The 72,089-nt window shown below is 47.0% G+C and overlaps 1 protein-coding gene, 1 long non-coding RNA gene and 2 other non-coding genes across 4 annotated transcripts; 1 reads left to right on the forward strand and 3 right to left on the reverse strand.

The window, feature by feature from the left end:
• Window positions 1–9,872: 9,872 nt before the first annotated feature.
• DKC1 (dyskerin pseudouridine synthase 1) lies at window positions 9,873–21,608 on the reverse strand. The gene is made up of 17 exons (XM_069748563.1): window positions 21,481–21,608; window positions 21,358–21,407; window positions 20,050–20,136; window positions 18,873–18,964; window positions 18,211–18,395; window positions 18,050–18,114; window positions 17,598–17,724; window positions 16,723–16,853; window positions 16,379–16,522; window positions 16,164–16,284; window positions 14,202–14,320; window positions 13,839–13,942; window positions 13,707–13,755; window positions 13,398–13,460; window positions 12,564–12,665; window positions 10,854–10,949; window positions 9,873–10,162 (listed from the first exon to the last, which is right to left on the reverse strand). The coding sequence occupies exons 1-17, from the start codon at window positions 21,494–21,496 to the stop codon at window positions 10,109–10,111; spliced, it is 1,605 nt and encodes a 534-aa protein (XP_069604664.1). The 5' UTR covers window positions 21,497–21,608; the 3' UTR covers window positions 9,873–10,108.
• On the reverse strand, window positions 14,051–14,123 carry LOC138668315 (small nucleolar RNA SNORD83). Its single transcript, XR_011319141.1, has one exon. It is a non-coding gene; the product is annotated as a small nucleolar RNA SNORD83 (small nucleolar RNA).
• LOC138668316 (small nucleolar RNA SNORD83) lies at window positions 16,935–17,009 on the reverse strand. Its single transcript, XR_011319142.1, has one exon. It is a non-coding gene; the product is annotated as a small nucleolar RNA SNORD83 (small nucleolar RNA).
• Window positions 21,609–33,159: 11,551 nt separating the features above from the next.
• On the forward strand, window positions 33,160–42,739 carry LOC138662692 (uncharacterized). The gene is made up of 3 exons (XR_011318057.1): window positions 33,160–33,565; window positions 34,598–34,738; window positions 41,058–42,739. It is a non-coding gene; the product is annotated as an uncharacterized lncRNA (long non-coding RNA).
• Window positions 42,740–72,089: the final 29,350 nt, after the last annotated feature.

A 72,089-nucleotide genomic window follows, 5' to 3' on the forward strand; every position in this document is an offset into this window, starting at 1 on the left:
TCTACCGTAGATTGTTGTCGTTATCTGTTTCCTACTTTTCATAAGGGTCTCAATTAAATTTGAGGAGAACCCTGTTTTTCAGTAACGCCCTCTCAAACTCCATGCCGTTAAATGGAGACTCTTTACTTGCGGATGGCTGATCGGACCCTGGTAGAGTAAATCTGGAATGTCCGGAAGTACCCAGGAGTCCTCCACTGACATGATCCTGAGCCAAGTGAACCAGGCCCTTCTGGGCCAGAATGGGGCAATTAATATAACTCTTGCTCGATCTTCTCTTATCTTCCTGATTACCAGGGGTATCAGGCCTAGTGGGGGGAACGCATAAGCCTGCCGAAACCGGTTTTTACGTACCGGTAATAGGATTTTACAGAGTCCACGACAGCACCCACAACGAGAGAGGGGATCCGCCCACCTTCCGGACAGGAACCTACAGGTTAAAAAGGGGCGGTCCCCCTCGCCCTCCAGTTTGTGTTCCAGAGTACAAGGGATACCGCCAATGAATCAGTACATGACAATATTATCTTAAACACTACTAAATACCACCACCTCTATAGAGTGATCTCTAAGGCACACCTTCCAACAGAGTGCAGGAATAAGTAACTAAATACGGGGGGGAATGTATGGGTGCTGTCGTGGACTCTGTAAAATCCTATTACCGGTACGTAAAAACCGGTTTTCCTATCGCCACGACAGCACCCACAACGAGAGACTTTCAAAGACTATTTAACTGGGAGGAACCACAGCACTAAGTACTGAACGGCCAAACTGTAAGCTGGAATTAGCAGATAGATCAAGGCGATAGTGCTTATAAAAGGTGGAAGGTGATGACCAAGTTGCCGCCTTACATATCATTTCAATGGGGACATCTGCCTTCTCCGCCCAGGATGATGCCATGGCCCGAGTGGAGTGCGCCCTGATGCCTCCTGGTGGTGTTACTCCCCTGGCAGAATAGGCAAGACATATCGCTTCTCTAATCCATCTAGCGATAGAGTTCTTTGTGACACCAGAACCTTTTTTCTGATTCTGGAAAGAAACAAACAGAGCCCTACTCTGTCTCCAGCTTTGTGTCCTATCCAGGTATTCTAATATCGCCCTCTTTACATCTAGGGTATGATATTTTTTCTCCTCTTCTGAACCTGGATTTTCATAGAAAGATGGTAAATAAATCTCCTGACTTCTATGAAATTTAGTTGCTACTTTTGGTAAATATGCAGGATCAGGTTTTAGGACAATCTTATCCTGGAGAATTATTAGATAGGGAGGATCTACTGATAACGCATGTATATCACTGACCCTCCTGGCAGACGTTAATGCTAAAAGTAGAGCTGTCTTTAAAGTTAAATTTTTTATCGAAATAGAGTCTAATGGCTCAAAAGGAGGTTCGGTCAATGCCTCAAGCACCAAATTTAGATCCCAAGGGGGTATTCTTACAATATGGATTGGGTTAGAATGCTGACATGCCTTAATAAACCTAGCAACCCATCTATTACCAGCTACATCACTGTTATATAGAACTCCCAAGGCTGAAACATGAACTCTCAGAGTGTTGACTGCTAAACCCAATTCCCAGCCCTTCTGAAGGAATTCTAAAATAGCTGAAATCGGAGCCTTACCTCCTAATGGTTGCTGATGAAACATAAGGAATTTTTTCCAAATTTTTGTATAGATCTTTGTAGTAACCTCCTTCCTGCTTTTCAATAAGGTAGTAATTAAAGCATTGGAGAACCCTCTCTCCTTCAGAAGCTCCCTCTCAAGTTCCAAGCCGTTAAGTGAAGAGTCTCCAAATTTGGATGACGAAATGGACCTTGAGAAAGGAGTTCCGGAACCACTGGCAACACCCAGGGATCGGTCACTGACATTGTCCTGAGGAGAGAGAACCAAGGCCTCCTGGGCCAGAAGGGGGCAATTAGGATCACTCTGGCTCCTTCCTCCCGGATCTTCCTGAGAACTGTCGGAATCAGACACATAGGAGGAAAGGCATATGCCAGCTGGAAGTCCCAACGGACACGAAGGGAATCCACTATGAATGGTTGGTCTGCTATGTGCAAGGATGCGAACCTCCTGACCTTCCTGTTCTTCCTCGTAGCAAATAGATCTATTATCGGCAAACCCCACAGATTGACTATTCGATCGAATATCTGTTGGTCTAGGGACCACTCTCCCTGACGAAGGGAATGGCGACTGAGATAGTCCGCCTCTATATTGAGTTCCCCTTTTATATGAACTGCCGACAGGGATTGTAAGTGATTCTCGGCCAGAGACAATATCTGTGCTGTAGTGGTCATTAGGGATCGTGATCTTGTCCCCCCCTGATGATTGATGTAGGCTACCACAGTCATATTGTCTGTTTGTATCTGTACATGTGCATTCCTCAGGGATGGTAGTAAGCAAAGAAGAGCCTGTTTGACTGCCACAAGCTCTCTTAGATTTGAGGAATTCTGGGATTCTTGAATCGACCATCGCCCTTGGGTTAGAATGTCTCCCATATGGGCTCCCCAACCGAACGGACTGGCATCTGTTGTAATTACGTTGTTCGGAGTGATGGTCCAGAGAACCCCTTTTGACAAATGTGCCAGATTGAGCCACCATCTCAGATCGTGAAGAGTGGCGGGTGATAGACCGAATTTTCTGCTCAGAGCACCGTGAAGATCTTTCTCTGCTTGAAGAACCTCGTATTGAAGCATTCGAGTATGAGCCTGAGCCCATCTCACTGCCGATATACACGCAGTCAAAGATCCTAGTAGAGACATTGCGTCTCTTAAACTTAAGTTTGGAGTTTTCCTTACGGCCGTGATTCTTTGAATGATCTTCTGCTTCTTCTCTTCTGGTAGGAAGGATGACTGATCTTCTGAGTCTAGAAGAACTCCTAGAAAGATTTGACGTCTTGTGGGTTCCAGTTTTGACTTTTCCCAGTTGACTATCCACCCGAGTTCCTGTAGGGATGATATTATGGCATTTACCCTAAACGTACACTGAGCAATTGAATTTCCAACTATCAAAAAATCGTCTAGATAGGGCACTACAAGGGTTTCCTTTTCCCTAATATGGGCCATTACTTCCGAGATAACTTTAGTAAAAATTCTAGGTGCCATGGATAGACCAAAGGGCATTGCCAAATATTGGAAATGTTTAATCTGATGGTTTACCCATACTGCCATCCTGAGGAATTGCTGGTGATTTCTGTGAACTGGAAGATGGTAGTACGCATCTTTTAGATCCAAGACCGACATGTAGCACCTAGGAAACAAAAGCTTAGTTGTTGATTTAATGGATTCCATTTTAAAAGCGTGGTACTGAAGATATTTATTCAATTTACGTAAATTTATGATAGTCCTAAAGGACCCATCAGGTTTAGATATTAAGAATAGCGGAGAATAAAAACCCGTCTTCTCCTGATGTTTTGGTACCTCTTCAATAACTCGCTTTGTAAGCAATTGTTGAATCTCTAATTCTAAGGCCTGTTGTTGGGCCGGAGTGTCCAGTGATGTTATCACAAAATGATTTGGTGGAGTTCTCAAAAATTCTAATTTTTATCCTGACTCAATCACCCCCATTATCCAGGCACTAGAAGTAATCTTTTTCCATTTATCTGAGAAGAACTTTAGTCTTCCCCCTACTGGTAGATCAGTTTTATCTGTAATTACGTCTACGTCTTGAGAAAGATGAAGGGTTCTTATAGTATCCACCTTTCTTCTTTTGATCCGATGTTTCCCAGTCGCGATTATTTCCCTGCTGGTCTGACTGGAATCTTCTGAAGGGCATGCGTCTCCGGAAGGCATTCCTAAAAGTGGGATTAAACGTTTTAGGAAATCCCTTCTGTCTTCTGCCTTTGCAAGGATGTCATCCAGCACCGGGCCGAATAGGTACTCACCCCTACATGGAATGGAGCACAATTTGGCTTTTGCCTGAGCATCCCCCTTCCAGGTTTTTAGCCAAAGTGCCCGTCGGGCTGCATTTGAGAGACCCGCCGATCTTGCAGCCAATTTCAGGGAATCAATCGAGGCATCCGCTAGATAAGCCGCTCCTTCCCTGACCTGAGACAGGGAGTTTAACAATTTATCCCTGGGTACTTTTGCTTTAAGCTGTTCCTCCAGCTGAGTCACCCAGACCATAACTGATCTTGCCGTACAGGTGCCTGCGATTGCGGGCTTAAAGGCTCAGGAGGGCGTTAAACTAGAAGAAGAGGGGACGGGAAGAAAAACATTAGACTCGAACAAAGACGACCCAGGAAAACATACTCAGAAGGGAGGTAAGAACATTTCTAAAACAATCCACAGTGAGGAGATTGGAACAAAACAAAATCCTCTAAACTGCATGCTCGCAAACGCCAGAAGCCTGACAAACAAGATGGAAGAACTAGAAGCAGAAATATCTACAGGTAACTTTGACATAGTGGGAATAACCGAGACATGGTTAGATGAAAGCTATGACTGGGCAGTTAACTTACAGGGTTACAGTCTGTTTAGAAAGGATCGTAAAAATCGGAGAGGAGGAGGGGTTTGTCTCTATGTAAAGTCTTGTCTAAAGTCCACTTTAAGGGAGGATATTAGCGAAGGGAATGAGGATGTCGAGTCCATATGGGTTGAAATTCATGGAGGGAAAAATGGTAACAAAATTCTCATTGGGGTCTGTTACAAACCCCCAAATATAACAGAAAGCATGGAAAGTCTACTTCTAAAGCAGATAGATGAAGCTGCAACCCATAATGAGGTCCTGGTTATGGGGGACTTTAACTACCCGGATATTAACTGGGAAACAGAAACCTGTGAAACCCATAAAGGCAACAGGTTTCTGCTAATAACCAAGAAAAATTATCTTTCACAATTGGTGCAGAATCCAACCAGAGGAGCAGCACTTTTAGACCTAATAGTATCTAATAGACCTGACAGAATAACAAATCTGCAGGTGGTTGGGCATTTAGGAAATAGCGACCACAATATTGTGCAGTTTCACCTGTCTTTCACTAGGGGGACTTGTCAGGGAGTCACAAAAACATTGAACTTTAGGAAGGCAAAGTTTGAACAGCTTAGAGATGCCCTTAATCTGGTAGACTGGGACAATATCCTCAGAAATGAGAATACAGATAATAAATGGGAAATGTTTAAGAACATCCTAAATAGGCAGTGTAAGCGGTTTATACCTTGTGGGAATAAAAGGACTAGAAATAGGAAAAACCCAATGTGGCTAAACAAAGAAGTAAGACAGGCAATTAACAGTAAAAAGAAAGCATTTGCACTACTAAAGCAGGATGGCACCATTGAAGCTCTAAAAAACTATAGGGAGAAAAATACTTTATCTAAAAAACTAATTAAAGCTGCCAAAAAGGAAACAGAGAAGCACATTGCTAAGGAGAGTAAAACTAATCCCAAACTGTTCTTCAACTATATCAATAGTATAAGAATAAAAACTGAAAATGTAGGCCCCTTAAAAAATAGTGAGGAAAGAATGGTTGTAGATGACGAGGAAAAAGCTAACATATTAAACACCTTCTTCTCCACGGTATTCACGGTGGAAAATGAAATGCTAGGTGAAATCCCAAGAAACAATGAAAACCCTATACTAAGGGTCACCAATCTAACCCAAGAAGAGGTGCGAAACCGGCTAAATAAGATTAAAATAGATAAATCTCCGGGTCCGGATGGCATACACCCACGAGTACTAAGAGAACTAAGTAATGTAATAGATAAACCATTATTTCTTATTTTTAGTGACTCTATAGCGACAGGGTCTGTTCCGCAGGACTGGCGCATAGCAAATGTGGTGCCAATATTCAAAAAGGGCTCTAAAAGTGAACCTGGAAATTATAGGCCAGTAAGTCTAACCTCTATTGTTGGTAAAATATTTGAAGGGTTTCTGAGGGATGTTATTCTGGATTATCTCAATGAGAATAACTGTTTAACTCCATATCAGCATGGGTTTATGAGAAATCGCTCCTGTCAAACCAATCTAATCAGTTTTTATGAAGAGGTAAGCTATAGGCTGGACCACGGTGAGTCATTGGACGTGGTATATCTCGATTTTTCCAAAGCGTTTGATACCGTGCCGCACAAGAGGTTGGTACACAAAATGAGAATGCTTGGTCTGGGGGAAAATGTGTGTAAATGGGTTAGTAACTGGCTTAGTGATAGAAAGCAGAGGGTGGTTATAAATGGTATAGTCTCTAACTGGGTCGCTGTGACCAGTGGGGTACCGCAGGGGTCAGTATTGGGACCTGTTCTCTTCAACATATTCATTAATGATCTGGTAGAAGGTTTACACAGTAAAATATCGATATTTGCAGATGATACAAAACTATGTAAAGCAGTTAATACAAGAGAAGATAGTATTCTGCTACAGATGGATCTGGATAAGTTGGAAACTTGGGCTGAAAGGTGGCAGATGAGGTTTAACAATGATAAATGTAAGGTTATACACATGGGAAGAGGGAATCAATATCACCATTACACACTGAACGGGAAACCACTGGGTAAATCTGACAGGGAGAAGGACTTGGGGATCCTAGTTAATGATAAACTTACCTGGAGCAGCCAGTGCCAGGCAGCAGCTGCCAAGGCAAACAGGATCATGGGGTGCATTAAAAGAGGTCTGGATACACATGATGAGAGCATTATACTGCCTCTGTACAAATCCCTAGTTAGACCGCACATGGAGTACTGTGTCCAGTTTTGGGCACCGGTGCTCAGGAAGGATATAATGGAACTAGAGAGAGTACAAAGGAGGGCAACAAAATTAATAAAGGGGATGGGAGAACTACAATACCCAGATAGATTAGCGAAATTAGGATTATTTAGTCTAGAAAAAAGACGACTGAGGGGCGATCTAATAACCATGTATAAGTATATAAGGGGACAATACAAATATCTCGCTGAGGATCTGTTTATACCAAGGAAGGTGACGGGCACAAGGGGGCATTCTTTGCGTCTGGAGGAGAGAAGGTTTTTCCACCAACATAGAAGAGGATTCTTTACTGTTAGGGCAGTGAGAATCTGGAATTGCTTGCCTGAGGAGGTGGTGATGGCGAACTCAGTCGAGGGGTTCAAGAGAGGCCTGGATGTCTTCCTGGAGCAGAACAATATTGTATCATACAATTATTAGGTTCTGTAGAAGGACGTAGATCTGGGTATTTATTATGATGGAATATAGGCTGAACTGGATGGACAAATGTCTTTTTTCGGCCTTACTATGTTACTATATGCTCCAGATGATGCTTCCCACACCTTCTTAAGGAGCATGTCAGCCTTCCTGTCTGAAGGATCTTTAAGGAGTCCTACATCCTCTAACGGTAGCGAGCCTGTTTTCGAGGTAGAGGCTACTGCCGCATCTATTTTTGGGATCTTCATCCACTGGGATAAGGTGTCATCCTCAAAGGGGTACCTTCTTTTTGCGGCCGAAGGTAAGAACCCTTTATCCAGCTTGTCCCACTCCCGTTTGACCAGATCTTTAATGGTATCTACCACCGGGAAAGCTTTGCGACTTCTCTGGCTCAGCCCTGCGAACATGATCTCCTGGGTTGTTTTCGGCTCTTTACTCTCAGCCACACCCATAGTCGCACGGACTGCCTTAATTAAAGTCTCCATATTATCTGTGGCAAAGCAAGGCCTTCCTTCCTCATCTGAGGAGGATGGTGATGAACTCTCCGAGCACTCGCCCTCTTGCAACGAAGGGCTGGAATCGGATACCATTTCCATACTACTCTTCTCATGCCGCTTAGATTTAAGAGATTTTATTTCTTCCCTAATTACTTCCCTCAAATCCGATACACGAAGGGGGGCCTCTTCCTCTAACGTACGGCATATACACGTCTGACAATCTCTTTACATAGGTGTCAGGTAGTGGCTCCGTGCATAACGCACACTGCTTATGTTTGGACTTTGAGGCCTTCTTCCCCTATAACAAAACATAGAATAGAAGACAGTTGTATCAGCCAGTGGCTCAGATATAACACTCACCACTGCTGATGAAATTAGAGTACCGGTTTCTGAGGGGGTGAGGTGCGATGTGACGTGCCAGGATCCTGCTGCCCGCGTGCCACATCTCCACTCTGAGATCTGCTGCTGCTCTCCTTTTCGGTGTTCGGCATCTCCTGTGGAAGACATGTTGCCGCACACCACTCACCAAGCGCTGCCTTCTTTTCAAAGGTCCCGCGCTCCTCCTCCCGGCCTCCTCCGGAAGTCGTTAGATCACTTCCGGGTCATAAGCGCCGACCTGCTCCCGCAGCGTCGCGCGCGTGTGGACGACCCAGGGCGGCGTGCCTTCCCCTGGGAACGCCACTTCGGCGTTCAGCCGCTCCTTGCCAGACGAGGGGGGAAGCTGGACACAGGACTTCCCCCGACGCTGCTTCCGGGCCCCCGACTCTGCCGTTCTCACCTGGACACCGCAGAGGCTTGGCGGACCCGGGTAGGTGACCTGTAGGCTCCCACCGTCCGGACAGGAACCCAAACTGGAGGGCGAGGGGGACCGCCCCTTTTTAACCTGTAGGTTCCTGTCCGGAAGGTGGGCGGATCCCCTCTCTCGTTGTGGGTGCTGTCGTGGCGATAGGAAAAAACCCAATTGATCAGAAAGGCGTCTACCGCCAGAGGATTCTCCCTGGGATTTAGGGAACAGAATTTTATTGTCTTTCGGTTGTCCCTGGTGGCAAATAAATCTACCTCTGGATGTCCCCATTTGTGGACAATCTGGTTGAACACGAGACTGTTTAGAGACCACTCCCCTTGCCTTAAGGTGTTGCGGCTTAGAAAGTCCACTTTGACGTTTTCTTTTCCCCTTATATGCAGAGCGGTTAACATGACGAATTGCGACCAAAAGCAGGGTTCTAACATCGTCACCTGCTTAAATCCCCCTTGGATCCGGTCAGCAGATAGGCCAGCGCTATCCCTATTGGCCCAGGACACAGCAGGGAGGGTAGGGGGCCTTGCGGGAAAACCGACGTTCAGGATGCGATGGGCACCGCCATTTTGGATCTACCGCGCATGCGCAGACATCCGGCGACCCGGAAGCGGCTACTAACTCCGCCCCACCCCCCCGTTACTGCACCCAGAAACGCTCCAGCACGCCGCCGAGAGCGGTGCAGGACGCCGGGGATGAATCGTAGCGCTCCGGGTGCTCACCCACACAGTCCTGACCCTGGCACCCGCAAACACACTGTACCACTGCACCACCAATGGGAGATACTTACCTGCGCCGACGCTGATTGAGGCAGGAAATCCTCCGGACTCCGCTCCCTGCTGCGGACTCCGCTCCCTGCTGCGAACGCCACCGACATGCAATCTAGCAAGGACCACTGTGGCGTCTCCAGGGATCTCCGCACCGGCCGAGGTAGGAGACCCCCACGCTACCGGATTCGGCCGGCCTGGGCTCCTTCTGTAGGCACCCGTCCCCGCAGGAACAGGAAACCAACTGAGGCAGGGGAGAGGTGCCGCTTTTTTGTATCTGTAGGTTTCCTGTTCCTGATGGGCGGATCCCCTCTCTCGTCGTGCTGTCATGGGAGTCCGAGTAAATTCTAGTCTTTATTAATCAGTCTTGGTGCAGTGTGCGGTGGTGCAAGATGCACCAAATTCATCAAGAGGTTAGAGTACTTAGTCATAATTTCATCCACTACAGTAGTGTAAATTATGGGTTCAACAGTTGAGAGGGTGAGGTGGACAACGAAGAAAAAAAGATGCAGCTGCCAGATAGTGGAGACAATTAGCAAATTTCAAACAGTTTCAAAACAATTCTGGCAAAAACAAACTAATAAATCGGGAAGAATATCCACATCTGCATGTTCTTCACTTACACTATCCCAACATGGCCAATCAGCACGTCTTTCCTTCTCAGTGTCTACAGAGAACACTCATGTCAGGAACAGCACAAAACAAACTGATCGCACAAGGCACATTGTAAAAATGAATGTTTATTAGGGGAAGAAAAAAAAATTGAAAGTTGAGCCAAATCATTATTTTCAACATCCATAATTCACCACTTATCAAGTCATGTACAAAAGGGATCTCAAAAATGTACACAAAATAAAAATCTATACAATCCTTAAAACAGGACAAAGTAGTATCTCAGTAGCAGAGAACAGAGCGCCCGAGCGCATTCCACCACTGACAAGAAAGCATGGACATCTTTATTCAGAAGCTTCTTTGTGTTTCTTTTTCTTCTTTTTCATGCTTTTAGTCAACTGAAAAAGATAAAAATTGGATTAAAATCTTATGAACCCAGCTTAAGTCCAGTATATTAAGTAACCTTAATTCTACAACTGAATTGGTTAAGTTATTGTTCAAAATAATAATTAAAAAAAAGCTAAATCTGACTTGCCATCATGGCCAAGATATTTAGAGTCAATTTTTGTTGTAAATGTGAAGCCCATCGAAAGCAGATCTAAAATGGACATTGAAACGTCTAAAGAATGAGTATTCATACATTCATGCCAGACTGCCAAAACACAATGCCGATATTATGGTCTTTGAATTATCAAATACCCCCTATACACTTTAGACATGCCAGCAGAAAAATATTCCAACTCCCAAACAAAGAAGCGCTCAGTTGGCAGAGAGCTTCTGTCTTAGGCTAAGCAATAGTTTGTAGGTGCAAGAACAAGGCCATCAGTTTTTGGCAAAAAAATAGCAAGATGTGAAACCTATTTTTCCCAAAAAGTTTAAACCATGGTAGCCTCATCGTATTAGTACATATGGGCAGCACATTGGCTCAGTGGTATCATTACTATATCATCCAGGCTCCTACGTATGAGAGTAAACAATGCCCTACCAATGAGTGAAAGCAAGCAATGCACGACAAATGTAAACCATGTCTGACCAATTCAACCTCCCCCGGCTTTTACATTTGCAATTGTTTTTTTTCTATGAACTTACTTCCGTCACATTCTCCTCTTCCTCTTGATGTTTCTTTTTCTTCTTTTTCTTTTGTTTTAAGGCACTTTCACCGTCACTACCACTCTCCGGTTTACTCTGTGGAGAACATAGGCATCCTTACACTTTATCTTGGTCCTTAATTACTGCTTCGTCTACTTGTATTACCGTATATAGTCGAGTATAAGCCGACCCTCTAATTTTGCCACAAAAAACTGGGAGAACTTAATGCCTCGAGTATAAGCCTAGGGTGGAAAATGCAGCAGCTACCGGTAAATGTCAAAAGTAAAAATAGATACCAATAAAAGTAAAATTAATTGAGACATCAGTAGGTTAAGTGTTTTTGAATATCCACATTGAATCAGGAGCCCCACATATAATGCTCCATACAGTTCATTATGGGCCCCATAAGATGCTCCATATTAAAATACGCCCCATATAATCCTGCATAAAGGTTAATAATGGCCCCATAAGATGCTCCATAGACTCATTTGCCCCATATAGTGCTGCGCAAACGTTATACTCGAGTATTATTATTATTATTTATTATTATAGCGCCATTTATTCCATGGCGCTTTACATGTGAGGAGGGGTATACATAATAAAACAAGTACAATAATCTTGAAAAATACAAGTCACAACTGGTACAGGAGGAGAGAGGACCCTGCCCGCGAGGGCTCACAATCTACAAGGGATGGGTGAGGATACAGTAGGTGAGGGTAGAGCTGGCCGTGCAGCGGTTTGGTCAATCGGTGGTTACACGGTTACACGGAGTATACACAGTATATTGGTTATTAATTAGATGTATTGTTTACAGTCAGTACAGCAAATAAAACTCAAGTTAGGCATGTATCTTATGACCTGTATAAACCTAAGGGAAGGTGCACGTGAGCTTATTGCTGCCGTAAAAACAGTTTCAAATTCTCATAAAAAGCAGCCACGTGTGAACATAGCTTCTGTCTTGGGCTGTCACAAGGAATGTCAGTTGGTCACCAATGCAGTCCTTGTGAAACCACAAAACGTTTTGAAAAGAAAATAAGGAAATTTGATCAAATTATTTAGTAGAAAAAGTTATGTCTGAAAAATGACTATTCTGAAGAAAAATATTCATACGAGTTGAAGAAAACAGCGTGGAGAGTCGCATGGACTTGTCGTTGTTTATTTAAGACTGACAGAATGGAATAGGTAAGGCGTGGTTTACTTTCCCACATTGGTCGGGCATGGGTTGGTCAGGTTTTGTTTGCTTTAGCATATCACCAATTTAATTACACCGTACTAATTAATACAAACATCCAGGCTCATGAGAGGATACAGAGATATTGTGGCTCAGACTTGTGAAAACAATCACAAAAATAAAAGAATGGGTTTCACATCCGGCCGTACCTAAACATTGGAAAAACTGATGGAAACTTTGTCGCCTTTCTGCACTTTGAATTTAAAAAAAAAAAAAAAAAAAAAAAAAGAACACAGCACAAGAAAAGTCAGCAAAACCTGTGCTTTGTCTGCAGCTTTTTTTTTTTTTTTGGCTGCAGGGAAAATAAAAAAAAAAGCAATGTGTGAACACATAGCATAACAGAAAAAGAAAAGGCTCAATCTAAAGCGGGACACTAGACCAAATCATTAACTCCCAGCAAATTATCTGTAAGGTCCCCCAACCCCAAACAGACTGTTTAACTGTGCAACGCAGGGGCCGTCCCACTGAATAGTACTCACCTGTGGAGAATCTTCGGTCACATTCTCCTCTTCATGTTTCTTTTTCTTCTTTTTCTTTGGTTTTAAAGCACTTTCACTGTCACTGCCACTCTCCGGTTTAATCTGTGGAGAACACAGGCATTCTTTACACATAGACGTGGTCCGCCATTTCATCTACTTGGATTATATCGGTTACCAACTATTTGTACATTGTTAGTAAAGAAAATAAAACTATACGGACCATAAGAGTCATGCCTAACCCTAAGGGAAGGTGCACGTGATCCTATTGCTGCCAAATCAGGTTTTCCTTGTCAGAATTCAACTGGATTCAGACACGCAGCAGGCAAAGTAACCAGCAGTTTGATTTCCAAAACGACAAATATTCAGTCAATGACTCAAGGGAATCTGTCAGCAGGGTTTCCTAGGTAATCTGACAGCACCATAATGTAGAGGCGGAGACCCCGACTCCAGTGATGTGTCACTAGGCTGTTTGCAGAGATCATCACAGCGGTGAACATTGCTACTTTGGGTCTTTTAATGGGCTGCAGTGGTAATGGAAATACAATGGCAGGCCAAGTATTGCCCTGAAAAGCACTGCAAGAAATTAACAGTGGGCTTAACTTTTTGTCATATGCTTCAGTTTTTGAACCAGGAAATCGTTAATAGCTGCAATATGTTCACTGATTGGGCCATACCGCTAGGTAGTTGCTTGACACTAATGTAAAACGTAAGTCCTCACTTTTTTTGTAGCTGGTGTAAAAAAATAAATAAAATAAAAATAAGAGGGATCTGAACTCAAGACAGAAACAGGAGATGAGGACCAAACTAAAAGATTTGGTCAAGGCTAGACATTACCTTCATTTTTTTTGTGGAAACGGGCGTTGCCGTGTCACTTTCTGACTCGCTCACATGCTTCCTCTAACACGAGGGGGAAAAAAAAATAAAAAACAAAAATATAAAAAATAAAGATTAAACCCAAAGTTTACCCCAATAAAACAAAACAACAGCAATGGAAGTGTCAGCCATATGCCTGAACAGGAGAGGCACATAATGCTTCTCTGATTAGCAATAGCCATTTTATCTTGCAGGATGACTCCCCTATAATACCACAGGTCGGCAAGAAGGGGATAACTTCCTGCATGTAAGAAGAATGCACAGACAAACCTTTGCTGGAGTCTCCACTTCTGCAGCGGCCACCTTCTTCTGTGCTGAACTGCAAGACACCCCCCCCCCCGATTAATAACACACTACATACATGGTGGGTGGGAGGCACGGCAATAAAGTGACTGCAGTTACCTGTAATCCACATATCCATGGCTCCAGCCTGCCGGCGTGTTCTCATTCGGCTTCCCGTGCTTGTCTAGCATCCCTTTCTGAATCAACATTTTTTTCTGACTTGCCTGGAAAGTTTAAAGAAAAGTTAACTTTAGTCCACAAAAATAGCCGCTGCCGTATTAGCCAATCAATTGGGGTGGCAGGTCTGGTCAATATGAAAGTACGACAATAGAAGCCATCAGTCATAGGGTGATAGATATAGTGTCATCATCACGAAGTTCACAAATCATGCATACATCATATGGCTCACTGACTTACGGTAGCCACCATCCAGGGCAGTCTTACCTTAGGCCCGAGGCCCCCCACCATCCAGGGAAGTCTTACCTTAGGCCCGAGGCCCCACTTGCGGGGGTAGGTGTCCCTCTCCATGATAACACGTTTAATCTTTGCCACAACGCCGTGGTCACATGTAGAGATGACAGCTGTAGTCATAAGGGCAGTGCCTGAAAAGGGAAGACACGACTTAATATACTGAGCCTGTAACCCCTCTATACACAGCAATCACAAGAAGCGATGTTACAGTGCCCCCTCCCTCCACAATGACGTCGGCACACGCTCACCAGATGCAACGATCTGATCTTGGTCTACTGCTGCTAGTGTACATGTCGTTTTCACCAAAATAGGAAGTGGTTAAAATTTTGAGGCTGACCAGTTTCAGTTTTCACAAAGTTTGTTGCTTCAGTTTTTAGTGACAATTTGCATGACAAAGTTGTTATTGAGACAGATTAACTTAAATTTTCCTGGTAAAGATGGAGTGCAATCACCAAAACAATTTAAAAAAAAAATTTCCATTACATTTCTGTGCCACAAAAATGACCTGCTTACACAGCGTCACTGATCTCGGTGGCTCAGTAGAGTTAATGAGGACAAGGCAGCTGATATCACTGCGTCTGCTGATTGAATTATAGGAGCAGACTGGTTGCTTTAAAAGGGCTAAAGCTTGAAATCATAGCCTTACCTCAAAAAAAGGTAACACATGAAGTCATCAGTGCTTTGGATCAAAAGGGCTTTACAAGCAAGGACATTGCCACTTGTAAGATTATCAGATACCAAGAACTTTAAGAGTGGGTCAGTTGTTGTGAAGGTGGCTTCAGGGTGACCAAGCCAGTGCCAGGACCGCATCCTAAAAAGAGCATTCAGCTACTGGATCAGTTCAGCACCAGCGCAAAGCTTGCTCAATAGCAGCAGGTGTCTGTGGAATGCCAGAAGAAAAATGGCACTCACCACCCCTTAAATTCTTATTTGGAAAGGTTAAAAAAACATGACAGCAGGCTCAGAAAGAAACTGGACGGCCATTTCTAGCTCCAATGTGCTTCAACAGGAGTCATTGCATCTGCACAGCGAGGTGAAGGCTGACGCGACTTGCCTCCTGAAGACAGTCGACAGTGACATTCTGCAGGAAGTCCAGGTACACTACAGAGGACTAGGGTCAAGTTATTTTCTCTGATGAAGCCCCTTCAGGACATCTGGAGGATTGTCCAGAGATGAAAAGGTGACAGCTACTCTGCACATCCCCCAAGCATCCAGACTGATGGAGACCATGTGACAAGATAGCAGTGATAATTAAGTGGCTGAACAAACAAATTAGTTCTGGGTTCATGGCCCAGCAACTCCTGATCTCGATCCAATTGAAAACGAGGTCAGTTCTGAAACAGCAAGTGGATAAACCTAAATTGTGATTATCCCCAAGCAAAAATATGTTGTCAGAGAACACTTGGCTCAGAAGCCGATATCCACCTGCCAGGAAGACAAAGGGCAGAAGTCTGGAAAAATAAGGGAGCACTCTGTAAATATTGAGGCTTTACAGAAAGTCAATAAAAAGTGTAAACTTATGAATTGCCGATTATCGCACTTCAGTAACCATAGAAACAGCCGATGAAAAGATCTTAACACTGAAAGATCAAACTTGTTGAAAGCCAAAAGTTTGTATCAGTGTCAAAACTTTTGGCCAGTGTAAGGGTATGTGCACACGTATTTTGGAGCTCTGCAGATTATTCCGCAGCGGATTTGTGAAATCCACAGGTAAAAGGCACTGCGTTTTTCCTGCGGATTTATTGCGGAATTAGTGCAGATTCCACTGCGGTTTTTTTATTGTGGAGCAGGTGTAAGCCGCAGCGGAATCCGCACAAAGTGTTGACATGCTGCGGAATATAAACCGCTGCGTTTCCGCGCATTTTTTCCCGCAGCATGGGCACTGCTGATTGCGTTTCCCATAGGTTTACATTGTACTGCGGACCCGCAGCAAAATCCGCAGCGTGTGCACTTCGCCTAAAACCCACATCTTACCAATGCAGATGGCTTCTCCTTTGGTTGTGACCACCACTATATCCTGGTTTATTTCAATGCCATCCTCGTACCTCAGAAGACCAGGGAGCATGATCTTTGCCCCATAACATATAGCGTTAACCTTTAATAAAAAAGGGGAAGAATAAAAAAATCATGTCTGAGCAATACAGATTGTAGAATAGCATTGCCAGGTAGAAAGTGAGAAGCCGACTTACTGCACTGTCCTTCATAACCAATCTTTTATGGGATACCAGCAGTTTTTCCAACGGGAAGACAACCCTACGCAGATAGCTTTCATCTTTATTGTTATCATATTGCCATTGAGCATCCATTACATCATGCATCGTGACCAGATGGTCCTAGAGGCAAAAGACAACAAATAAAAAACAATCCGATATACGCAAGATCTTACGTAATCAATTGTCAGCTCAAAAGGACAAGACACAATGTGCCCAGAGTCCTGTGAGCTTAATAATGTCCCAAAGCTAACTAACAGACCGCAGGGAGAAGCCTGTGGCTGAACTCAACGCATTTGGGGGCACAGTACTGAGTTACTTACCTTCTCTCCCATGACACCCGACCGAACCCTGCGAAGTTCCTGCATCTGACCACCAACCCCGAGAAGCAAACCAATGTGGACGCATAACGTTCGGATATATGTACCGGCTTCACAGCTCACCCAAAATATGCCTGTGGGATAACCGGGGACAAAGTTAAAACATTTCATTAAAAAAAAAAAAATTAATATATATGCGCATGCATTTCAGTAAGAGCCATCAGTTATTGGGTGATAGATACATGTCAGCATCACACAAGGTTCCTGAGAGTTCACATACATCATATGGCTCAATACTGTGCGCTGTCCTAGAAAGGAAGCTGCCCACTACTTTATCCATTGACCAATCATTGAGATAGGTTATCAATGTCTGACGGTCAGTGTCACAAAGTAAAGAAGAGCAGCATCCATACCAGGTGATAGATGTCCAAAAAACGATTTATTCTGCCATCAAAAGTTACTTTTGATGGCAGAATAAATCGTTTTTTGGACATCTATCACCTGGTATGGATGCTGCTCTTCTTTTCTCTGTGACTTTTGGTCCGATTGGATCCTTGGACTTTGGAGCGTGCATCCCCCAAGCTGAGTGCTGATGGTTGACTTTCTTGCATATGACAGTCAGTGCCAGACACCCAGCACCCCACCGATAAGTCAGAAACAGAGCAATTGAACAGTTCTGTCTGGCCACTGCTAAAATGTGAGGGTTCAATCAAAACCATGACCCTTCATTCCCATCAGAATGGAGGGGCAGTGCACCTGCTCGACCACTGGGGTTGTGATTGTTACACTTTGCTTTTTCGGGCAGCAAGATAGAGAATGACTAGAGCGACAGACAGGGGCGCAAGCTTCCCCAGTTGACGTGGGCACAGTTCACTCACCCAGCCGGCGTTCAGGGTCATATTCTACTAGTTTACTTTCATAGATTGTTCGGACACGCAGCTGCCTCTTTACAGCAGCTATTAATGGTGGTCTCTGAAACAGTGCACCCGTGAGGGTTTCAAGAGCCTGAGAAAAGAAAAAAAAAAAACAAACACCTTAATATATTCTGGAAATAGCAAAGCAACATAAATAAGAAAACAGGCCACGTTTATCAGACAGCAAAGCATCTTCTTGACCTTAATCTGTTATCTCCTGCTCTCAGCACCAGGCGCAGGTCACGCTGCAAAACGCAGGTCACCAGCCCCAACAGTGCCTCCAGCACACCAGACTCCAGTGAAGGAAAGCAAGTGCTTAGAGACAGACCAAGGATCAGAGAATGGATAAACTGTGTCATCACGTAAACTGGAGGGGCCATTACAGCCAGACAAACATGTGCTGGGGAGAACCTTACCCGGGACAGAACCTGCTCGTTCTCTATCGCATTATGGAGACGCACGATACCAACATATTCTTTCCCTACAAGAAACAAAGCACAGAACAAGTGTCAGCGTGTTACACACTAAAGCACACACAGTGTAATAAAGCACAGTGTAAGCAAGACGAGTGACCCACCTGCACTCTGCTGCGACTTCACGAGACGAGTGGCGCGGTCGATACAGACAATGAGGCAACCGGTGACTTTAGGATCCAATGTGCCGCTGTGACCAGTTTTCTCTACCCTTAAAATACGACGGATCCATGCGACCACTTCATGCGAGGACGGGTTGGCGGGTTTATCCAGATTAATAAAACCTGTTCTGATCAGAAATTAAACGGTTATTCCACAGTTAAGAGAAGCACTGTCGTAAGAGAAAAATAATATCCCCAGCACTTTATGTGGAGTCTTCCACAACGCAAGATGTGCACCATAGCCCGACCAACTACAGAGATAGGGGGTCTTACATAAGTCTGCGTGGTCTCGCAGTCAGGGGTGCTGTAATGAGACTAATAGACTCAACACTGCGAGTATGCAGCGGTCCATCGCCAGCTGGGGCTACCAGGTTCTTTAGAGCAATGAAATTGGGGATCTATTAGAAAGCTCAAGGAACCTCTTTTGCATTAACTTTTGTTTTTTGGTCATCAACAGGGGTGGGGGAATATAAAACAGAAGCACCACTGTTGTCCATGGGCTTTGCCCAGACCTGCGGCTCTCGCCTCCACGCACAATGATTCTGCTGCACAGGACACAGTCCATGGGCCAGAGTGGTGCTGAGTGTACATACCTGATCACTTACTTAATATATTCCGTGATGTCCCTCTTCAAGGGGTTGGAGCCGGACGGGATGGGAGTGTAGTGTGTTGTCCGCACATTCAGCTTATCGAAGTTCTGCCAAATGAATACAAGAAAACAAAAATAAAACCACAACAATTCTGGGCCTCTGACCTTTCCCGGCGCCTGTGCACTGCAGTACTTTCCTCTGCCCTCAACAGATAAGTATGCCTTCGCAAGAGGGCGACACAGGCGAGCGATGAAGCAACATCGCAAAAAAATGGGAGGCCCCGGACCTGCGACACCCATCGGACCCCCCCCCAGGTGAGTAATAAAACTTACTTTTCTTATTTTACAGGTCGGATGGGGGGGGCTTATCTACACCAATATAGAATGCTGTAGACAAAACCTGAAAGGCGGTGGCCACATCTTATATCTGCTAAAGCTGCCGACAGGCTCCCTCTAATGCAAAGTCATAGCAGCATCTTAAACTTTCACGCCGATCGAGATGAACCGTGGCTGTGAGGTCATGTCACCTGAGCTGGATGAAAGATCAAGCTGCTGCTAGAAGAAGAAGAAGCAAGACGCTTAGCAATACAGACTCCTCTACAGGAGTGATCAGGAGCCTGAACTCAGCTACTAGAATATATACCAATCACATAAGGTCAGATGTTACACTGGGTATATAATCAGGTATAAGGACTAGTGACGAGCCAATATACTCGTTACTCGAGATTTCTCGAGCATGCTCGGGGGTCCTCGACTTTTTTTTAGTGCTCGGCGATTTAGCTGCAGCTGAATATTTACATTAGTTAGACAGCTTGATTACATGTGGGGATTCCCTAGCAACCCCCACATCTACTTATGCTGGCTAACAAATGTAAATCATTCAGCTGTGGCGCTAAAAACAATCTCCGAGCACTAAAAAAAAAAAATACTCGAGCATGCTCGAGTAATATACAGTGCGGACATGGGATGCCATCTATAGGGAGTGCAATGATGGATCCTGTAAACATTTAGTCATCCACCATGTATCCTGTATAGACCGATGTCTGCAGTCCGTGCACTACATCCCAGTCATTACACTGTGTGCACAAACATTACATGCAAGAAAACCTGACGAATCAACGAAGCGCGCACTTGGTGATCCGCATGCCCAGCTGCTACATATAAGAGCTCCCCCGACAGCTGTAATCACCGACCTTTAGGAGCAGCGGCCACTGAGAGGTATCCAGTTGTGCAACTTTGGATTCCGGCTGTATCATAAAGTTTCCTTCATGCTGTATATCCTGTAACAGAGAGGAGACACTGCTCTATACAATGTATCTGGATCGGGGTCAGCCAATTACTCACATTATGGATACATCACTGCAGCTTCACAACAAAAAAGCGTTTTGAATCTTATAGAAGTTGTTCACTACTTTGACAATCCTGGTTATCCCTACTTACTCCCCTCTTGCCCGGTTTCATCGCTTCTCTTCTCTCACAGCGTTGACTGATCAGACTTTTCTGAACGTCGTGTTTTTTCTACCTTTATTTTTGAGGCTGTGCACACGTTGCGGATCAGGCTTAGGAATTTCTGCATCTCTTGGCAGAAAACACGTGCGGATTTGACGCGTTTTTACCCCTGTGGATTTCTATAATGGAATGGAAACAAAAACGCTGCAGATCCGCGAGAAAGTAGTGACATGCTACTTTTAATCCGTAGAATTTCCACACAGAATTCCCCACACTGTTAGCACAGCGTTCTTTTCTCATTGATTTACATTGTACTGTAAATCACTTGCGGATCTGCAGCGTTTCTGCACCTCAAAAAACGCTGCGGATCCGCAGGAAGTCTGCAACGTCTGCACACAGCCTAAGGGGGATGATCTATCCCTTCGGGGCCGGCGCCGTATACTCTCATACATACATCGCTGTAGAGGGAACATCATGGCCACACAGGGATCAAAAGAGCTCTGCAGTGACAAGTACAGGGGTCATCGGCAGACCCCCATAGTGGCCCAGGACATGTGACGGGGGCATGGAATGACGGATCAGCAGCAGACCCCAATAGTGGCCCACAACACGTGGCGGGAGCAAGAATGAGGGGTCATCGGCAGACCCCCATAGTGGCCCAGGACATGTGACGGGGGCATGGAATGACGGATCAGCAGCAGACCCCTATAGTGGCCCACAACACGTGGCGGGAGCAAGAATGAGGGGTCATCGGCAGACCCCCATAGTGACGGGAGCATGGAATGATGCCCCTATCGCTGCCAGCTCCAAGCACCTGACCCCGGATGGTGGTATCCGACCCCACAAGGTAGATAACTAGGAATAGAGGCGCCTCCGTCCGGCCCGGTGGGGCCGCCGTGCACCGCTGACACGTGGAGGGCTGAGGCCTACAGCACAGGCCGCGCTCCGGACCCGGCGGCGGAGACGGGATATCAGCACATAGAGGAAATAAAGCAAAACGGAGGGAGAAAAAAAAAAACACCCGCTCCCGGGCCTCCCCCGGCCACACTCACCGCGACCTCCCCCGGCGTCTGACTCTTGCGCTTCTTGGACTTTCTGGCCCCTGCAATGACACAACACTCATTATTAACCGCTGCGGCGACGGGGCGTTATACCCGGGGGTGTACCGCGCTTACCCGCCTCGTCCGCCATGTCTGCTCTCAGCCCCTTCTCCTCTCCACGCGGTGACTGAGGCCGAGGCGCAGGCGCGGCAGCGTGATATAGAGAAGGGAGGGGCGAGCCTGACTCCGCCTCCTCCGGCAGCGCCAGCTGCCCGGCCCCGCCTCCTCCGGCCGCGCCAGCTGCCCGGCCCCGCCTCCTCCGGCCGCGCCAGCTGCCCGGCCCCGCCTCCCCAGTGTGCATTGCTGCGTTTCTTGTCACCACGTGTGTATAGTGCGACTGCGCGCCTACATGTGCGAGCGGTATAGAAGGACAGGAGACGGCACCATTACCTACCCAGTGTGTGGGGGATGTACTCTGCAGTGGGCTGAGCACACAGGGGCTTATGTGGCCCCCGGACGTCAGGGCTGAGCACACAGCAGGGGCTTCTGTGCCCCCCCCGGACGACAGGGCTTATCACACAGCAGTGGCTTCTGTGGCCCCCAGACATAAGGGCTGAGCACACAGCAGGGGGTTCTGTGGCCCCCGGACGTCAGGGCTGAGCACACAGCAGGGGGTTCTGTGGCCCCCGGATGTCAGGGCTGAGCACACAGCAGGGGCTTCTGTGGCCCCCGGATGTAAGGGCTGAGCACACAGCAGGGGGTTCTGTGGCCCCCCGACGTCAGGGCTGAGCACACAGCAGGGGCTTATGTGACCCCCGGACGTCAGGGCTTATCACACAGCAGGGGCTTCTGTGGCCCCCAGACATAAGGGCTGAGCACACAGCAGGGGGTTCTGTGGCCACCCCAAGGTCAGGGCTGAGCACACAGCAGGGGGTTCTGTTGCCCCCAGACATAAGGGATGAGCACACAGCAGGGGGTTCTGTGGCCCCCGGACGTCAGGGCTGAGCACACAGCAGGGGCCTCTGTGGCCCCCCCGGATGTCAGGGCTGAGCACACAGCAGGGGCTTCTGTGGCCTCCAGGAGTCAGGGCTGAGCACACAGCAGGGGCTTATGTGACCCCCAGACGTCAGGGCTTATCACACAGCAGTGGCTTCTGTTGCCCCCAGACATAAGGGCTGAGCACACAGCAGGGGGTTCTGTGGCCCCCGGAGGTCAGGGCTGAGCACACAGCAGGGGCATCTGTGGCCCCCGGACGTCAGGGCTGAGCACACAGCAGGGGGTTCTGTGGCCCCCGGATGTCAGGGCTGAGCACACAGCAGGGGCTTCTGTGGCCCCCAGAAGTCAGGGCTGAGCACACAGCAGGGGGTTCTGTGGCCCCCGGATGTCAGGGCTGAGCACACAGCAGGGGGTTCTGTGGCCCCCCGACGTCAGGGCTGAGCACACAGCAGGGGCTTCTGTGGCCCCCAGAAGTCAGGGCTGAGCACACAGCAGGGGCTTATGTGACCCCCGGACGTCGGGGCTTATCACACAGCAGGGGCTTCTGTGGCCCCCAGACATAAGGGCTGAGCACACAGCAGGGGGTTCTGTGGCCACCCCAAGGTCAGGGCTGAGCACACAGCAGGGGGTTCTGTTGCCCCCAGACATAAGGGATGAGCACACAGCAGGGGGTTCTGTGGCCCCCCGGATGTCAGGGCTGAGCACACAGCAGGGGCCTCTGTGGCCCCCCCGGATGTCAGGGCTGAGCACACAGCAGGGGCTTCTGTGGCCTCCAGGAGTCAGGGCTGAGCACACAGCAGGGGCTTATGTGACCCCCAGACGTCAGGGCTTATCACACAGCAGTGGCTTCTGTTGCCCCCAGACATACGGGCTGAGCACACAGCAGGGGGTTCTGTGGCCACCCGGAGGTCAGGGCTGAGCACACAGCATGGGGTTCTGTGGCCCCCGGAGGTCAGGGCTGAGCACACAGCAGGGGCTTCAGTGGCCCCTGGACATCAGGGCTGAGCACACAGCAGGGGCATCTGTGACCCCCGGACGTCAGGGCTTATCACACAGCAGGGGGTTCTGTGGCCCCTGAACATCAGGGCTGAGCACACAGCAGGGGGTTCTGTGGCCCCCAGATGTCAAGGCTGAGCACACAGCAGGGGCTTCTGTGGCCCCCAGACATCAGTGCTGAGCACACAGCAGGGGCTTCTGTGGCCCCGGACGTCAGGGCTGAGCACACAGCAGGGGCATCTGTGGCCCCCGGACGTCAGGGCTGAGCACACAGCAGGGGCATCTGTGGCCCCTGGACGTCAGGGCTGAGCACACAGCAGGGGCTTCTGTGGCCCCCAGATGTCAGGGCTTATCACACAGCAGGGGCTTCTGTGACCCCCGGACGTCAGGGCTTATCACACAGCAGGGGCTTCTGTGGCCCCCAGACATAAGGGCTGAGCACACAGCAGGGGCTTCTGTTGTCCTCGAATGTCAGGGCTGGGCACACAGCAGGGGCTTCTGTGACCCCGGGACATCAGGGCTGAGCACACAGCAGGGGCTTCAGTGGCCCCTGGACGTCAGGGCTGAGCACACAGCAGGGGCATCTATGACCCCCGGACGTCAGGGCTTATCACACAGCAGGGGCTTCTGTGACCCCTGATGTCAGGGCTGAGCGCACAGCAGGGGCTTCTGTGACCCGCGGACGATAGGGCTGATCACACAGCAAGGGCTTCTGTGGCCCCTGGATGTCAGGGCTGAGCACACAGCAGGGGCTTCTGTGGCCCCCCGGATGTCCGGGCTGAGCACACAGCAGGGGCTTCTGTGGCCCCCAGACATCAGGGCTGAGCACACAGCGGGAGCATCTGTGGCCCCTGGACGTCGGGGCTGAGCATACAGCAGGAGCTTCTGTGGCCCCCGGACGTCAGGGCTGAGCATACAGCAGAGGCTTCTGTGGCCCCCGGACATCAGGGCTGAGCACACAGCAGTGGCTTCTGTGGCCCCCAGACGTCAGGGCTTATCACACAGGGGCTTTTGTCGCCCCTGGACGTCAGGGCTGAGCATACAGCAGGGGCTTCTGTGGCCCCCGGACGTCAGGGCTGAGCACACAGCAGGGGCTTCTGTGGCCCCCGGACGTCAGGGCTTATCACACAGGGTGTTTTGTGGCCCCTGGACGTCAGGGCTGAGCATACAGCAGGGGCTTCTGTGGCCCCCGGACGTCAGGGCTGAGCATACAGCAGAGGCTTCTGTGGCCCCCGGACGTCAGGGCTTATCACACAGGGGGTTTTGTGGCCCCTGGACGTCAGGGCTGAGCATACAGCAGGGGCTTCTGTGGCCCCCGGACGTCAGGGCTGAGCATACAGCAGAGGCTTCTGTGGCCCCCGGACGTCAGGGCTGAGCACACAGCAGGGGCTTCTGTGGCCCCTGAACATCAGGGCTGAGCACACAGTAGTGGCTTCTGTGGCCCCCAGACGTCAGGGCTTATCACACAGGGGCTTTTGTGGCCCCTGGACATCAGGGCTGAGCATACAGCAGGGGCTTCTGTGGCCCCCGGACGTCAGGGCTGAGCACACAGCAGGGACTTCTGTGGCCCCCGGACGTCAGGGCTTATCACACAGGGGCTTCTGTGGCCCCCGGATGTCAGGGCTGAGCACACAGCAGGGACTTCTGTGGCCCCCGGACGTCAGGGCTTATCACACGGGCTTTTGTGGCCCCTGGACGTCAGGGCTGAGCATACAGCAGGGGCTTCTGTGGCCCCCGGACGTCAGGGCTAAGCACACAGCAGGGGCTTCTGTGGCCCCTGAACATCAGGGCTGAGCACATGGCAGTGGCTTCTGTGGCCCCCAGACGTCAGGGCTTATCACACAGGGGCTTTTGTTGCCCCTGGATGTCAGGGCTAAGCATACAGCAGGGGCTTCTGTGGCCCCCGGACATCAGGGCTGAGCACACAGCAGGGGCTTCTGTGGCCCCCAGACGTCAGGGCTTATCACACAGGGGCTTTTGTCGCCCCTAGACGTCAGGGCTGAGCATACAGCAGGGGCTTCTGTGGCCCCCGGAAGTCAGGGCTGAGCACACAGTAGGGGCTTCTGTGGCCCCTGGATGTCAGGGCTGAGCATACAGCAGAGGCTTCTGTGGCCCCCGGACGTCAGGGCTGAGCACACAGCAGGGGCTTCTGTGGCCCCTGAACATCAGGGCTGAGCATACAGCAGAGGCTTCTGTGGCCCCTGGACGTCAGGGCTTATACAGTGCAGCAGATTTATTGCCAAATTTTCAGCAATTGATCAAAATGAAAGGGGAGTAAAAAGAAGATGGCGCTGAGGTCACCGCCACATGCCAACGTGCTGCCCAGGTGCCGGGGCCATGGAGCGGGGCCTGTCCTCATCCACACTCGGCCATTGCGGGCCATCACCAGAGAGTGGCTGAACGATAACGTCTTTGTGTTACTTATTTTTATTGTGAAAAAAAGTAAAAATCTTCTAGTTTCACCCTTGAGGCCGCTAAGCCTAGTGATTGGCTGCAGCGCTGTGACATCACCGCTGCGGTCTGCACACAGTCCCCAGAGCAGCGATGGAGACGTAGACCTGGATCTAGAGAGGGTGACCACCAACATTATCACCACCGAGGTGAAAGGGGAGAAGACCCCTCTCATGGTCATCTGGTTTCCAAGATCAGGCCGACAAAACCAAAGAAATGAGCCGGAGCATGACTAGATACGCGTGCTGAGAGCAGCACGGTCACACTGGTCACCAGGTCAATACCTAGGGCGGCAGGCTGTGGGGGCCGCACCAGCACAAAGGAATGTGGGGGAGATTGGAGGCTTCATGGGGAAGAGCATGCGTCACAGTCTGGCTGCAGCCTGGAGGCGATGGGGTCACAACAGGTGCTTGGCTCTGATTGGTGGACGAGCAGTCCGTGTGCCGCTGCTTCACCAATCAGAGCAAAGCATGCTCACACTAGAACCGCCGAGGAAACAATACACCGCTGCCTGCAGTGCTCCATCTTCATGAGACCTGCGCTTCCTTCTGCGCAGTAATGCATTTCGAGTGTTTGATTACCGGGAAAGGAGGGAGAGAGGTGAAAACTGGCAGGCGGTCCGCACAGTGAGACGACCGCCACCCAGGAGACAGTCCTGTCCTTTCTGATTTGTCGGGATGAGGAGCGATATCCTGCATTGCATTGGGAGGAGAGCCTGAGCAGTGTACAAGGAGCTTTTCACGGGGTTACCGTGACCGTGTGGAGTCAGAAGTCCACAGCGTCTGATTGCTCCTACTACGGCGCTGAGAAGAAGCACTTCTCCTTCATTTTAAATGTGTTTATTCTGGCAGAACAGAGGTTAATCAGCCATGATGGAAATCCCTGTGCTCAGCTATGCTCAGTTAGCCACTCCCTTCCCCTTTATAATCAGGGCTCTATTACTAATCCTTGTCAGAGCTAGCTTATGCAGCATGGCTAACGAAGGGAAAGGAGCACATATGAGAAGGAGAGTTGGAGGAGTTATCTGTGACTGTCGATTGGTTTGTATGTGTGGTAATTCCTTATCCTTTTCTGTTTTGGTTTATTCCCCTACTTCCACACCCCGATGCATTCCTCTGTTATATGTAAGTTAATATTTTGTATGCCTGGAGTTTTCTGTTAACCCTTGTTTGTGTTGCGTTGCTTGTCTGGTTATTTAACTGCAGTGCACAGTAGTGCATCTCTTACTTGGGTGGGGGAAGAGAACAGATGGAGGGCTAACTCAGGAGATAAGGCAAAGGGTGGAGGCCCCAGCATCTTCACCTTCAGAAGTATCCCGGGGAGTAGGGCGAGCTAGGGCGCCCCCTAGTGTCAGGGACAGAGCTCTCCTTGGCCTCCCCACATAGGTCTTTCTCTCATCCCCCACTGCATTGTGAAGAGGGAGAGCCTGGGGGGTACTCTGTGGTGCCTGCTCTGTGAGGAGGGAGAGCCTGGGGGGTATACTCTGTGGTGCTTGCACTATGAGGAGGGAGAGCCTGGGGGTTACTCTGTGGTGCCTGCACTGTGAGGAGGGAGAGCCTGGGGGATACTCTGTGGTGCCTGCACTGTGAGGAGGGAGAGCCTGGGGGATACTCTCCGGTGCCTGCACTGTGAGGAGGGAGAGCCTCGGGGGGATACTCTACGGTGCCTGCACTGTGAGGAGGGAGAGCCTGGGGGGATACTCTTTGGTGCCTGCACTGTGAGGAGGGAGAGCCTGGGGGGATACTCTGCAGTGTCCGCACTGTGAGGAGGGAGAGCTTGGGGGGATACTCTGTGGTGCCTGCACTGTGAGGAGGAAGAGCCTGGGGGGATACTCTGTGGTGCCTGCACTGTGAGGAGGGAGAGCTTGGGGGGATACTCTGTGGTGCCTGCACTGTGAGGAGGGAGAGCCTAAGGGGGATACTCTTTGGTTGGTGTCTGCCCTCTTAGGAGGAACATCTTGAGGAATACTCTGGTGTCTGCACTGTGAGGAGGGAGAGCCTTGGGGATTGTGGTGGGGGGGAGCATTCCAGCACTTCTACTTCATTGTCATTGAACCATTTCTTCGCCAATCTCGACATATTCTTCGGTTTGTTGTGCTGCTGTAACACTTGTCATTTTCATACCCATAGTACTCGGGTGTGCAAAGTAACGCATTTTGTAGGATAGTCACACATAGCTAAGCATTGTAGTCCCATAGTCCCAAGGGGAAGACTACATAATGTTAAAAACCCTCCAGTGTTATGAAGGTCTTTTCCTTTGCCGACTCTGTAAGAGGCACCTGCCAATAACCCTTGGTTAGATCAAGCATGGTGAAGTACTGGGCCTGACCCAGGCGCTCGATCAGCTCGTCCACCCTGAGCATTGGGTAAAGGTCGAACTTTGACACTTCATTTAACTTATGGAAGTCATTACAGAACCGTAATGGCACGTCCGGCTTCAGGGTTAGCACAATTGTGCTAGCCCAGTCACTCAGGAACAGAGCCACCACTTTGGCCCACTGGTACGTTGGCAGGTTCTCCCACTCTGCTGTGCGCTCATAGACGGTGAGGAAAGCTTCCATGTTGTCTTCCGGACTCTTTGTTTCCTCATAGCGGAGAGGACCTTGTCTCGGGCCTCGCGATGTTTCGAGGTCGGTGCTGGAGGTGCCTCATGCAGGGTTGCAATTTGCTGCAGCAACAGGATATTGGTCTGTTGTTGTGTGGGGACCAGCTGCCTCAGGATTTCCCCCATTTTGTCCGCAGGCCTGGGTTGCAGCGTGGCAGGGCTAATGACAGACATGCAGCTGGTGTTGGGGTATCCCTCAATTCACACTGCCTGCATGCTCCACCAACTGTAGTGCAGCGGGGTTGGTTCAGTGTGACAGACAGTGACCACAGGTAAAGTTCACAGCAAACGTGTTTAATGTCCACACTCACACAGTGTACAGCATAAAGTATCCTCTGGATCACAGCAGGGAAGCAAAACAGTCCGTGGGAGTCCTGTTGCTGAGGGCGATGGCACCACCGTATCACGCTGCAGGGTACCAGGAGTTCGCTCTGCTGGGCTCTGTGTTACTCTCACACAGGCTGAGCCTTTTGCAGAGCCATCTACTCTACTTGCTGCAAACTCCACTCTGACACACCCAACCCTCTGCTGCAAGGGTTTTTACAATAACCTGTGGCCACAGGCCACATGGAATACCCGGACCGGGGAAGGAAACGGACCAACCCCACTACCTTCCTGTAGTCTATTTAAAAAATAAAGGCCCATGCAGATTTTCTTAAATCTGCCCTGGAGAAATAGCTTGCCCAAGACCAACACTTTTATTTTGCATTGAAATCACAGCTACGCCTGTGACTTGTATGCACTCCCGCGGCCTCAATTTACTTCTGAGTGCATCCTGAGGGACACATAGCGACCCTCGCAAATAACATCCTACATCCTAGCCTACAACCTGCAGTAACCACCGATCGACCAAACCGCTGCATGACCAGCTCTATCCTCACCTACTGTATTCTCACTCATCCCTTGTAGATTGTGAGCCTTCGCGGGCAGGGTCCTCACTCCTCCTGTACCAGTTATGACTTGTATTGTTTAAGATTATTGTACTTGTTTTTATTATGTATACCCCTCCTTACATGTAAAGCGCCATGGAATAAATGGCGCTATAACAATAAATAATAATAATAACATCGGTCGCTGCCTCACAACCTGTATACAGTTGTGTGAAAAAGTGTTTACCCTCTTCCTGACTTCTTATTCTTTAGCATGTTTGTTACACCTAAAAGTTTCAAATCACCAAACAAATTGAAATATTAGACAAAGATAACTCAAGTAAACACAAAATGCAGATTTTAAATGAAGGTCTTTATTATTAAGGGAAAAAGAAATCCAAACCTACAGTGCCCTGTGTGAAAAAGTGACTGCCCCCCCATAAAACATAAATTATCTGTGGTTTATCAAACTTTTGGGAAGCTGAGCACATATTTCCTAGCTAAACACAGCCATGATTACTGCCACACCTGTTCTCAATCAAGGAATCACTTAAATAGAACCTGCCTGACAAAGTGAAGTAGACCAAAGGATACTCAAAAGCTAGACATCATGCTGCAATCCAAAGAAATTCCGGAACAAATGAGAAACAAAGTAATTGAGATATAGCAGTCTGGAAAAGATTATAGAGCCATTTCTCCAGCGTTCCACAGTGAAAGCCATTATCCATAAATGGCGAAAACATGGGACAGTAGTGAAACTTTCCAGGAGTGGCCAGCCAACCAAAATTACCTCAAAGGAGCAGCAACGACTCATCTTAGAGGCCACAAAAGACTCCACAACAAGATCCAAGGAACTGAAGGCCTCACTTGCCTCAGTTAAGGTCCGTGTTCATGACGCCACCATAAGAAACAGACTGGGCAAAAATAGCCTGCATGGAAGAGTTCAAAGACAAAAACCACTGCTGAGCAATAAGAACATAAAGGCTCATCTCAGTTTTGCCATAAAACATCTTGATAATCCCCAAGATTTTAGTGAAAATACTATGTGGACTGACGAGACAAAAGTTGAACCTTTTGGAAGGTTTATGTCCCTTACATCTGGCGTAGAAGTTATACAGCATTTTAGAAAAGGGACATCATGCCAACAGTGAAATGTGGTGGCAGTGTGATGGTCTGGGGCTGTTTTGCTACATCTGAACCTGGAAGATTTGCTGTGGTAAAATGGAACCATGAATTCTGCTGTCCACCAAAAAATCCTGAAGTAGAATGTCCAGCCATCTGTTCGTGCCCTCAAGCTGAAGTGCACTTGGTAATGCAGCAGGACAATGATCCAAAACACAGCAAGTCCACCTCTGAATGTCATAAGTAAAACAAAATTAAGACTTTGGAGTGACCTAGTCAAAGTCCTGACCTTAATCTCTAAACCTCATCTCTAAATCATTAAGATTTTGAGGCTGTCACTTGGCAACTTGGAGCTTCAACTCCCTCCATAAGTTTTCAATGGGATTAAGGTCTGGAGACTGGCTAGGCCACTCCATCACCTTAATGTGCTTCTTTTTGAGCCACTCCTTTGTTGCCTTGGCTGTATGTTTTGGGTCATTGTCTTGCTGGAAGACCCAGCCACAACCCATTTTTAATGTCCTGGCAGAGGAAAGGAGGTTGTCACTCAGGATTTTACGGTACATCAGTCCATCCATTTTCCCATTGATGCAGTGAAGTAGTCCTGTGCCCTTAGGAGAGAAACACACCCAAAACGTAATGTTTCCATTTCCACCTCCATGCTTGACAGTGGGGACGGTGTTCTTTGGGTTATAGGCAGCATTTCTCTTCCTCCAAAGACGGTGAGTTGAGTTAGGCTAGGGTCGCATTGCGTTAGTGCAATCCGTTTAGCGCTAGCGGATTGCGCTAACGCAATGTTTTTTATGGGGCCGCGTTCGGGGTCGCGGTAACGTCCCCGCTCTCGCAGATCCCCGATCTGCGAGAGCGGGGAACGGACCGCGGGCGCGCCTCGGACGCTGCAAGCAGCGTCCGCGGCGCGCCAGAAATCTCCGGCGCGTCGCTAGCGCGTGCCGAACATGGCACACGCTAGTGTAGCGCGTTCCCATTAGCGTGAATGGGCGCGTTAACGGCCGCGTTGCACGGCGTTAATTTCGCCGTGCAACGCTGTCCGTTTAACGCGGTCCCATAACGCAATGGGAACCCAGCCTTAATGCCAAAGAGCTCAATTTTTATCTCATCTGACCAGCACCTTCTCCCAATCACACACAGAATCATCCAGGTGTTCATTGGTAAACTTCAGCCAGCCTGCACATGTGCCGTCTTGAGCAGGGGGACGTTGCGGGCACTGCAGGATTTTAAACCTTTACGGCGTAATGTGTTACCAATAGTTTTCTTGGTGACTGTGGTCCCAGCAGCCTTGAGATCATTAACAAGTTCCCCCATGTAGTTTTACGCTGATCTCTCACTTTCCTCTCTATCAAGGATACCCCACGGGGTGAGATTTTGCATGGTGCCCCAGATCGATGTCGATTGACAGTCATTTTGTATTTCTTCCATTTTGTTACTATTGCCCCAACAGTTGTCTCCTTCTCACCCAGCGTCTTACTTATGGTTGTGTAGCCCATTCCAGCTTTGTGCTGGTCTATGATCTTGTCCCTGACATCCTTAGAAAGATCTTTGGTGTTGCCCATGTTGTAGAGGTTAGAGTCTGACTGATTGATTGAGTATGTGGACAGGAGGCTTATATAAAGGTGACTATAAGACAGCTGTCTTTAATGCAGGTAACGAGTTGATTAGGAGTCTAACTGGTCTGTAGGAGCCAGAACTCTTAATGGTTGGTAGGGGATCAAATACTTATTTCTCACTGCAAAATGCTAAATTTATATAATTTAGACAATGTGATTTTCTGGATTTTATTTTTGATATTCTATCTCTCAAAGTTAAAATGAACCTACACTTAAAATTATAGACTGTTCATATCTTTGTCTGTGGACAAACTTACAAAATCAGGAGGGATCAAATAATTGTTTCCCCCACTCTATCTATTTATCTATCTATATACACACACACACAGTACTTTGAAAAAGTATTACATCTTGTGAACATTTCCACATTACACCTACAAATGTACATGTTTTGCACTGGGATCTCAACATATACTAAGTATTTGAGAAGTGAAAAGGAAATGACGCAGTGTTTTCTATATATTTTAAAAGCATAAATCTGAACATTGTGCTTCAGTTAGTGCTCATAAAGTTCTATGGATCTGTTTCTAGCTCCTCCCTTCATAGAATTTAAAAAACACCAACTGTCATCTCATATCTCGGTAATGGGGAAACCTGTCTTCACTGAATGCAGATTTTATCCGGGAATTGATAATGACTGAGGAGGAGCAAGAAGCGAATTTCTCTGATCAAATATATTACAGTTTTTTGTTTTTTTTTTTCATGTGAACTATTATTTATGAAATAAAAATTAAAACGACGGTTACTCTTTAAAGGAGAGGCCCATTCCATACTGATGATTATGCAATTAGGAAGGGATTTCCTTAAAGCTCCTGTAAAGGCTCGTTTAGACTTCCGTTCATAGATATACATGAAGCTCGGGTGAGCTGCGGTCAGTCCGTACACGGCGGTCCAATCTCAGACCGATTTGTGCCGATGCCTTAATTGTGATGCGTAGGCGTCCCAATACTTTTGTCCATATGGGATAGATAGATATGTTTCAGATTATTACTGAAACTCAGTTTCATTTAGTCCAACAAAAAAAAACGAGTAATTTTATTAACAATGATCAATCTGTGTCACATTCTGAAGTCATTCTGCTGTTGTGCACGGGCTGCAGGTCCAGAGAGGTCCACGCTGAAGGTCACACGGTGTCACATGTGTGTGCTACATTGTTTTGTGGGGCTTACGGTGTCAGCATCATGTGATGCCTTCGGAGGACGGGATGAAGGATACAGAACATTTTCCAAAGAGCGGTGTGAGGTGTAGACGTTACCAGCCAGACCGGGGAATGTGTAGATGAGATTGGAAATCAGAAGAATCTGGGTTTTAATTCCTAAATCTTTCTTTTTTTTCCATCCGTGGTTGCGATGCCTCCAGAGACGTGTGAGCGGCCTCCGGCGATGCCTCCCAGGCATTTCACATTGATTGTTCTTCTCTGTGGATTCCTGGCGCTGGCTTTAGACGTGGTGGCTCTTGTTAGTCCTGCCTGGGTGACCTCCAAGCATTTCTCTCTATCTCTGTGGGAAATATGCAATAAACAAATGGACGCGTGGCACTGCAGATCCGTCCTGCACAGCGGTGAGTAGGAGAAGAGCACCTTGGTCAATATATAGAACACAAGAATTAGGTCCGCTGGTAGAGAAGAATATTGTATTTTATTGATTAGTTTTGTTACAATTGTATGACCTGCATGGAACATCTCAGTCTTGGCATTCATGTATCTATGGTTCCTGGAGCGCAATTATAAACGCTTCATACGTTTTTAAACTTTTATTGACAATTCCATCAAGTTTCTGGAAAAAACTCAAATTTCCCGGAGTTGAGTTTAATTTTAATGGGGGAAAAGGAGGCGTTGATTTCAACTTTTATGGGTTTTTTTATTTATTTTTCATATTTTATAAAATGTTGTATAACTTTTTAAAGGGACTTTAATCTGCGATCATCTGATCACTTGTACTATATACAACAATACCACGGCATCGCTGCATATAGTAAAAACCACGGTCTCCTTTGATCACCTTAATCATATAGGGTTATGGCTGCGTACTAAGTTGTGTTTTTTTTCTGCAGGCAAAACTTGCTTTCTTGGCAGTAAAGATGCTGCTTAGATAAAGCAAGTTTTGGTGTGTTTTATGCTGTGTTTTTTGCTGTTTTTTTTTTCCTGTGTTTTATGCTGTGTTTTTTGCTGTGTTTTATTCTGTGTTTTATTCTGTGTTTTATTCTGTGTTATATGCTGTGTTTCTTTCCTGTGTTTTATGCTGTGTTTTTTGGTGCATATGTGTCGTTTGTATAGAGTACATTTTTAATAAAGTTAGGGGTTTTTTTTACCAAAGATGCATTTTTTCCAGTGCTTTTGTGCTTCCTTTCTATGGTGAAAAAATGCTGAAAGAAGTGACATGCTGCAGATTTTTTTTTAAAAAGCAGCAGTTTTACAATTAAGTCAGGAAAAAAAAAGTGTGATTTCTGAAATCTCATAGCTTTTGCTTGTACTGTAAAAAGCAGCTTTTAATTTGCAGCAACAAAAATGCACCGTGTGAACATAGCCTATATCTGTGTTTCGTGTCATGTATCGATAACAATTGTAAATTGTATTATGTATTTCTTTCATAGACTGGCAAATGGCTACCCTGGTGTTGGTGTTTTGTGCTACACTTATTTGCGGAGTTTGGTTTATTGTTTGTGTGCTATGGATCTGCCAAGTGAAGCAGCCATTGAGATTTTGCAGCATGTCTCTCCTGCTTCTCGCGTCAGGTAATGTGTAATAATTAATAATTATTGGACTGTTCAAAATGTGGGAAAGCAACACTAGAGATGAGAGAATATTTCAATATTAGAGATGAAAAAATATGTTCGGAAAACGATCGCACAAATATGGAACATCTCCATGGCTAACCTCGGGGATTGATGTCACCTGACAATACAAAGGTGACATCAACCCCCCTCCAACTGTCACCCAACTTGCCACCGCTCCAGGGCAATTGGGAAGAGTGAGGCTAAGTGCCAGAATTTGCGCATCTTAGAGATGCACCTTTTCTGGGGTGGCTGAAAGCTGATTTTTTAGCCCGGGGGGCAGTATCCATGGCACCTTCCTAGGCTATTAATATCAGCCCACAGCTGTCTGCATAGCCTTTGCTGGTTATTATAGGTGGACCCTACTTCATTTTTTTTAGGGTCCCCCATTTTAATAGCCAGTAAAAGATAAGTATACAGCTGTGAGCTGATATTGATAGCCTGGGAAGCTCCATGGGTATTAACCCCTTCCCAGGCTATAAACATTGGCCCCCAGCCATCAGCTTTCCCTCAGCTGGTTACAAAAATTACACGGGAGCGCACGCCATTTTTTTTCAGAAAAATTATCTTTTATTAATTAAATACATGCACAGTAATTTGCGCACACAATGTACTAATTGAATTTGTCACTGACATCTATATATCTATTTATTCAATATGTATTTACTGTATGTAATCCATCTCTTCTATCCTGCCGGCTTCTGCAGTGATTTTACATTACGCGGCTGCTGAATTTCTATCTATCTATCTATCTATCTATCTATCTATCTATCTATCTATCATCTACTTTGAAATAATTTAGTGGAAACGCTATTATTTTCCTGCACTTTTACCACACAAAAGGTTGATACATAAAATGAGAATAATGGGGATAGGGGAAAATATGTGTAAGTGGGTTGAGAGCTGGCTCAGGGATAGGAAACAAAGGGTAGTTATTGATGGAGCACACTCGGACTGGGTCGCGGTTAGCAGTGGGGTACCACAGGGGTCAGTATTAGGCCCTCTTCTTTTTAGCATATTTATTAATGACCTTGTAGGGGGCATACAGAGTAGAATTTCAATATTTGCAGATGACACTAAACTCTGCAGGGTAATCAATACAGGGGAGGACAATTTTATATTACAGGATGATTTATGTAAACTAGAAGCTTGGGCTGATAAATGGCAAATGAGCTTTAATGGGGATAAATGTAAGGTCATGCACTTGGGTAGAAGTAATAAGATGTATAATTATGTGCTTAATTCTAAAACTCTGGGCAAAACCGTCAATGAAAAAGACCTGGGTGTATGGGTGGATGACAAACTCATATTCAGTGATCAGTGTCAGGCAGCTGCTACAAAGGCAAATAAAATAATGGGATGCATTAAAAGAGGCATAGATGCTCATGAGGAGAACATAATTTTACCTCTATACAAGTCACTAGTTTGACCACACTTAGAATAATGTGTACAGTTCTGGTCTCCGGTGTATAAGAAAGACATAGCTGAACTGGAGCGGGTGCAGAGAAGAGCGACCAAGGTTATTAAAGGACTGGGGGGTCTGCAATACCAAGATAGGTTATTACACTTGAGGCTATTTAGTTTGGAAAAACGAAGACTAAGGGGTGATCTTATTTTAATGTATAAATATATGAGGGGACAGCACAAAGACCTTTCTGATGATCTTTTTAATTATAGACCTGAAACAGGGACAAGGGGGCATCCTCTACGTCTGGAGGAAAGAAGGTTTAAGCATAATAACAGACGCGGATTCTTTACTGTAAGAGCAGTGAGACTATGGAACTCTCTGCCGTATGATGTTGTAATGAGTGATTCATTACTTACATTTAAGAGGGGACTGGATGCCTTTCTTGAAAAGTATAATGTTACAGGGTATATACACTAGATTCCTTGATAGGGCATTGATCCAGGGAACTAGTCTGATTGCCGTATGTGGAGTCGGGAAGGAATTTTTTCCCCCAATGTGGAGCTTACTCTTTGCCACATGGGGTTTTTTGCCTTCCTCTGGATCAACATGTTAGGGCATGTTAGGTTAGGCTATGGGTTGAACTAGATGGACTTATAGTCTTCCTTCAACCTTAATAACTATGTAACTATGTAAATTGTACCGACTTTTTCCCGATTTTAACAAAAATGCTTGTGTTACCGATCACGAATTAGAATGTGCCATATTTGTGTCGCATTTATGTTTGGAGATCGTTTTCCGAACATATTTGCTTATCTCTAATCAACACGTATATCAGTAAGTAGAAAGGATCTGCTGGGAAAAGTTTCCTGGAGAAAAAGAGCACTTGTTTCTATTATACTTTTCCTCTGATTGTTCCTCTCCTGGTTTTGGCTACAAATACTGACCAAATACTGACCGTGTGAACGTGGCTTTAGAAAAACCTTTCAGCAAGTCTATGGGCGCATTCGGACATATGTGTAAATTGGACTGAGATCAGAACACAATGCACAGACTGGCCGCAGGTCTCGCGACTCAAGTATGACAGCTTCATATAGATTGCCTTAAAAAATTATTCATGCCCTGCAAACTTTTCCACATTTTCTTCATGTTAGACCCACAAATTGAATGTATTTTATTCGGATTTCATGTGATATCAGCACAAAGTATCAAGTATTTGTGAAGTGTAAATAAATGATACTGGGTTTTCTAAATATTTAAAAAATATAAATCTGAAAATTGTGAGGTGCATTTTTATCCAGCTCCCCTACACCCCGAGTCCGTTGAAGGACCACCTTTAACTGCAATTACTGCTGCCAGTCTTTCAGGTCTGACTCTAGCAGCTTTGCTCATCTAGAGTCTGAAATGTTTGCCCCTTCTTTTGAAGAAGGGGCTCTGGTCAGATGACACACTTTTTAACGACGTTGAAAAATAAGGCTGTAGCGCCTCCCAGCATCGATAAAGCTCCAGGTCTTGGCTATCGGGGGTAGCTGAGAGCTGGAGAACATGATCAGGGCCGTTTTTTATGGTCTCCTGTCAGGTAATAAACAAAAAAGTCCAATTTAAAATTAATTTCTCCATTGTCTGATATGATTTACCATATCAGAGAAGAGAGAAATGCGGCCCCCCCAGCCCTAACATTAACTCCACCATCCCAGAGCCCTCCTGATCTGTCTCCCAGCCCTCCGCATCATCTTCCTGGAAAAAGAATGACAGGCGCATGCAGAGTGCGCCTGCTGAGATCTGCCGGCCGGTACCCTGCAACAATAGGGCATTTTTTTCTTTTGATCACTGTGATATGCCCTATCACAATGATCAAAAGAAAAAAAATAGTAAATCGAACTTTTTCGAATTTTTCACCCCTTTAGTTAGAAAAAAATTATAAAATATTTTTTTTCATTTTTTGGATTTAGGGTTGGGGTTGGGGTTAGGGCTGTGTTTTGGGTTGTGTTAGGGTTGGAGTACGAATTGTTTTTTTTTTTCAAAAGTAAAAAAAACATGACGATATGACAGCTAGTTTTGTCTAACAACCATGAAACATACGGGGCAGGAACTCCAGCATGTCACTCGAGCACCCGCGATATTCGGTGCATACGCGAGCACCCGATGCAAACTGGAGTAGCGAGCGCTTACGCTCAACCCGAATGATGACGTATTCGATATGACGACCTAATATTATCAAATTCTGTGTCGTACCTGTGGGCTTAAAATGCTGACTATACCCCTGGATAAAATCAGTGAAAAAAACAAAGGTGAAAAATCTGTTCAAGTCCCTGTGCCTGTGTGTCTCAAGGCTGTTTGTTATCCCAGGCACGGAGATTCGAACATATTTTTGAGCACGCCAAAGACACTCAGCACCCAAGCAAGATCACAGATTTTTCATATTTCTAAATGTGCCTTATTGTAGGTAGTAATCAAGCTTAATTTGAATGGGTTGTCTTTTTTATTGTTTTTCTTGCTATTGCTGAGGCATAATTCTTGATCAATAAGCATTGCTTTTTGAAAGGCATTATCAATTAATTTGTGGAGATATTCCTTTTCAGCAAATTGTATTTTTAATAGAGTCCCTTAGTTCCCTGATTGATATATGTGTTGATATTAGTACAATTGTTTTTGAGCAAATTTCATCACCCTTCCATACAAAAATGAAATTGTCTACATTTCTTTGGTATAGAATTATATTGTCCTTATACTTTGCAATTGTGATTATTTATCTTCAGTAGAGCCCATAAAAATGTTAACAAAAGCAATTGCTTCTTTAGTGCCCATCGCTGTGACAATACTTTGCTTGCATATTTTCTTGTCATTGGTAAAATTATTATTTTTCAACACAGATTTTAAGCTCTCAATGAGAAAATTCCTCTGCAGTTCCAGGATTTCTCCATTACACTGTAACGTCTTTTCTACGCAGTTCAGTCTTCGTTAATGCTGAATATTAGTATACTTCTCCATTTCTCATCATGTCACTGCATTGTTACTGTTATGTTCATGGTGGTGGAAAAATCTTTCTTCTTGAATACTACAAAATACAACCTGTTCTCACATTCCCTAATAGCTCAGTGTGTTATTAGGTTGATTCCCAAGTGAAAGGTCACTGGTTTGAATCGAGGAGCTGCCATGAAGAAGATTTCATACGAAAAGAGAAACAGCATAATTCAGCTCATCGATAGCGGTCTCTTGGCCAAGAAGATTGCCAAACGTCATCATGTGAGCGCCATGTCAGTAGGAAAAGTACAAAAGGAAGTCCATCCATCTGTTCAAAAGCCAAAAGGTGGACGTCCAGGCAAACTATCGGCGTCAATAAGTCGGCTAATCACAAGGTCGATCAGTTCTGATGTGCAGGAGTGGAGGTCTTCGGCTGCAGCCATTTTTGCACCAGGTGTAACAAGTCGAACATCTGGGACTTAGGAGGGTTGTCCCTTTGATAGCACCAGAGGTGCACCCCTTAAGCCTAGACTGCCAGGGTGACACCCAAACATGCCATAATCTATGCCTTCAGCTTGTTGTACTCTTTGGCATCCTAAAGGGCAAGGTCGTAGTACTTGTTCTGCGGTTTCCCAGTAAGATATGGAGCTGGGACCTCTCCCCATTGCTCTGGGGGCAATTTCTCTGTCACCCTCTCAAATACAGTCAGGAAGCCTAGATGTTAACCATCTCGAGTCATTTTCTCTATGGCCTCCTCTACCATTTGGCTCACATGGCTACCTTCACTTTATTACAGTTTTCTGACTTCTTTGTATTGAGTAGTAGTCTCATGCTTGAGCTTTCCATTTTGACACTCCATAAGTCCTTCAGTCCATCTATGCTTGTGGCTATTGCTGTAGCTGTTTTTGTTCTGACCCAAAGTCAGATATGCAGGATCACCAGTGAGGCCAAATTAAGAGATAAGGCCCTCAACTAACGAGCGCTCGGAGAAAAGAATGCACATTTGTGAGCAAGTCAATTTCTGTTTATTCACAGAAGAATGTGGTCTCTTATGTTGTATCATCTGCTTATTTAAGATTGTTGATAATTCATCCAGCTATTTTGATTCCTTCTTTTTCGACAAGTCCAGCCTTCCTGGAAATAGCTTCTCCATATAAATTGAAGAGAAATGGAGCCTTGTTTGACGCCTCGCTCTATGTTGAACCATGCCATGTTGATGTGCTCCGTTCACAATGTTGCTTCTTGGTTGATGTAAAGGTTCCTAATTAGACTGATCAGATGGTTCAACACTCCAATATCCTTCATGGTATTCCAAAGTTTCTGGTGATCAACACAGTCAAAGGCTTTGCTATAATCGACGAAGCAAAAATAGATCTTGTTGTATTCTTTGGTCTTCTCCATCTAGTGTTAGCAATTACATCTCTTGCTCCTCTGCCTTTTCTGAATCCTGAATTTTCCTTTTCAGCTTTTTGTCAAAAGTTTTGTAATGATATAATTCAGAAATGACCATTGTCCTCTATATAAAGCCTTTGCAACTCAGGGCCATCTTCCCACCAAGAAGCAGTGACATAAGCAATGTAGCCGACAGCACAGCACATAGTGGAACTATCAACGTCAGTGATTAGTAAAGAACGATCATTTCAGAGATGTAAAGCTTCACGTGACTAGCCAAAAGCTGAGTTTTTCATTTATGCTCGGAATTTCATTTTAATTCATATAATTTAAACTATTACCCCCCACTAATCATTAATGCCTTTGCTGTAGCTGTATGTGGAATTTGTGCTATTAGATTCATTTCTTTGCTCGATGTCTATATTTGCTGTCCTTTCGCACAATATTGTACAGACTTATGTATTTATTAAAACCTGTATATTTGTCCTTTGCTAATAAATTGTCTTTTTCTCCCTGTAGTTTTATTGCAGATCAGTGCTCTTATACTATTTTCCCTAAAGTTTCAGGCGGCAAAATTTCTTCTTCCCGATTCCCAGTTCAGCTGGGGCTATGGACTTGCCTGGGGATCCTGTATTTTCATGCTTGGAGGAGTTGTGATAAGCTGTTTGAGGACTGGTGTCACAAAGGATTAAATTCTAACTCGTGCAAGAATTTGAAGAACTATAATGGTGATGTGCAGTGTCGGACTGGTTTGGTAAAGGCCCGCCAGTAACATTGATTCTTTGTGCCCACCGTTCAACTACATGCAAAAATATCCTGACCCTGTACACAAATGTACTTTTCCCTTATGTAATATTAATTTGGCTAGCTTGTTTAATGAATGATTATATTATACCTTTTTCTGCAAATTGTGAATCGAGTGCAACAGCAGTACTTATTAGCGCTCCTTCACAGGGGCCCACCGGAGGATTCTCCTGTCCTCCCGTGGCCCAGTCCAGACCTGGTGATGTGGACAAAACATATAGGTATAAAAATAAGGTGTTTTCAGGTCACTGTGGGAATGTATGCAAAAACAAAAATTCAATTAAAGGAAACCAGTCACTTTCCCAATGTCCCCCAAACCTCCTCAAAGTATATCTTCAACTTTTAATATGGTTTCAAACCTGCCCCCTTGCTTTGTATCACTGGTCAACTTATAAAATGATATTAGGGTAATATATAAAGCAAAAAGTCACCCAAATGGGTTTATTTTAAGCTATATTAACAGTGTAATAAAGAAAAGTGTACAGTGTGGGAGACTTGGGGAAGTGGACAGAATCCCTTTAAGGAAATCAAATTGTGATAATCGAGAATATAAGAAATGCATGTGTGGTGAGAAGAGACAATTCACTGTTATAGGCTGCACTACAAAATAAAGATCCTTCATCCGAAGATATAATAAGGCGTTTTTATTCCACAACGTGCTTCGATGCCGGATTGGTGTGTTGATGAAGACAACGTTGAAAAACACGTTGCGGAATAAAAACTATCAAATTCATGTCTGGATCAAGAATCTTTATTTTGGTGGTGCAGCCTGAAACAGTGAATTGTCTCCTCTGGTCAAGCATCTTGGTGGAGGTCATCCTCAGCCGTGAGGCGGCAGCTACCGGTACTGAGCTTTTACGGGATTTGTACTACCACAACTCTCTCAGGTGAGCACTTTACATGGACCTCGCGTATCTTCATATAAGGCTGTCACCACATGGTCCGATGAGCTCTGTACCTAAGAAATTCTGGTTGGCTTATTAGCTGGAGTAATATCGCCTCATCTAAAAATGGATGAACACAATACAAAAGCTTCTAACAATAAATCTATAAAACTAATCCTAATTATGTAAATTAAATATAATTATGTCAAGTAGCAATGTACGTAATTCATGTATGTAGGAGATAAACAGCATACATTTACAGGCGTTACCTACAACAATTAGTCACAATTATCATAACTCTGCCCCAGAATGCAAACTGGTAATCACAATTTACTGCAGAAAAAAATTGTCTAAGGAAGACCTGTCCGGCCGTCGGCCCACTCGTGCCTTGCCAGTCATTTGTATCTTCTGGAACAACAGCGGGGGAACATCTTTTCCTATAACTCTACAGCGTGATGTTCCTCTTATTCCTCCTGAACATTTATGAATAAATTGACAAGTGGGTGTTACCATACCATTAGTCAAAGGATTGTGTCTTTATTTTGATTTCTGTATTTGTATCAATAAAAATGACCTACCATGTTTTTCGGACCATGAGACGCACCCCAAATTTTCAGGAGGAAAAAGGGGGAAAAAATGTAATGCGTCAAATCGGGGTCCATTGACGCCGAACACCACCTTCTCCCAGCTCAGGAACGCAGGTTCGCCCGACTTCTGCAACCGCCACCCTCTTGGTAAGCTGCATTCGGCCTATAAGACGCACCCCCATTTTCCTCCCAGATCTGGGGGAAAAAGTGCATCTTATAGTCCAAAAAATACAGTAATTTAAAAAGATGCAAATGTTGTGAGGAGGTTCCAGGTAGAGATTTTGCACTGGGGCCTCGGAAGATGTAATGCAGATGTACACGTCTTGCTCAAGGGTGTACCACAGAAGCAGCCCAAGTGGCAGTAATAAGATTCTTTGAAAGATGGTGTCCAGCCTTGGTTGTTTCCATCATCTTTGCTGTTGGCTGCTGAACAGAGATGAGCGGATTTTCCAACATTCAAATTTGCCAGATCAATTAGGTGTTCCAGGAAAATTTGATTTACAGCATACTGAATGTTCCTTATTATGCTCTAGGGTTTGGCCCGTCAAATGGTTCTCCTATTCTTCTCCCCTTTCCATGTTGCATGTATTCTCTCAGCTTCTTCACTCCAGGCCAGGACTCCTGGCATGACCAGGCCTCAGATGTCACTGGAAGTCGTGCTGCAAATTGCATGACACTTGTCAGACGTCAGAGGACTGGTCGTGCTGGAAATCCTATCCTATAGTCAAAAGGGAATTCATGTGATGTGTAAAGGGGAAAATAAGAGGCTCAGAGGAAGGAATGGCGGGATGTGAGGATGGCCGGACAGGTGAGTAGTGCGGCAATCACTGTTTTTATTTTTAACAATTTGCTTGGCCTTCTACAGCTCAGCAAAATGACGGTAGTATTTGGCCTCCATTTTGTTGAATTCTTGTGGATCAAATGGCAAAATAAACATTTTGGGCAATACAAGGTTTTGTAAAATTCAAGGAGAATTCAGTTACAGTGGATTAGACAGGCTCATCTCCAGGGCTGAGAATTAATACAGAACTTTCCACACAACAGAAATTATATTGAATCCAACATAACTGTAGGAAAAAGTCATAAACCGCACATCCTCTGATCTACTGCAGCTAAGTAAAAATTTAAAAAAATGAACCAGGTTTTTTTTAATAAGTGTTATGATCAGACTGCATGACGCCCACTGCCACGTCACAGCAAAACCTTTAGTGGGTCCCTAAACTTAAAGAAGTTGTCCACTACTTGGACAACTTCTCATACCCCACGCTTGGCCCTGATAACATAATAAAACCTATACGCACCTAGATTGACAGCGTCGTTCCCTCGGTGTTGCCAGTCTCTGTCCTCAGAGCTCTCATGCTGTGTTTTGACATGTGACCCTAGCATCCAATCAGTGCTGGTGTCACTGTCCCTGCCTTGTGTCGTATTGAGCATGAAGAGGAAATCAGAGATTAGCCCAAGCCTGGACTTCCTTTTCATATTCGATTTGTCCCAAAGCGTAGACAGTTGGGCCCCGGCATCATGTGTCACAACAACGGCACAAGAGCCCTGGAGAGAGCAAGTGCCGACACTGCGGGAATGGCTCCGGCACGGGATGTTTTATGGTGGCCAAACATTTTGATCAAGAAGGGGTTGTCCTAGTAGTGGACAATGTAACATCCCTGCTGACATCACTGCATGACTTCCCATCTCCCATCAGGTTGATATACTGACTTACTCACCACTCCAGGCCATGCTGTGAGTTCTGCCCTCCGACTGCCCCATGTTGTAAACCATGTGTCCTCTGCTTGGTGTGTGCATACTTCCTGACTGTGGTTAGGGCGGTGGCGCCTGCACTTCCTGATTCTTAAAGGGACAGTGTGCGCATTCCTAATGTGTCCCTAGCCTATTGCCAAGAGGCAGCGGGTACTTAAGGCATCCCCACCAATGGGAAAATACCTGAGCAACATTCCCACTCAGTCTGTGCTCTACTACTGAGTTGCCAGGGCCTGTCCTGTTTCTGCTTTTGTTTCCGCCACTCTGGGGGCTGTATACCCAGGTCTGTACCTGTATCCTACCTTTCCCATGTCTAAACTAAGTCCTATATCTGAACTTGTTTGTATCCTTGTCTGGAGCCTTCCCTACCCTGCTGTGTCTATCCTTGTTCCTACTCCTTTAATTCGCAGTACCTGTACCAGCACCTGACTCTATCCGGTTGGCCCTGCACAACGTTAATGCCCCTGGTGTACACTTGTTACTTCACTGTAAGTACTTGTGTGAATCTGGTCCTGTCTGCTCCCTCTCCGCATCTGCGGCTCTGCTCTGCTCCTTCTCCACATCAGCCGCTCTGCTCTGCTCCCGTTCCACCTCTGCAGCCCTGCTCTGCTCTCGTTCCACCTCTGTGGCCCTGCTCTGCTCCCGTTCTGCTTCTCTGGCCCTGCTCTGCTCCCGTTCTGCCTCTGTGGCCCTGCTCTGCTCCTTCTCCGCATCAGCGGCTCTGCTCCCGTTCCACCTCTGCGGCCCTGCTCTGCTCTCGTTCCACCTCTGCAGCCCTGCTCTGCTCCCGTTCTACCTCTGTGGCCCTGCTCTGCTCCCATTCCGCCTCTGTGGCTCCTTGTTTGTCCTGTCTAAACTGAGTTCTATCTGTTCCTGTGTTCACCTCGTACTTGCCTGTGTCCCAGTCCTTCCCGAAACTGTTCCTGCTCGTCCAGTCTGAACTGCGCCTGCCTGCTGGCCTGAGCACCAGCCACTCCCGCCTGCCTGTCAAAATGCAAGCCGTGCCCGCCTGTACATCATCCGTGCCCGCCAGTACTTGCCATTCTGAACATCAGCTATCTACAGTACCCATCTGCACCTGTCGTTAGTGTCCTGTCCCCCTGTGAGATCAGCTGCTACTGCCAATCACCACCCTGGAGTGGTACCTGGCAGCTACCTGTTGCACAAGCCTGACCTCACCACTGGAGGCTCCAGTGAACAGCAAGGTAGCTGCTTAGTCACGCCCCTCCAGGATATGTCTAGTTTGTGGCACAGGGGAGCCACAATCCAAGCTCGTGCCATCCAGTCTGGACATGAGCGTTACAGACAATCCCTTTTAAATGTGAAGTAACCATAGCTGTAGCAATACTGTGGCGCCCCATGGTCCTGGTCATCACAGTAACATTGCTTTCCTCACGGGGAGAGTGATGTTATGCTTGGAGGCATGAAAAGATAGCTTTCACCAGGTAAACACAAGCATGCAACATGTTCACACTCCAGGCCACCAGGGGGAACTTTTGATCCTATTCACTAGGTGACTCCCGATATATATGGTAGTTTTGGAGGGAAAGTGAATTAGTTAGTGCCAGACAGCAGACTGCAGCAGTCTGAGGCAGGAAGAACGTATGAGGGGCCGTGCAGCCACTACAGAGTGCTGCAGCTCCTGGACAGAGACAACACTGAAAGCAGAACATATTGCAGTGAGTGTGTAGGAGAGAGGAGCACAGGCTAGGACACCAGGGGGAGGACAGCAGCGAGCAGACTGTCTCCCTGGCAAAGCGCAGACACTGGTAGCCGGACCACTGAGGTTGTAAGGGGCTATACGACTTACATCAGAGACCAGCAGGACAGCTGAACTGCAAGTTACCTGTACGCCACACACACCTGAGACACAGTAACACATAGAGCCCGGGGCGTGCTAGAGTCCCTGTAAAAAGGCTTGAGTTACCTGTCATGCAGGTATTGTCCTATCGTATATGGGGGACAGAGATAAGAACTGTGAGGGCCTTATCTAAAGCCAGAGACAGTGAGGGACTACAACATCACCGCGCTAGAGGAAGGCTTTAATCTCCGCCTGGAACAGGGGACTCCCAACTTGCCTCCAAGCCGGCCGGACCCTGCATGCCCTGTGATCCAGTGCCCTGGACTGTGGCTGCCTGAAGTCTTCCGTAAACAAGATAAAGAGACTGCAAACCTGTGTCCTCCTTATTTAATGCACCATTCACCATCTTCCATGTACACACCGGGAGCCCTGGGAATATAGTTCACCTGCGGGAAGTTATACCATCTAGCTGCCATAACATCACCCCAGTGGACCTCTCTAAGCAGCATCGGTCCACACTGACCGAATACCACAGGTGGCATCACAAACCTAAACTTTATTCAATTTCCCCTTTAATATGGGCGCCCAGAGCCTTGGATCGGGTCGCCACCGTGACATCCCCCTGTGAACACCAGACCTGGTCCCGGGTACCCCTCGGCCCTGGCGGGCGACTCAATACCACACTAGTAAAAGAGCGTGTGTACTTTTGGGTTGTCTTTATGATTTAAAAAAAAACAAAACAGTATTTTGACAATAAATGGCTTCACCCAACCACTAACCATGAGTGGAGAAAAAGTTTTGGTGTTCTCATTCATATTCCCCGAAAAAAGGCCAAGAAAGCAAAAATTCTGCAGGAGTATGTAAACTTTTGAGCACAATTGTATGTTGGAATAACTAACATTGTGTCTATTTTCCTTTATTTTTTTGAAAATAACAATTCTATAGACAAAATACCACAGTACAACGATAACAGTTCTTGTAGGCATCAATTTCATATATACGAGGACTATAACATATCAAATGTTTGCCCTGTGTAAATGTGAGTGTTTTATGTTCTGCTATTTCTATCTTATTTGTGGCTGAAGCACAAGTATCCATTATTGTTTCCATCTTGATATTCATGTCTTATATTTCTTATACAACCCCTGGCAAAAATTATGGAATCACCGACCTTGGAGGATGTTCATTCAGTTGTTTAATTTTGTAGAAGAAAAGCAGATCACAGACATAGCACAAAACTAAAGTCATTTCAAATGGCAACTTTATGGCTTTAAGAAACACTAAAAGAAATCAAGAACATAAAATGTGGTAGTCAGTAATGGTTGCTTTTTTAACCAAGCATAGGGGGGAAATTATGGAATCACTCAATTCTGAGGAAATAATTATGGAATCACCCTGTAAATGTTCATATTAAAAACTAACACCTGCATCAAATTAGATCTGCTCGTTAGTCTGCATCTAAAAAGGAGTGATCACATCTTGGAGAGTTGTTACACCAAGTGGACTGACATGAATCATGGCTCCAACACGAGAGATGTCAATTGAAACAAAGGAGAGGATTATCAAACTCTTAAAAGAGGGTAAATCATCACGCAATGTTGCAAAAGATGTTGGTTATTCAGAGTCAGCTGTGTCTAAAATCTGGGCTAAATACAAACGACATGAGAAGGTTGTTAAAGGCAAACATACTGGTAGACCAAGGAAGACACCAAAGCGTCAAGACCAAAAATTTAACCCCTTAGCGACCGCCGATACGCCTTTTAATGGCGGCCGCTAAGGGTACTTAAACCACAGCGCCGTTAATTAACGGCGCTGTGGAAAAAGTGAATAGCGCCCCCCAGAGTCGGATTTTCTACGGGGTCTCGGCTGCCGGGGGTAGCCGAGACCCCAGAGAACATGATTCGGGGTTTTTTTTACCCACCCCGCTTTTGCGATCGCCGGTAATTAACCGTTTACCGGCGATCGCAAAAAAAAAAAAAACGCGATTTCTTTTTAATTTCTCTGTCCTCCGATGTGATCGCACATCAGAGGACAGAGAAAAGGGGAGAAAAGGGGTCCCAGGTAGCCCCCCAATACTCACCTGTCTCCCCCGATGCTCCTCGTGGCTCCCGGTGGGCACTGCCATCTTCAAAATGGCGGGCGCATGCGCAGTGCGCCCGCCGGCCGGCCCCGGGAGAATCTTTGGGGTCTCGGCTACCGGGGGTAGCCGAGACCCCAAAGAGCATGATCGGGGTCGGTTTTACCGACCCATGTTTTGCGATCGCCGGTAATTAACTGTTTACCGGCGACCGCAAAAAAAAAAAAAAAGCTAAGTGTAATTCTCTGTCCTCTGATGTGATCGCACATCAGAGGACAGAGAAATAGGGGGATTCGGGGACCCTATCATACTTACCGGTGTCCCTGAGTCCTCCTGCTGCTCCTCCTGGCCGCCGGCGTCTTCTGGGGAAAAGAAAATGGCGGGCGCATGCGCAGTGCGCCCGCCATCTGTCTCCATCTGCCAGCCGGCAGGAGAAGAGCAGTTGGGCTAAAATTAGGGTTAGGGGTAGGGTTAGGGTTAGGGGTAGGGTTAGGGGTAGGGTTAGGGGTAGGGTTAGGGCTAGGGGTAGGGGTAGGGTTAGGGGTAGGGCTAGGGTTAGGGGTAGGGTTAGGGCTAGGGGTAGGGTTAGGGCTAAATTTAGGGTTAGGGTTGGGGCTAAATTTAGGGTTAGGGTTGGGGCTAAATTTAGAGTTAGGGTTGGCGCTAAATTTAGGGTTAGGCTTCTTTCACACTTACGTCGGTACGGGGCCGTCGCAATGCATCGACCCGACATACCGACGCAAGTTGTGAAAATTGTGCACAACGTGGGCAGCGGATGTAGTTTTTCAACGCATCCGCTGCCCAATCTATGTTCTGGGGAGGAGGGGGCGGAGTTACGGCCACGCATGCGGTCACAAATGGCGGATGCGACGTACAAAAAAACGTTACATTGAACTTTTTTTGTGCTGACGGTCCACCAAAACACTGATCCAGTGCACGACAGACGCGACGTGTGGCCATCCGTCACAATCCATCGGCAATACAAGTCTATGGGCAAAAAACGCATCCTGCGGGCACATTTGCAGGATCCGTTTCTTGTCCAAAACGACGGATTGCGACGGATGCCAAACGACGCAAGTGTGAAAGTAGCCTTAGGGCTAGGGTTAGGGTTGGGGCTAAAGTTAGGGCTAGGGTTGGGGCTAAAGTTAGGGTTAGAGTTGGGATTAGGGTTAGGGTTTGGATTAGGGTTGCTATTAGGGTTAGGGTTGGCATTAGGGTTACGCTTGGGATTAGGGCTAGGTTTGGGATTAGGGTTAAGGTTAGGGTTGTGATTAGGGGTGTATTGGGATTAGGGTTAGGTTTGAGGTTAGGGTTGAGATTAGGATTAGGGGTGTGTTGGATTTAGGGTTTTGATTAGGGTTATGGTTAGGGTTGACATTAGGGTTGTTTTGGGGTAAGGGTTGTGATTATGGTTAGGGTTAGTGATTAGGATTATGGATCAGGTTGGGATTAGGGTTAGGGGTGTGTTGGGGTTAGGGTTGGAGCTAGAATTGGGGGGTTTCCACTGTTTAGGTACATCAGGGGGTCTCCAAACACGACAGCCAATTTTGCGCTCAAAAAGTCAAATGGTGCTCGGAGGGCGCCCAAACAGTGGGTTACCCCCACATATGGGGCATCAGCGTACTCGGGATAAATTGGACAACAACTTCTGGGGTCCAATTTCTCTTGTTACCCTTGTGAAAATAAAAACTTGGGGGCTACAAAATCCTTTTTGTGGAAAAATATATATATATATATTTTTTTTTTTAATGACTCTGCATTATAAACTTCTGTGAAGCACTTGGGCATTCAAAGTTCTCACCACACATCTATATAAGTTCCTTGGGGGGTCTAGTTTCCAAAACGGGGTCACTTGTGGGGGGTTACTACTGTTTAGGTACGTCAGGGGCTCTGCAAACGCAACATAACGCCCACAGACCATTCTATCTAAGTCTGCATTCCAAAACGGCGCTCCTTCCCTTCCGAGCTCTGCCGTGCGCCCAAACAGTGGTTTACCCCCACATATGGGGCATCAGCATACTCAGGATAAATTGGACAACAACTTTAGTGGTCCAATTTCTCCTGTTACCCTTGTGAAAATAAAAACTTGGGGGCTACAATATCTTTTTTGTGGAAAAAAAAATATTTTTTATTTTCACGACTCTGCATTCTAAACTTCTGTGAAGCACTTGGGCATTCAAAGTTCTCACCACACATCTAGATAAGTTCCTTGGGGGGTCTAGTTTCCAAAATGGGGTCACTTGTGGAGGGTTTCTACTGGTTAGGTACATCAGGGGCTCTGCAAACGCAACATAATGCCCGCAGACCATTCTATCAAAGTCTGCATTCCAAAACGGCGCTCCTTCCTTCCGAGCTCTGCCGTACGCCCAAACAGTGGTTTACCCCGACATATGGGGTACCAGCATACTCAAGACAAATTGGACAACAACTTTTGGAGTCCAATTTCTCTTGTTACCCTTGTGAAAATAAAAACTTGGGGGCTAAAAAATCTTTTTTGTGGAAAAAAAAATATTTTTTATTTTCACGACTCTGCATTATAAACTTCTGTGAAGCACTTGGGCATTCAAAGTTCTCACCACACATCTAGATAAGTTCCATGGGGGGTCTAGTTTCCAAAATGGTGTCACTTGTGGGGGGTTTCCACTGTTAAGGCACATCAGGGGCTCTCCAAACGCGACATGGCGTCCAATTTCAATTCCAGCCAATTCTACATTGAAAAAGTAAAACGGACCTCCTTCTCTTCCAAGCTCTGCGGTGCGCCCTAACAGTGGTTTACCCCGACATATTGGGTATCAGCGTACTCAGGAGAAATTGCACAACAACTTTTGTGGTCTAATTTCTCCTGTTACCCTTGTGAAAATAAAAATTTGTGGGCAAAAGATCATTTTTGTAGAAAAAATGCGATTTTTTTTTCCACGGCTCTACATTATAAACTTCTGTGAAGCACATGGGGGTTCAAAGTGCTCACCACACATCTAGATAAGTTCCTTAAGGGGTTTAGTTTCCAAAATGGGGTCACTTGTGGGGGGTTTCCACTGTTTAGGCACATCAGTGGCTCTCCAAACGCGACATGGCGTCCAATCTCAATTCCAGCCAATTCTACATTGAAAAAGTAAAACGGCGCTCCTTCACTTCCAAGCTCTGCGGTGCGCCCAAACAGTGGTTTACCCTCACATATGGGGTATCGACGTATTCAGGAGAAATCGCACAACAACTTTTGTGGTCTAATTTCTCCTGTTACCCTTGTGAAAATAAGAATTTGTGGGCGAAAAGATCATTTTTGTGTAAACAAAAGCGATTTTTTATTTTCACGACTCTACGTTATAAACTTCTGTGAAGTACTTCGGGGGTTCAAAGTGCTCACCACACATCTCGATAAGTTCCTTAAGGGGTCTAGTTTCCAAAATGGTGTCACTTGTGGGGAGTTTCCACTGTTTAGGCACATCAGGGGCTCTCTAAACGTGACATGGCGTCCGATCTCAATTCCAGCCAATTCTGCATTGAAAAAGTCAAACGGCGCTCCTTCACTTCTAAGTTCTGCGGTGCGTCCAAAAAGTGGTTTACCCCCACATATGGGGTATTGGCGTATTCAGGAGAAATTGCATAACAAAATTTATGGTTACATTTCTGTTTTTACACTTGTGAAAATAAAAAAAATGGTTCTGAATTAAGATGTTTGCAAAAAAAAGTTAAATGTTCATTTTTTCCTTCCACATTGTTTCAGTTCCTGTGAAGCACGTAAAGGGTTAATAAACTTCTTGAATGTGGTTTTGAGAACCTTGAGGGGTGTAGTTTTTAGAATGGTGTCACACTTCATTATTTTCTATCATATAGACCCCTCAAAATGACTTCAAATGTGATGTGGTCCCTAAAAAAAATGGTGTTGTAAAAATGAGAAATTGCTGGTCAACTTTTAACCCTTATAACTCCCTAACAAAAAAAAATTTTGTTTCCAAAATTGTGCTGATGTAAAGTAGACATGTGGGAAATATTATTTATTAACTATTTTTCGTGACATATCTCTCTGATTTAAGGGCATAAAAATACAAAGTTTGAAAATTGCAAAATTTTAAAAATTTTCACCATATTTCCATTTTTTTCATAAATAATCGCAAGTAATATCGAAGAAATGTTACCACTAACATGAAGTACAATATGTCACGAAAAAACAATCTCAGAATCAGCGGCATCCGTTGAATCGTTCCAGAGTTATAACCTCATAAAGTGACAGTGGTCAGAATTGCAAAAATTGGCTCGGTCATTAAGTACCAAATTGGCTCTGTCACTAAGGGGTTAAAGCAATATGTCTCCAAAACAGGAAATGTGCAACAAAACAAATGAGGAACGAATGGGTGGAAACTGGAGTCAACGTCTGTGACAAAATTGTAAGAAACCGCCTAAAGGAAATGGGATTTACATACAAAAAAGCTAAATGAAAGCCATAATTAACACCTAAACAGAAAAAAACAAGGTTACAATGGGCTAAGGAAAAGCAATCGTGGACTGTGGATGACTGGATGGAAGTCATATTCAGTGATGAATCGTGAATCTGCATTGAGCAAGGTGATGATGCTGGAACTTTTGTTTGGTGCCGTTCCAATGAGATTTATAAAGATGACTGCCTGAAGAGAACATGCAAATTTCCACAGTCATTGATGATATGGGGCTGCATGTCAGGTAAAGGTACTGGGGGGATGGCTGTCATTACATCTTCAATAAATGCTCAAGTTTATGTTGATATTTTGGACACTTTTTTATCCCATCAAGTGAAAGGATGTTTGGGAATGATGAGATCAATTTTTAAGATGATAATGCATCCTGCCATAGAGCAAAAACCGTGAAATCACTCCTTGAAAAAAACAGACACATAGGGTCAATGTCATGGCCTGCAAATAGTCCGGATCTCAAGCCAATTGAAAATCTTTGGTTGAAGTTGAATAAAATGATCCAAGACAAGGTAAACCTGCAAAGCTGATCTGACAAACGCAATCAGGGAAAGTTGGAGCCAGATTGATGACGAGTCCTGTGTGACCCTCATTAAGTCCAGGCCTCAGAGACTGCAAGCTGTTATAAAAGCCAGAGGTGGGGCAACAAAATACTAGGGATGTGTTAGAGTATTTTTTTTGTTTGTTTTTCATGATTCCATAATTTTTTCCCACATAATTGAGTGATTCCATAATTTTTCCCCTCTGCTTGTTTAAAAAAAAAGTAACCATTACTGACTACCACATTTTTGTTCTTGATTTCTTTTAGTGTTTCTTAAAGCCAGAAAGTTGCCGTTTGAAATTACTTTAGTTTTGTGCCATGTATGTGATCTGCTTTTTTTCTACAAAATTAAACTGAATGAACATCCTCCAAGGCCGGTGATTCCATAATTTTTGCCGGGGGTTGTATAAAAGGGTCGTCTATTGAAAACAAGTTACCATGTTATCACCATCCACAGAATAGGCCATAACCAGTAGCGTAGCTACCGGGGAGGGGGCAGAGGGTGCGGGTGCCCTGGTCCCGGGGCTCTGAGGGGGCCCACCCAGAGCTACGCTACTGTAACAGTTACATTCTGCAGCAGAGCAGGGAGAATCGATCTCCCTGCTCTGCCGCCTGGCCGCTATGGGGCCCCTGAGCAGGTGGGGGGGCCCGGAGCCAGCAGTGGCCCCCGCCGTCATTGAAAGATCAGCTGTACCGGCATTTAACCGATACAGCTGATCGCATTGATGGGAGAAGGAGCGCTGCGCTCCTTCTCCCATCATCCCCCTGTCAGTGTCGGCATCTGACGTCGCCAACACTGACAGCGGGCGCGATGACGTCACTGCCCGGCCCCCGATGTCAGGAGATCAGGGGGAGCAGTGCAGGAACCAGGAAGAAGAGAGGTGAGTATTTATTTTTTTTATGGGTGCTGCTGCCTTATTACAGGGTCTGACTATGGGGGCTGCCTTATTACAGGGTCTGACTATGGGGGCTGCCTTATTACAGTGTCTGACTATGGGGGCTGCTTTATTACAGGGTCTGACTATGGGGGCTGCCTAATGCTATAGAGTTTGTCTATGGGGAGTGCATTATACTATATTGTGGACTATTTGGTGCATTATGCTACTGTATATGGAGGCTATCTAGGGGGCCATCATACAGTATGGAGATTGGAGGTCATTATAAATTGTACAATGTTGGAGCCATGAAACAGTTTGGGGACTACCAAGGGGTCAGTATACTGTGTGGGTGGTACTATACAGTGAGGGGTATTATACTGTGTATAAGAGAGCATCATGCTGTGCATAGGGGAGCTGTACAGGGGGAAGACTTGGGACATTATTAAATGTAAAGTGGGCACTTCTTGTTATAGGGGAATTCGGGTTACTGCGGCTATCAAAGGGGCAAACATGGCAATATCATTTTCTAGGGGGCAAAATATGGGCACTGTTTTCTAGGCCACTTGCACCCGGCATTACTATATTATAGAGGGGTGCTTTAGAATTTAGAGGGCACAGAGAACCACTCAGCAGGTGCAGTAATAGGGACACATATGGCAGCAGCGGCTCAGTATTGGGGTATCAGGTGCAGTAATAGGGACACATATGGCAGCAGCGGCTCAGTATTGGGGTATCAGGTGCAGTAATAGGGACACATATGGCAGCAGCGGCTCAGTATTGGGGTATCAGGTGCAGTAATAGGGACACAGCAGCAGCGGCTCAGTATTGGGGTATCAGGTGCAGTAATAGGGACATATACGGCAGCAGCGGCTCAGTATTGGGGTATCAGGTGCAGTAATAGGGACACATATGGCAGCAGTTCAGTATTGGGGGATCAGGGGCAGAAGTAGAGACACATACGGCAGCAGCTCAGTATTGGGGTATCAGGTGCAGTAATAGGGACACATATGGCAGCAGCGGCTCAGTATTGGGGAATCAGGTGCAGTAATAGGGATACATAGCAGCAGCGGCTCAGTATTGGGGTATCAGGTGCAGTAATAGGGACACATGCGGCAGCAGCGGCTCAGTATTGGGGTATCAGGGGCAGTAATAGGGACGCATACGGCAGCAGCGGCTCAGTATTGGGGTATCAGGGGCAGTAATAGGGACGCATACGGCAGCAGCGGCTCAGTATTGAGGTATCAGGGGCAGTAATAGGGATGCATACGGCAGCAGCGGCTCAGTATTGGGGTATCAGGGGCAGTAATAGGGACACATACGGAAGCAGCGGCTCAGTATTGGGGTATCAGGGGCAGTAATAGGGACACATACGGAAGCAGTGGCTCAGTATTGGGGTATCAGGGGCAGTAATATGGACACATACGGCAGCAGCGGCTCAGTATTGGGGTATCAGGGGCAGTAATAGGGACGCATACGGCAGCAGCGGCTCAGTATTGGGATATCAGGGGCAGTAATAGGGACGCATACGGCAGCAGCGGCTCAGTATTGGGGTATCAGGGGCAGTAATAGGGACACATACGGCAGCAGCGGCTCAGTATTGAGGTATCAGGGGCAGTAATAGGGACACATACAGCAGCAGTGGCTCAGTATTGGGGTATCAGGGGCAGTAATAGGGACACATACGGCAGCAGCGGCTCAGTATTGGGGTATCAGGGGCAGTAATAGAGACACATACGGCAGCAGCGGCTCAGTATTGGGATATCAGGGGCAGTAATAGGGACACATACGGCAGAGGCTCAGTATTGGGGTATCAGGTGCAGTAATAGGGACACATACGGCAGCAGCGGCTCAGTATTGGGGTATCAGGGGCAGTAATAGGGACACATACGGCAGCAGAGGCTCAGTATTGGGGTATCAGGTGCAGTAATAGGGACACATACGGCAGCAGCGGCTCAGTATTGGGGTATCAGATGCAGTAATAAGGACACATATGGCAGCATTGGCTCAGTATTGGGGTATCAGGTGCAGTAATAGGGACACATACGGCAGCAGCGGCTAAGTATTGGGGTATCAGGGGCAGTAATAGGGACACATACGGCAGCAGCAGCTCAGTATTGGGATATCAGGGGCAGTAATAGGGATGCATACGGCAGCAGCGGCTCAGTATTGGGGTATCAGGGGCAGTAATAGGGACACATATGGCAGCAGCGGCTCAGTATTGGGATATCATGGGCAGTAATAGGGACACATACAGCAGCAGCGGCTCAGTATTGGGGTATCAGGGGCAGTAATAGGGACACGTATGGCAGCAGCGGCTCAGTATTGGGGTATCAGGGGCAGTAATAAGGACACATACGGCAGCAGCGGCTCAGTATTGGGGTATCAGGTGCAGTAATAGGGACACATACGGCAGCAGCGGCTCAGTATTGGGGTATCAGGTGCAGTAATAGGGACACATACGGCAGCAGCGGCTCAGTATTGCGGTATCAGATGCAGTAATAAGGACACATATGGCAGCATTGGCTCAGTATTGGGGTATCAGGTGCAGTAATAGGGACACATACGGCAGCAGCGGCTAAGTATTGGGGTATCAGGGGCAGTAATAGGGACACATACGGCAGCAGCGGCTCAGTATTGGGATATCAGGGGCAGTAATAGGGACGCATACGGCAGCAGCGGCTCAGTATTGGGGTGTCAGGGGCAGTAATAGGGACACATATGGCAGCAGCGGCTCAGTATTGGGATATCATGGGCAGTAATAGGGACACATACAGCAGCAGCGGCTCAGTATTGGGGTATCAGGGGCAGTAATAGGGACACGTATGGCAGCAGCGGCTCAGTATTGGGGTATCAGGGGCAGTAATAGGGACACATACGGCAGCAGCGGCTCAGTATTGGGGTATCAGGGGCAGTAATAAGGACACATACGGCAGCAGCGGCTCAGTATTGGGGTATCAGGTGCAGTAATAGGGACACATACGGCAGCAGTGGCTCAGTATTGGGGTATCAGGTGCAGTAATAGGGACACATACGGCAGCAGCGGCTCATTATTGGGGTATGAGGTGCAGTAATAGGGACACATACGGCAGCAGCGGCTCAGTATTGGGGTATGAGGTGCAGTAATAGGGACACATACGGCAGCAGTGGCTCAGTATTGGGGTATCAGGGGCAGTAATAGGGACACATACGGCAGCAGCGACTCAGTATTGGGGTATCAGGGGCAGTAATAGGGACACATACGGCAGCAGCGGCTCAGTATTGGGATATCAGGGGCAGTAATAAGGACACATACGGCAGCAGCGGCTCAGTATTGGGGTATCAGGTGCAGTAATAGGGACACATACGGCAGCAGCGGCTCAGTATTGGGGTATCAGGTGCAGTAATAGGGACACATACGGCAGCAGCGGCTCAGTATTGGGGTATGAGGTGCAGTAATAGGGACACATACGGCAGCAGCGGCTCAGTATTGGGGTATCAGGGGCAGTAATAGAGACACATACGGCAGCAGCGGCTCAGTATTGGGGTATCAGGGGCAGTAATAGGGACGCATACGGCAGCAGCGGCTCAGTATTGGGATATCAGGGGCAGTAATAGGGACGCATACGGCAGCAGCGGCTCAGTATTGGGGTATCAGGGGCAGTAATAGGGACACATACGGCAGCAGCGGCTCAGTATTGGGGTATCAGGGGCAGTAATAGGGACACATACGGCAGAGGCTCAGTATTGGGGTATCAGGTGCAGTAATAGGGACACATACGGCAGCAGCGGCTCAGTATTGGGGTATCAGGGGCAGTAATAGGGACACATACGGCAGCAGAGGCTCAGTATTGGGGTATCAGGTGCAGTAATAGGGACACATACGGCAGCAGCGGCTCAGTATTGGGGTATCAGATGCAGTAATAAGGACACATATGGCAGCATTGGCTCAGTATTGGGGTATCAGGTGCAGTAATAGGGACACATACGGCAGCAGCGGCTAAGTATTGGGGTACAGGGGCAGTAATAGGGACACATACGGCAGCAGTGGCTCAGTATTGGGATATCAGGGGCAGTAATAGGGACGCATACGGCAGCAGCGGCTCAGTATTGGGGTATCAGGGGCAGTAATAGGGACACATATGGCAGCAGCGGCTCAGTATTGGGATATCATGGGCAGTAATAGGGACACATACAGCAGCAGCGGCTCAGTATTGGGGTATCAGGGGCAGTAATAGGGACACATATGGCAGCAGCGGCTCAGTATTGGGGTATCAGGGGCAGTAATAGGGACACATATGGCAGCAGCGGCTCAGTATTGGGGTATCAGGGGCAGTAATAGGGACACATACGGCAGCAGCGGCTCAGTATTGGGGTATCAGGGGCAGTAATAAGGACACATACGGCAGCAGCGGCTCAGTATTGGGGTATCAGGTGCAGTAATAGGGACACACGGCAGCAGCGGCTCAGTATTGGGGTATCAGGTGCAGTAATAGGGACACATACGGCAGCAGCGGCTCAGTATTGGGGTATGAGGTGCAGTAATAGGGACACATACGGCAGCAGCGGCTCAGTATTGGGGTATCAGGTGCAGTAATAGGGACACATATGGCAGCAGCGGCTCAGTATTGGGGCATCAGGTGCAGTAATAGGGACACATACGGCAGCAGCAGCTCACTATTGGGGTATCAGGTGCAGTAATAGGGACACATACGGCAGCAGCGGCTCAGTATTGGGGTATCAGGTGCAGTAATAGGGACACATATGGCAGCATTGGCTCAGTATTGGGGTATCAGGTGCAGTAATAGGGTCACATACAACAGCAGCGGCTCAGTATTGGGGTATCAGGTGCAGTAATAGGGTCACATACGACAGCAGCGGCTCAGTATTGGGCTATCAGCAGGATGAGGAGTTTGTGCAGGTTGAGAATAGATGGTGATGGGGCTGGAATATGAGAAGGGAAACGTGTGTTTGTTGTATTCTCTGCAGACGAGTCGCTGCTGGAAGAAGTTGTCATGTCGGTCTGGGCCAGATGGAAAAGACGGGAAAAATGAACGATTCCATCAGAAAGGACGTCAGCGGTAAGACATTATCTGTAACTGTCTAGAAAAATTAGGAGGAAAAGGGAGTACTTAGGTTAAAAAGAGTATTTTATTGTGAAAATATAATAAAGTGTAACACACAGTAAACATTACAGCAGGATGACACGAAAGATCATGAGTGCCACATACCCCACGTAGCTGCCAGTATCACATAAACCAGGAAGGCATGCCATAATGAAAGTGCTGATATAGTGCAATAGTGTGGTCTCATTAAATAAATCCTTATACAATAGCACTTCCCTGCAGCCAGCACCAAGCAGAATGAGTAGCACACAAAATGAAATTTAATGACGATATGGATGTGGAATTGCAGAAATGGGTAAATGAAATCCAAACCACTAAATTCAAGAAATTTAAGAGAGATGTCAATCATAGACTGACTGGTAATATGTATAAGTGGTACGGGACTAAGGACAAATCCCGTCCACAATACAGATCGCTCTCTCACTCCCATTAAAGATCTACCTCAAACAGATCTCACACAGCTCATGAGACATCTAATTTCCATCAAAACCATACCTCTGGTGAAGCAAGTACTTCTGCTCCTTCAACCAGGGGAGTGGTTACACGACAGACTGCCAAACAAAAGGGCTCTTCTGTTGGGAGGCCTGGATCTGGACCTCAGGGTGGGCCACAGGTATATAATCTGTCATCTCGTGTTTTTTTCAGATATTCAGTTGGATGTGCTTGGGAGGGGCCTGACCTTCTCCCCCACTAATTCTTTTGACTATTTTTTTAGCATTAAAAGATCGGCATCTCTTCTCCCGGAAGCTCTTTCTGAGGAAACTTCATCAAAAAGAGACATCGACACAAGAATCACTAACCGAGATTGAGAGGGAGGCATTACAGAATCTCCAGGACCTCCTTGATGAACAATCAACATCTCATCAAGGTAGGTTCCCTTCATCTCTCATGCCCAGATCAACGAGGTTCCCCCTTGTCGCTGTGTCCAGCTGTTGAGATCTTTACCAGACTAGTGTCAGAAGATTTTAAAAAACTATCATCTAGATGTCGATTTGATAACTTGACACATCGACAACGGCAGGCTATTAAAGAACTACAATCCTATAAGGATGTAGTGTACAAACCAGCTGACAAGGGGGGCAATATCGTAATCTGGCCATGTGACAAGTATGAGAAGGAAGCGTTTAATCAATTAAAGGATGAAAATACTTACACTAGATTATCGTATAATCCAGTAACCTCCTTCTCATCTCGGTTACAACAGATCCTCATTAGAGCCTACGAGGAGGGTATTATTGATAAGAAAATGCTGGAGGGGTTAACGGTCAGGACCCCCAAGACACCAACTTTCTATCTTTTACCCAATGTCCACAAGGACGCCGTCGACCCTCCCCGTACGTCTCAATAGTGTATTGAGGGATTGACTGACCCAATATGCAAATTTATAGACCACTTTCTGAAACCAGTGGCGGAAAATTTACCATCTTATGTACGTAACACGACGGACGTCCTTACGACGGTTGACGGCGTCTCGGTGGACCAGGATGTTCTATTGTTCACTGCGGATATTCAGACCCTCTATACATGTATTAATCATACCCACAGTCTGGATGCGGTCCGCTTCTTCTTGGGGACCTCCGACCTGGACAGCTCTCTCTGTGAACTGATCCTCAAGCTGCTGTGCTTCGTCCTTACCCATAATTTCTTTGTGTTTAAAGATATGTTCTAGCTACAGAAGCGCGGCACAGCCATGGGTGCGGCCTGTGCGCCCTCGTATGCTAATTATTATTATTAATATTATTATTTATTTATATAGCACCATTGATTCCATGGCGCTTTACATGAGAAGGGGTTACATAAAGTTACAGATATCACTTACAGTAAACAAACTAACAATGACAGACTGATACAGAGGGGCGAGGACCCTGCCCTTGCGGGCTTACATTCTACAGGATTATGGGGAAGGAGACAGTAGGTTGAGGGTTGCAGGAGCTCCGGTGTTGGTGAGGCGGTAGCTTCGGTAGTGATGAGGAGGCAGCGGGGTCAGTGCAGGCTGTAGGCTTTCCTGAAGAGAAGGGTTTTCAGGTTCCGTCTGAAGGATCCGAATGTGGTTGATAGTCGGACGTGTTGGGGCAAAGAATTCCAGAGGATGGGGGATATTCGGGAGAAGTCTTGGAGGCGGTTGGATGAGGAGCGAATAAGTGTGGAGGAGAGAAGGAGGTCTTGGGAGGACCGGAGATCACGTGAGGGAAGATATCGGGAGATTAGTTCAGAGATATATCGAGGAGACAGGTTGTGGATGGCTTTGTAGGTCAGTATTAGTAATTTGAACTGGATGCGCTGAGGGAATGGGAGCCAGTGAAGAGATTTGCAGAGGGGAAGCAAAGGAGTAGTGAGGAGAGAGATGAATTAGTCGGGCAGCAGTGTTAAGGATGGACTGGAGAGGTGCAAGGGTGTTAGCAGGGAGGCCGCAGAAAAGGATGTTGCAGTAGTCAAGGCAGGAGATGATGAGGGCATGCACAAGCATTTCAGTAGATTGACGGTTGAGGAAAGGACGGATTCTGGAGATATTTTTGAGCTGGAGGTGAGAGGAGGTGAAAAGAGCTTGGATGTGCGGTTTGAAGGACAGGGCAGAGTCAAAGGTTACTCCGAGGCAGCGGACTTCCGGTATGGGGGAAAGCATGATGTCATTCGGTGCGATAGATAGGTGAGGTAAGGAAGATCTATGGGATGGAGGAAAGATGATGAGTTCAGATTTGTCCACATTGAGTTTGAGGAAGCGAGAGGAGAAGAAGGAGGATATGGCTGATAGGCACTCTGTGATTCTGGACAGCAGAGCGGTGACGTCAAGGCCAGAGAGGTAGATCTGAGTGTCATCAGCATAGAAGTGTGTTGTGAATTCTGTTTTCGAACTCCCTCCTGTGGTCATGAATGGTACTTCGGCGAGTTCTGTCCATGGACTCCCTCTGGTGGCTGTGAGTGGAGCTGCTGCTTCTGAGGTTCCTTCCACAGGTGACGTAGTTTATTCTTTGGCTGGCTGTTCTATTTAACTCCACTCAGATCGTTACTCCATGCCAGCTGTCAATGTTCTTGTACTGGTTCAGTTCGCTCTTGGATCTTTCTGGTGACCTGTCTACTCCAACAGAAGCTAAGTCCCTGCTAGTGTAAGAGGGTGAACTGTAGTCCCACTGAGAGGGCACTAGGACCCTGTGGTTTTTGCCTGTTGCAGCAGAAGACAGACCGTGCAAAACTCCCAGAGACAATGTGTGCTGGGGGGTGGGGTCTAGTGTCTCATGTGTAAAGTGAAACTAGGAAGTGAGAGCTGAGAGAGAAAAGGCGGGAAGCAAAGGAGAAGCTGCTGTGAGATCTTAAAAAGAGACTGTGTGTGGATTTACTGCAAGTGTTTTTGGAGGAAAAGAAGCTTTTGAGAGACTTTTTGTTGCTAACGTTTCCCTGGAGAAGAGCTAACCTTTTGTTTAACTCTGTGAGAGACTTGTGTTGCTAACGTTTCCTGGAGAGGAGCTAACCCTTATTCTAAGAAAAGACTGAGACTTTACTAAGAACCCAGAACGAATTTGGAAGTCTGTGGATTCCCTGTGCATTGAGTGGAGAAACAAGTCTGGACAGACTGCTGATACAGAGACGGACGGATTGTCGTGGAAGCATTCCTAGGAGCTACAGAAGCAGAGACAACATCGTGAGACCACTAAGTCCCCGGCGTTTGGGCTCGGCATCGGCCGACAAGACAAGAGGAGCTTGCTGTAACTTATTGGCGCTGAAGATATGGACTGGCTGCAGCCTGTGCGGATTCCTGCCTGAGAGGAAATCCATCTCAGGATACGGTACCATAGTTATAGATACCCGGGTATCTCTGCTCAGAGTGTTAAATTGTTATTTTAGAGGTGTATCTTATATTAGAGTTGTGTAAGTTATACTCAGTGTGCCATTCCAGGGGCTCCCTTGATAACACTACATTCAATTTACACTTGTTCCTGTTTTTAGTTGCCTGTTAGGTAAATTTCTTACTAGTCTGTTGTAGTATACAGTTCTCAGGAGACCTTGGAGTGGCACAGTGATTTCAGCTGCTGCTGAGCTAGTGTATCTTTGGGGTGCATCTGCCTTAATGTTCTCCATATTACCTTGATTATTTTGCCTTTGAGTAAATACCGTTGGAGATTTCTGCCTTGGTCTTGGTTTGTGACTCACTGGATCTTATTCGGACCTCTGGTCATTACATTTTTGGCGTAGTCGGCAGGATCCAGTGTTTGTCATGGACGAAGGCGAGGGTAGAAACGACCCCGCTGTATCCGCATCCTCCTCGGGGGTTGGGGTTCCCCTGGCAGCCGCGGCGACTCCGGGAGGGTATGTGCCTGTAGGAGCTTTACTTCAGCACATGCCGAAATACGATGGGCGCAATATTGCATTGCAAGATTGGGCTGAGAGAATCCGGAGTATTCTGCGCATGTGTAATTTGACCCCCGCGTTACGCGCTGAGCTGGCATTAAATGCACTGGAGGGTGATATTAGGCGTATGGTGATGGTGCGCCCAGAATCAGAGAGGGATACATTAGAAAAGATTTTGGAACTGTTAGAGGGGAGTTTGGGGGGCCGAGCACGTGTGGCTCAGCTTCGGTCCCTATTCTTTAATCGTCCCCAGAGAGAGTGTGAGTCCCTGATGCAGTACTCTAATATTTTGCAAGAGATGTTGAATGAGATGCAGCGACTAGACCCGGGGGCCATGGGGGCGCTCCGGGAGGTAGACCGCTTGCTCCGGGACCAATTCATCACCGGTTTAGCCAATAGACTTCTCCGGGACAAACTGTTGGAAATGGCCCGGGTTGCACCAGAGTTATCTTTCTGGCAGATTTACCGAGCTGCAGTGGAAAGGGAAGAGAAATCAGCCTATGTTCCTGAGGGGTCAGTGAACAGTGCCCAGCTGGAGGAAGGTGGGTCATCAGGGTCGGGGGGAGAGGGGCTGGTAAGCGTGGTACAAGCTTTGCGTGCTGAGGTGAAGGAGTTGAAGCTGAAATTGTCTCAACTGACAGTTGATCCCGCCTCTACCCCCTCACGGGAACCTCCTGCCCCACCCCCTGGAACGGTGACCCCGCAAATGGCCAGGTCGTCCTATCAGAATGAGTCAAGCCCTCGCCCACGAGGAACAATCACCTGCTGGAAGTGTGGCCGCCAGGGACACATCTCGTGTTACTGCCGGGCGCTTACAGCCCCAGAAACCCCGTCGCCGGCTTTAAACTTCCGGCCGCTGCCATGAGAGGGCAAGCAGCAGCGGCCCCACCCACACAAAGCCCTCGACGGAATGAACAAGATTTGTTTGCATGTAGTCCAGTGATAGAAGCAGAGTTTGAAGGGCGGAAGATGAGGTGCTTGGTTGACACGGGATCCGAATGTACTATAATGCCTCTAGAAGTATATGAGAGATACTTCAGTCGACTAGTGATTCCAGAGGATGGCTGAGTGATACGACTGACCGCCGCAAATAATGGTCAATTGTCAGTCAAAGGGATCGTGTGGATGCAACTAAAAATGTTTGGTCAAGAGCTGGGGCAGAAAGGGGTAGTACTGGTGGATCACCCCCCTAGAAGAGGGATGGAAGTGACGCTCGGAATGAACGTGCTGCGAGATTTGAATCACCAGATGTATGCCAGTGAAGGACCCCGATACTGGGCCCGTGCGACAAGACACCGACCCACACAGAGAATTCTACACCGTCTAGTGCTGAGTTGCGACTTGCTGAAAAGTGCGGTCCCAGGTGGCCGGGTGGGCCGGGTCCGAGTGACTTCGAGGGCCCCGATCCTGCTGGGACCCAGACAAGAGGAACTCTTAATGCTGCCTGTGGGAGCTGCACAGAGATTGAATGGGCTTGAAGTGCTACTTGAGCCCGCCTGAGAGGGTTCCTCATTTGCCAAGGTACATGTGGCCCGGTCTTTGGCGATTGTGAAGAATGGACGAGTGCCGGTCCGATGCATCAATGTTTTAGATGAAGCTGTTGCAATTCCCGCTGGGACCATACTGGCTGAACTGTTCGTGCCGGCAGAGAAGGTGCCGGAAAATGCATTGTTCGAATTGCGACCAGACCAACAGTCATCCTGGATATTCGCGGTCGAGGTAGGCCGGACTGAACCTCCTACGGAGGAATGGAATGTTCATGTGATCATGGAGCAGATGGGAGTGGATCGGGAGAAGCTGACCCCCGAGCAGTTGGAGAGAATTTTGTGGGAACATCAAGAGACCTTTTCCCGACATGGAGAGGACTTCGGGTGTACCCAGACGATTGAGCATGAGATTCCAACGGGGGGATACTCCACCCATTAGAGAAAGATATCGTCAAATTCCTCCGGCGCTCTATCAAGAGGTGAAGAGCATGGTGGCCAGTATGCTGGACAACCAAGTGATCCGAGAGAGCCGGAGTCCCTGGGCGGCCCCTGTAGTCTTGGTCCGCAAGAAGGATGGGACACTCCGATTTTGTGTGGACTATCGGAAATTGAATGCCCACACCGTACGGGACGCATATCCTTTACCCCGTATTGAAGAATCCCTGTCGGCCCTGGGTCGGGCCAAGTATTTCTCAACGTTGGATTTGGCAAGCGGGTACTGGCAGGTCCCAATGGCTGAAAAAGATCGGGCCAAGACGGCGTTTGTCTTGCCAATGGGGCTCTTTGAGTTCAACCGGATGCCCTTTGGCCTCGCTACCGCCCCGGGAACCTTCCAACGCCTGATGGAATATTGCTTGGGCGATCTAAATTTTGAATCAGTCCTGATATATCTAGACGACATTGTGGTGTTCGGAACCTCATTTGAAGATCATCTGGAGAAGCTGCGTCAAGTTCTCCGGCGGCTCAAGAGCTACGGCCTGAAAATAAAGCCAAAAAAATGTCAACTGTTACGAAACCAGATTGAATATTTGGGGCATCTGGTGACCCCGGACGGGGTAATACCTTTAGCCAGTAAGATTAAGGCGGTACAAGAGTGGCCACCTCCTTGTGACCTGCGAGAAGTGCGGGCCTTCCTGGGCCTAGCAGGATACTATCGGCGGTTTGTGCCTAAATTCTCACAAGTGGTGAGTCCCTTGAATGAACTTTTGAGAGGGACAGCGCTGGGTCCTCGAAATCGCCCCATTCCATGGGGGCCCCTACAGAAAAAGGCATTTGATGGAGTGAAAACCACCCTAACGAGTGCCCCATTGCTGGCCTACGCCCGGTTTGACATCCCTTTTTTGTTGTATACCGATGGTAGTCTTCATGGGTTGGGGGCAGTACTAGCACAGGTGCAGGACGGCCGAGAACGAGTGATTTCTTATGGCAGCAGATCTTTAAGAGACTCCGAGCGAAATCCGGCTAACTACAGCTCATTCCGGCTGGAATTGCTGGCCCTGGTGTGGGCAATGACAGAACGCTTCGCCGAGTATCTAACAGGAGCTGAGGTGCTAGTCATGACAGATAACAACCCGCTAGCTCACTTAGAGAATGCAAAACTGGGGGCGTTGGAGCAGCGGTGGGTCGCCAGACTGGCCAAGTTCAATTACCGCATTAAATTTCGCTCTGGTCGAGAGAACGGCAATGCAGATGCATTGTCAAGAGTGCCCCTTGGGTCATCCGGGGAAGATGTTGACGAACAACTTGAGGATACTGAAACTCCAGCTTTGGGGCAAATACCTATCTTCCAAAGTGTGGTACACTCAAGTGGGGTGGCCACCGGGATGCCCTGTGTCCTGGGTAAAACACCCTCAGATTGGACAAGAGTCCAGGATGAGTGTCCGGACGTTGCACTTGTGCGCCGTTGGGTACAAAACAAGGCCTGGCCCAGTGCAGAGGACAAGGCTCGGTTGTCCATGGAAGGAATGAAACTCCTTCGACAATGGGATAAATTATGTGTGGAACAAGGTCTTTTGTATCGTAAGGTGTACCTGCCATCGGAGCTGCAGCATCGGTACCAACTGATAATTCCTGTGGGGATGGGGCCAGTGGTCGCTCGTGAGGCGCATGAGAAGGGGGCCCATTTTGGAAGTGAAAAGGCACTTCAGTGGTTGCAGCGAGTCCTCTACTGCCCTGAGTTGGGAGGGATGGTGGCCGACGCGTGTCGGCAGTGCCGAATTTGTGGGCTCAACAAAAGCCTTGAGCGGCGGGCTCCCACACAGTCTATTTTAGACTTCAGCTCCACTGGAACTACTCATGATTGACTACGTGTTGATAGGGTACTCTACGTCAGGGTACTCCTATTGCCTGGTGATGACAGATCACTTTACCAAGTATGCTGTAGCGGTGCCGACAAGAGATCAGATGGCCAAGTCGGCGGCTGAGGCAGTGTGCCGACATTTCTTCCAAGTGTTCGGGTGTCCGCAGAGAATACATTCAGATCAAGGGGCCTGCTTTCAGGGGACGCTGATGAAAGAGTTGCACCAGCTCTATGGTATCGAGCAGTCGAGAACAACGCCTTACCACCCTCAGGGTAACGGGGCGTGTGAGCGTTTTAATCGGACCCTGTTGCAAATGTTGAGGTCCTTAGAGAGTCAGCAACAGACATGCTGGCCTGAGTATCTCCCCGAATTGATGTGGGCTTACAATAACAGGGTGCACAGTACTACTGGTTACTCACCACACATGTTGATGTATGGTAGACCTGGCCGAGACATTGAGGATTTGAACATGCCAGATACCTCCTCCGCCCCCCCTCGGACTGCATCCGAGTGGGTACGAGAGCATCGGCGGCGGTTGAGGGTGGTGCATCAGGTGGTGGGCGACCGCCTTCGCCAGGTGGTCCATAAGGACACGCGACCTGTACAAACAGAGCTGTTCTCTCCGGGAGACAGAGTGTTGGTGAGGACAAAACGATGGTCAGGAAAGCTGAGTGACCGATGGGAGGCGATACCGTATCTGATAAAAAAACAGGTGAACCCTGAGATTCCAGTGTACGAGGTCAAACCGGTGGGGACAGGGGGGCCAACCCGTAATTTGCATCGTAACATGTTACAGCGGTGCTGGTTTGAAGATTCGGCGCCTACCCCCCTAGAGCCAGAGGCCATGTTTCAAGGGGCAGAAGCTCTGAATGATCTTGAGTTTGATGGTGTGCTTACTCCTGCGCCTGCTTATATGCCCCCTGTGACCGATCTGGCCTCGGGTGATGAGAATGTTGGGGATATGGAGGATGTTGTTGAGGAGAGTGCATCAGGTCAACTGCTTGGTCCTGACGCTGTATCACAGGACATCGAGCCGCAGGAGGAGACAACTCCACTTACGCCCACTAACACGACCACGGAAGAGACTCTAGCTCCCTCTAAGGTCGCACCTGTTGATGTAGGACTCAGGAGAACTACACGATCTACGGCAGGAATACCGCCTCAGCGATATGCTCAAGATGAATTTGAGTGGGAAGGTATGTCGAGGACGCCAACCTCTAGTGGGGTGGCATGTAAGAGGGTGAACTGTAGTCCCACTGAGAGGGCACTAGGACCCTGTGGTTTTTGCCTGTTGCAGCAGAAGACAGACCGTGCAAAACTCCCAGAGACAATGTGTGCTGGGGGGTGGGGTCTAGTGTCTCGTGTGTAAAGTGAAACTAGGAAGTGAGAGCTGAGAGAGAAAAGGCGGGAAGCAAAGGAGAAGCTGCTGTGAGATCTTAAAAAGAGACTGTGTGTGGATTTACTGCAAGTGTTTTTGGAGGAAAAGAAGCTTTTGAGAGACTTTTTGTTGCTAACGTTCCCCTGGAGAAGAGCTAACCTTTTGTTTAACTCTGTGAGAGACTTGTGTTGCTAACGTTTCCTGGAGAGGAGCTAACCCTTTATCTGAGAAAAGACTGAGACTTTACTAAGAACCCAGTACGAATTTGGAAGTCTGTGGATTCCCTGTGCATTGAGTGGAGAAACAAGTCTGGACAGACTGCTGATACAGAGACGGACGGATTGTCATGGAAGCATTCCTAGGAGCTACAGAAGCAGAGACAACATCATGAGACCACTAAGTCCCCGGCGTTTGGGCTCGGCATCGGCCGACAAGACAAGAGGAGCTTGCTGTAACTTATTGGCGCTGAAGATATGGACTGGCTGCAGCCTGTGCGGATTCCTGCCTGAGAGGAAATCCATCTCAGGATACGGTACCATAGTTATAGATACCCGGGTATCTCTGCTCAGAGTGTTAAATTGTTACTTTAGAGGTGTATCTTATATTAGAGTTGTGTAAGTTATACTCAGTGTGCCATTCCAGGGGCTCCCTTGATAACACTACATTCAATTTACACTTGTTCCTGTTTTTAGTTGCCTGTTAGGTAAATTTCTTACTAGTCTGTTGTAGTATACAGTTCTCAGGAGACCTTGGAGTGGCACAGTGATTTCAGCTGCTGCTGAGCTAGTGTATCTTTGGGGTGCATCTGCCTTAATGTTCTCCATATTACCTTGATTATTTTGCCTTTGAGTAAATACCGTTGGAGATTTCTGCCTTGGTCTTGGTTTGTGACTCACTGGATCTTATTCGGACCTCTGGTCATTACATTTTTAGTTAATTATTTGTTCATTGTTTCCTTGTCCAGTTGGCTATCATGATTTTGTCTTGCTAGCTGGAAGCTCTGGCATGCAGAGTGGCACCTCCGCACTGTGAGTCGGTGCGGAGGTCTTTTTGCACACTCTGCGTGGTCTTTTGTAGTTTTTTGTGCTGACCGCAAAGATTCCTTTCCTATCCTCAGTCTGTTTAGTAAGTCTGGCCTCCCTTTGCTGAAACCTGTTTCATTTCTGTGTTTGTGACTTTCATCTTAACTCACAGTCAATATATGTGGGGGGCTGCCTTTTCCTTTGGGGAATTTCTCTGAGGCAAGGTAGGCTTTATTTTCTATCTTTAGGGCTAGTTAGCTCTTAGGCTGTGAAGAGGCGTCTAGGTTATGTTAGGTACGCTCCACGGCTATTTCTAGTTGTGTGATAGGATTAGGGGTTGCGGTCAGCAAAGCTCCCACTTCCCAGAGCTTGTCCTGTGTGAGTTTAACCATCAGGTCGTTCCAGGTGCTCCTAACCACCAGGTCCATAACAGTACAGCTGGCCCAAAGTATTAATGCATCTCAATAGAGGAATAAGAGAAGTTCTGAGACCTTTTTTTTTCTCTGCAGTGTTTTTTGTCTTTCTTTTCCCCTTAACCTCTGGGTGGTTCAGGACACAGGTGTAGATATGGACATTCAAGGTCTGTCCTCTTGTGTGGATCATCTCACTGCAAGGGTACAAAACATTCAAGATTTTGTGGTTCAGAATCCGATGTTAAAGCCTAGAATTCCAATTCCTGATTTATTTAATGGGGATAGATCTAAATTCCTGAATTTCAAAAATAATTGTAAACTGTTTCTAGCTTTGAAACCCCGCTTGTTGTGAATTCTGTGGCAGAGCTCCCTCCTGTGGTCACGAGTGGTACTTCGGCTGATTCTCTCTGGGAGCTTCCGTTTGTGGAGGAAAGTGGTACTGCGGCTTCTGAGTTTCCTTCCTCAGGTGATCTGGTGAGGTCGTTAGGTGCTTCTCTACTTAACTCCACCTAATGCTTTGATCCATGCTTCCTGTCAATGTTCCAGTGTTGGACTTGTTTTTCCCTGGATCTTTCTTGTGGCCTGCTGCTCTGCATAGCTAAGTTCTTCTTTGCTATTTTTTCTGTCCAGCTTGTCTAATTTGTTGCTGGAAGCTCTGGGACGCAAAGGGTGTACCTCCGTGCCGTTAGTTCGGTACGGAGGGTCTTTTTGCCCCCTTTGCGTGGTTTTCTTTAGGGTTTTGTGTAGACTGCAAAGTTATCTTTCCTATCCTCGCTCTGTTAAGAAAGTCGGGCCTCACTTTGCTGAATCTATTTCATCCCTACGTTTGTCTTTTCATCTTAACTCACAGTCATTATATGTGGGGGGCTGCCTTTTCCTTTGGGGTATTTCTCTGAGGCAAGGTAGGCTTATTTTCTATCTTCAGGCTAGTTAGTTTCTCAGGCTGTGCCGAGTTGCATAGGCAGAGTTAGGCGCAATCCACGGCTGCCTCTAGTGTTGTTTGGAGAGGATTAGGGATTGCGGTCTGCAGAGTTCCCACGTCTCAGAGCTCGTTCTATTATTTTGGGTTATTGTCAGATCACTGTATGTGCTCTGACCGCTATGTCCATTGTGATACTGAATTGCCTATCACAACAGTACAGGAAGCCAAAGGTGCTAATGATTCTCAATAGAGGGAAAAAAGAAGTTCTGAGACCATTTTTTTTTCTTTGCACTGTGTTTTGCCTTTTTTGTCCCCTAGACATTTGGGTGGTTCAGGACACAGGTGTAGCAATGGACATTAAAGGTCTGTCTTCATGTGTGGATCAGCTCACGGCAAGAATTCAAAATATTCAAGATTTTGTGGTTCAGAATTCTTTGTTAGAACCGAGAATTCCTATTCCAGATTTGTTTTTTGGAGATGGAACTAAATTTCTGAGTTTCAAAAATAATTGTAAACTATTTCTGGCTTTGAAACCTCGCTCCTCTGGTGACCCAGTTCAACAGGTTAGGATCGTCATTTCTTTTTTGCGTGGCGACCCTCAGGACTGGGCATTTTCTCTTGCGTCAGGAGATCCTGCATTAAGTAATATCGATGCGTTTTTCCTGGCGCTTGGATTGCTGTACGATGAGCCTAATTCAGTGGATCAGGCAGAAAAAAATTTGCTGGCTCTTTGTCCGGCTCAGGATGAGATAGAGGTATATTGCCAGAAATTTAGAAAGTGGTCCGTGCTCACTCAATGGAATGAATCTGC

This window comes from Ranitomeya imitator, chromosome 2 (genome assembly GCF_032444005.1).
Source record: "Ranitomeya imitator isolate aRanImi1 chromosome 2, aRanImi1.pri, whole genome shotgun sequence".
NCBI classification, from domain to species: domain Eukaryota; kingdom Metazoa; phylum Chordata; class Amphibia; order Anura; family Dendrobatidae; genus Ranitomeya; species Ranitomeya imitator.

Bases quoted from the DNA above. Each gene is read 5' to 3' on its own strand.
- DKC1 (XM_069748563.1), bottom strand. The intron at 16,523-16,722 runs GTAAGTAACTCA...TTTTGCCTCTAG, and splicing joins CGGGTGTCATGGGAGAGAAG to GACCATCTGGTCACGATGCA. The intron at 10,950-12,563 runs GTGAGTACTATT...TGTTCTCCACAG, and splicing joins TGACCGAAGATTCTCCACAG to AGTAAACCGGAGAGTGGTAG.